Here is a 72089-nt window from a genome sequence, read left to right as displayed (position 1 = left end):
CCACCTACCATGGAAATACGCTTTCAGCTTCAGTGGTGGCTGCAAGAAGCTCATCTGGACTGGTGTGTACCCCTGTCCTCTCTGAACTGGCTGGTCTTCGCAACAGACGCGAGCCTCCGGGGCTGCGGAGCTCATTGTCGGGAACTGATGGCCCAGGGACATTGGACTGAGGAAGAGGCCCTCTAGAACATCAACCGCCTGGAAGCCCAGGCAGTCAGATTGGCATGTCTACAATTCAGCCACAGACTCCAGGGCCAAGCGGTCCATGTAATGTCAGACAACGCAACGTTGGTAGCCTACATCAACCGACAGGGTGGCACAAGAGCCAGCAAGTGTCACAGGAGATAGATCTCATTATGGAATGGACAGAAATACATCTACAGATGATCTTAGCCTCCCACATCGCAAGAAAAGACCATATCAGAGTAGGCTTTCCAAGCAGGGAGAGTCTGTATCCAGGAGAGTGGTCATTGTCGGTCAAGACCTTTCAGATAATAATAGATCACTGGGGTCTCCCGTCCATTGATCTGCTGGCCGCATCTCACAATGCGAAGGTTCCCCAATTCTTCAGTCACAGAAGAGATCAGTGGTCCCTGGGGATCGATGCTCTCGTTTAGATCTAGCCGGAAGAAGAGCTGCTATACATCTTCTTCTCTCCATGGCCCCTGCTGGGCAGAGTCATTCGCAGAATCAAGTACCATAAGTGATTATTCCTACTAATAGCTCCAGATTGGCCCAGGAGTCGGTGGTATATGAACATGCAGAGACTCCTGGTGGAGACCCACTGTTCCTCTCTTCGCACAGGCACCTGCTACAGCAGGGACTGGTCCTTCATGAGGGTCCAACTCAATTCGGTTTGGCCCTTGAAAGGGTTCGCCTGATGAAGTGAGGATATTCTGCGCCAGTAATTTCCACCTTACTCTGTGCGCAGAAGTTCTCTACGTCCCTAACATACGTGCTGGTCTGGAGAGTATTTGAGGCCTGGTGCGAGGAACGCAGTGTCTCCCCTCGGGTGGTCAGAATCCCACTAATTCTGGAATTTTTGCAGGATGGCTTGAATAAAGGTTTGTCCCTTAACTTCTTGAAGGTCTAGGTAGCGGCTCTCTCCTGCTTCAGGGGCAAGGTGAACGGAACCCGCCTTTTTGGCTCATCTGGACGTGGCCTGTTTTCTGAAAGGGGTGAAGCACCTCCGACCATCCCTACGATGGCCGGTTCCCTTGTGGAATCTTAATTTAGTATTAGAAGTTTTGGCAGGGCCCTCCTTTCAGATGCTATGCAGTCTTTCCTTGCTTTTATTAACTTTTGAAAATGGTGTTCCTGGTGACTATATGCTTGGCACGTTGCATCTCTGAACTGCTGGCATTGTCTTGCCGCGAACCGTTCCTTTGGATGACTCCAGGAGCGTTACAGCTTTGTACCAACTCCACCTTGGTCCAAGGGTTCACACCTGGTCCAGTCACTGCCAACATCTTCAGGAATCTCCAGACTATTGCCCCTTGCATCCTTTCCATTACTCTCTCATCTCTCCTCTTCTCCACTACATTGCGTAAGTCAGTTGAGGGAGCATTTTCTTCTTACAATACTACATTCTCCTTTGCTTTACCCATTCCTGTCCCTCCCCTTATCTATCCTGTAAGGTGTACCAAACCCCAGGCTTGGTTCACTGCCTGAATTTCATCTCCATCTCAGGTTTTCCCCTCTGACTGTCATCTGATAACTTTCACACTAAACCCTTCACCCCCACTGTCTTCTCCAGTCTTGGCTCACCCTTAGGATTCACTTCCTGTGTTCCTGTGCCCGCTCTGCAGAACGTCTCTGACTAAAATCCCGTGTCCGTGCAGGCTTCATACCTTTCAGATTCATGCTGCCTTCTAGTCTGCCATTGCCCTAGCCAAGCAAGACCGCTACATCCACCCGACAAACACTCTTGCATCCACCCCTGGCTGTCTTTGTCGCTCTCAATTCCCTCCTCAAACTTCCTTCGCCTCCCTCCCTCCTTCACTGTCTGCCCAGACTGGGGCTTACTACATCCATGACCAGATTCACAGAATTCGTCTGGAGTTTTCAACCGGGTCACCTCTCCCTCCCTCTCCCCCCATCCCTGGTCTCTGCCATGCTCTCCTCCTTTCCTAAAGTCACAGCAAAGGGAGCCGCTGGCCTTCTCTCCTCCTCCAAGCACTGATGCCATTCCGACTCAGTTCTGATGCCATTCCGACCCAGTTCCTCCGTTCTGTCTCCACTGCAGCCATCCCTTCCATCTGTCACATCCCCGGTCTCTCACGTTCACAATACTCCTCAAAGTACCCTCTCTGGACCCCACCTGCCCGGCCAGCTATCGGCCCATCTCCCTCCTCCCTTTTGCTTCCAAACTACTTGAAGGTGCTTTGACTTTTTTTTTTTATTCATCTCAAGTCCTTCTTGTTCCACTCCAGTCTGGTTTTCAGCCTCTTGCCAAAGACTCCAGTGACCTGTTTATGGCTAAAACCAAAAGCCTTTCCTCAGCCCTTATCTTTCTTGACCTATTTGAAGCTTTTGACGCCGTTCATCACCGTCTACTCCTTGATACTCTGCCTTCGCTTGGATTTTGGGACTCCATCAAGTCTTGGTTCTCTTCACCCATTGCACTTATAGGGTTTCTTCTGGTGGCTCCTCCTCTATCAGTTGGTGTGCCTCAGGGCTCTGTCCTGCCCTCTTCTCTTCTCTGGGTATTAATCCCTTTGCTGCTGTGATTTCCTCTCTTGGCTTTCAATTCCATCTCTATGCTGATGATTCCCAGATTTACCTCTACACCAGGAATCCAGTCCCAAATCTCAGCTTCTTGTCTGACATTGCTGCCGGGATGTCCCACCACCACCACCACCTTTAAACTCAACATGGCCCTGAAAGAGCTCCTTATCTTCCCCCCAAGGCCACTTCCCCTCTTCCTTCTTTCTGTATTCCTGTGGAGAACGCTGTGATCCTCCCAGTCCCCTCAGCCTGTAATCTTGGAGTCCTCTTTAACTCCTCTCCTTTTTTTTTTGTTTTTTCAATCAATTTTATTGTAGTATTCTGAACAGCAAAAGTAACATATAAGGCTGGAGCCTCTCTCTCCTTCTCCACCCTCTTCCAAATAGCTGCTAAAATGTGCTGTTTCTTTCTCTGTAACATCACCAACATCCATCCTTATGCACTCTCTCATCTCCTCCCGCTTACACCAATGCAGCCTGCTCCTCACAGCTCTCCCAGTGAGCCCTCTCTCTCCCCTCCAATCCATCCAAAATTCAGCTGCGTGACTTCTCGCACTACGGTCCCTACACCCAGATAACCCCTCTTCTCAAGTCACTACATTGGCTCCCTTTCCATTCCCACTTACAGTTCAAGCTCCTCTTACTCATCTACAAGATCCTTCACTCTGCAGCTCCTCACTCCCTCTCCTCTCTTATCTCTCCCTGTACCCCTCCTCGTGCACTCCCCTCATTATGCAAGTCCCTCCTGTCTGTACCCTTCTAACCTCGATTGTCCCACTTACAGCCTGAGATCGTATCTCCGAAGAGACAGGATGGAGGCGGTCCAGAGAAGAGTGACCAGAAAGGTGGAAGGTCTTCATCGAATAAGTTATGAGGAGAGATTGAAGAATCTAAATATGTACACCCTGGAAGAAAGGAGGAGCAGAGGTGATATGATACAGACTTTCAGATACTTGAAAGGTTTTAATGATCCAAAGACAACGACAAACCTTTTCCGTTGGAAAAAAAATCAACAGTACCAGGGGCCATCATATAAAACTCCAGGGAGGAAGACTCAGAACCAATGTCAGGAAGTATTTCTTCACGGAGAGGGTGGTGGATGCCTGGAACGCCCTTACGGAGGAAGTGGTGAAGACCAAAACTGTGAAGGACTTTAAAAGGGGCGTGGGATAAACTCTGTGGATCCATAAAGTCTAGAGGATGTGAATGAAGAGTGAGTGGTTCACGGGGACGACAGCTACTACCTGGAGATAATAAAAAAAAAAAAAAAAAAGAGGGGAGTAGCTTGCTTGTTATGGTGGTTACTACCCCAAACAAAATAAGCTTGATGCTTCACTTTCAATGCATATAAAGCATAGCTCTCTGCTTCATCGGCAGGGGAGAAAGTCTGACACTTCACGTATATCCAGCATAGCTCTTTGCTTCAACGGCAGGGGGAAATGTAGAAAGGTGGATCTATATACAGACAACAACCAACAAGGACTGAATTACATAGTCTGGGTAAACAGATAAGCATGGGTGTAGCTTGCTTATTGCGGCGGTTACTACCCCTAACTAATTAAGCTATTTCACTTTGATGCAGTTCCAACACTGCTCTCTACATTAATGGTGGGGGCAGAATGGAAATAGAACCAAATAGGTTACTAAGGGCCAAGAGTAACAGATAAGTATGAGAGGAAAAAAAAGTGCAAAAGCTTGCTGGGCAGACTGGATGGGCCGTTTGGTCTTCTTCTGCCGTCATTTCTATATTTCTATTCATTTTTAACCACTTTCTTCAGAAAAGAAATTCCCCAAATCTCCGCTGAAGCTCTTTAGGACTGGCCTCTCCCCGATCATTGCCGCTGGCTCTGTGCTGCCCGATAGGCTTTGCTGTTGCATATGCTCTTTTCACATCCTTTCCTCCATGCATTTTGGAATTCTCGCTGGAGAATGAGTTCGAGCGTGCTGAGGTTTGACATATTGTATTAGCTTATCGCGGGCAGTATCCTTTCTGCTTGATCTCTCTTCTACCAACAAAAAGTTGCTAGATTTTTTGCTGGCGGTGGCTATTACAGTGATTCTGTTAAACTGGTGGAATGTGGTCTGAATGTACTATAAATATGAAAAAAGCAGTAGCTATTAAATTCCACCGGCTTGCCCAATAGTCTGTAATGTGGAGGCCTTTAGATGAATACTTAGAAACCTCATCCTTCTCATGCTTTAATCTGTTTCATTTGCATTCGGTATTATGTCATTTGCTACACTGTATAATCCAATCCTCTTGAATAGTTTAATTATTGTGCTATTTTTGTTCCAGTTTTCTTTTTGTATGTTTCCTTTTACCTTTCAGGAAATCCAATAAAGATATTTTTACTTAAAAAAAGTGCCAGTCTTTTGCCCTGTATGTTTCCTTCAATTAGATTGTAAGCTCTACTGAGCAGGATTCTCTTAAATGTTTTTATTAGCGCTGTGTATTGATGAATGCAGTGCTCTTATGTATTATGTCTCGCTCCAGCCTGCGAGCCTTGCATGCGCTCCAAACTTCTGCAGCCCCATTTAGATTTAAGAGTCTTGCCCTGGGATCTGGTTGGGGATTGTGAGAGATTTTAAGTGATCTACGTTTTACATAAGAATGTGCTGCTATTGAGTGTGTGTCTGTGTGTAAAATGCTTTTTATTATTATTTTTTAATTTATTGTAATCTGCTTAGTATGGCAGGTCCACTATAAACAGATGATAAATGTATTTAAATAAATAAATAGTAGATAAGCCCAGAGGATCCAGACCTGCAGGAATCCTAAAGGAGGGACCTGTGTGATCTCCAACGTTCCTGTATTGCATCAGCTTTATTGCTGCATCCTACACAGTAGGGTAAAGAGAGCCCATTGATTTTCTTAATTTCTCTGAAGATTTCTATAAAGACATCACACAGGAGTTTTCACAGGCGTCTGGTAAAGCTTCTGTTACGTCACCGAATTCTCTAATATCAGATATCCAATGTGATCGTTGTGTGATCCTTAAAATCTGATCCCAAGTCATTGATAGCTTTCCATTCCATTGTCACTGACACGTGATTAATTCCTTCTTTTTCTATCCAGCAGATAATGAGGTTATACACGAAGACAAGAGGAAGGAGAATAGAGAACACCCTATAGTACTGACAGGTACACAAAGACATGTCTGTGAGAATCTTTCCCAGAGGACTGAGGGGGGAGACAATAGCCAAATTCAGCAGGAATCTGAGAAGCAGCCGCTAAACCCTGCAGGAGAGTCACCGGATGGAGTGACTGCATATGAGAGATGTGACAGGGAGCTCACAGATATCTCTCAGCACCAGAGACATCTGAGAGCAGAGAGACCCTTCCAGAGTAATAATAGTGATCAAATGACTTCTGACCTCCAGCAGATAGAGGAGGAAGGGAAGAAATCCTTTAAGATTGACACCTGTGCGAAAATGTTTGATAGGAAATGTCACTTTGTATTGCACCAGGATACCCGCACAGCAGAGAGACCTTTTCCATGCTTTCAGTGTGGAAAATGTTTCAAACATATGTTAACATTGAAATTACACCAGAGAATGCACACTCAAGGGAACACTTTCACTTGTACTGAATGTAGGAAAAACTTTTCTAACAGGGAATCCTTAGTACTACACCAAACAACACACACTGGGAAGAGACCTGTTCATTGCCCTCAAGATGGAGAATCTTACAGCTCTGAGTTCTCTTTATTACAACACCAGAAAATGGAGACAGATGAGGGAACATTTTTATGTTATGAAAGAGGAGCTAACAGCATTCAAAAGCAAGCCCTAATAAACCCAAAAATGCAGAAAGAAGAAAAATTATTCATGTGTACTGATGGTGACAAAAGCATCAATCAGAAAGAAAACTTCACAGGACAAGTAAAATTCCAGCCAAGAGAGAGCACAGTTTCAAGTAATGAATGCAATAAACGTTTATGTGAGGGAAAAGTCTTTTCAGGAGACAGAAAAAATCATACTAGTGAAAGAACATTGTCTTGGATTCAGTCTGAAAAATGCTTCAGTGGGAAAGCAGATGTCCCACAAGAGAAGAAAATCCCCAAAGAAGAAAATCTATGTATATGTTCAGAGTGTGGTAAAAGCTTCAGTCAGAAGCATAATCTCATAATCCACCAGAGTATTCACACAGGAGTCAAACCATTTCCATGTTCTGAGTGTGGTAAAAGCTTTAGGACAAATGGAGTACTCAAAATGCATCAGAGAAGCCACACGAAAGAGAAACCATTTACATGTAGTGAATGTGGGAGAAATTTCAGTTGGAAAGAGAGCCTCAAACGCCACCAGAGAATCCACACAGGAGTCAAACCATTTACATGCAGTGAGTGTGGTAAAAGCTTCAGTCTGAAGTCATCTCTCATATGGCATCAGAGAATCCATAGTGGAGAGGAACCAAGTCCATGTACTGTGTGTGGTAAAAGCTTTCGAACAAAGAGAGACCTTGCACGACACCAGATAACCCACACGGGAGTCAAACCATTTCTATGTAGTGAGTGCGATAAAAGCTTTAGGACAAAGGGAGAACTCAAAATCCATCAGAGAATCCACACAGGAGAGAAACCATTTACATGTAATGAATGTGGCAAGAGTTTCAGTCAGAGTGAACATCTCAAATCCCATCAGAGAATCCACACGGGAGTGAAACCATTTACTTGTAGTGAATGTGGTAAGTGTTTCAGTCATAAGGTCTCTCTCGTATGCCATCAGAAAATCCACACTGGATTGAATTTTCCATGTAGTCAATGTGGTAAAATTTTCAGTAAGAATAAAAATCTCAAATGTCACCAAAGAATCCACACTGGAGAAAAACCATTTACGTGTACTGAATGCGGTAAAAGCTTCAGTCTGACGAGGTCACTCATAAGGCATCAGAGAATCCACACTGGAGAAAAACCATTTCAGTGTATTGAATGTGGTAAAAGTTTCAGTCAGAAGATATCTCTCATATTGCATCAGAGAATCCACACTGGAGAAAAACCATTTCAATGTGTTGAATGTGGTAAAAGCTTCAGTCAGAAGACATCTCTCATATTGCATCAAAGAACCCACACTGATGAAAAACCATTTAAATGTATTGAATGTGGTAAAAACTTTAGTCAGAAGAGATATCTCATGTGGCATCAGAAAATCCACACTGGAGAAAAACCATTTAAATGTATTGAATGTGGTAAAAGTTTCAAGAGAAAGAGATCTGTCATATGGCATCAGAAAATCCACAGTGGAGTGAAACCAAGTCCATGTACCGTGTGTGGTATAAGCCTCAGAACAGAGGAAGACCTTGCAAACCACCAGCAAAGCCACACAGAAGTCAAATGCAGTTCACACATTCTCCTGTAGATGTGGCATTTTTGACTGGTCTGATAAAGATAATAAAGAGTTGAATGCAAGAAAAAGCAAGATTGCTTACTGTAAATAGTGTTTTCAGTGGATAGCAGGATGATTTAGCCATGCTTTCTGGGTGACGTCATCAGACAGCATGGGGGCAGAGCCATCTTGTCACGTTTTCAGAATTTTGCTCTGAGTATGTGCAGCCATTCCTGCATGATCCTTTGAGTCTTCTCAGTTCGTAATAAAGAGACTAGTATGCAATAGGTATAGAGGGCTGTCCAGGGAGGAGGGTGGGTTTGCATGGCTAAATTATCGTGCTATCTATGGAAAACACCATTTATGGTAAGCAAATTTGCTTTTTCCATCAATAAGCAGGCTGAATTAGCCGTGCTTTCTGGGAGTCCCAAGCTTAGGGTCGCTGTGAGGTTATGTGCTTCTTGCTTTCATTTAGTTTTTTTCTTTGTTTTTGTAACCCGGACTCCTCGTGGACTTCCGTCAACTGTCTAAGAACATAAGAAATTGCCATGCTGGGTCAGACCAAGGGTCTATCAAGCCCAGCATCCTGTTTCCAACAGAGGCCAAACCAGTCCACAAGAACTTGGCAAGTACCCAAACACTAAGAAGATCCCATGCTACTGATGCAATTAATAGCAGTGGCTATTCCCTAAGTAAACTTGATTAATAGCAGTTAATGGACTTCTCCTCCAAGAACATATCCAAACAAATGCCATATGTTTTAAAATTACTGTGCCTACTGAAATATCAGAGGCTGATAATTGTTCTAGACAATAGTGAGACATGAAGGTATGAACCGGCAACCATGCTGCTGTTTTGCAAATGCCCTAGATTGAAATTTCATGAAGATGGGCAGCTGCTTGCACTTGATGTGCTTTTACTGGTCCTCTAAGCTGTGTAGAGTTTGGTTATAGCAGAATTGAATACATTGGGTTATACAGTTAGATAAAGTTTTTATTTTTGTTACTGCTTTTCCCAAGGCATTTGGATTATAAGAGACAAGCAGTTGGAAAGTGCGCCTGTCATCCTGGGTTCGGCATTTGTAGTACACTAAAGTGGTAGGAAGTTTGGATGGGTACGAAGTACAACCTTGTCATGGTGAAAAATGGACTATTGCATGACATTCACGGACTCTTCTAGCTGAAGTGACCACTAATAGGAACAGAACCTTCCATGTGAGATACAGAATCCATGGGTTCAAAAGGGGGAGTCAGAAGTTTTTCCAAGACCACATTAATGTCTCAGGATACTGGAGGTTTATTTTCTGTAAGGCTTAACTTGTAGGAGACCCTTCATGAAATGGGATATTAGTGGGTGAGTGGAAATGGATGGTCCATCTCTTCCATTGTGATATGTTGCAATAGCACTGAGGTGTACTCTTATGGAAGAAGTGGCTAGACCTGACTCTGATAAACATATGTAGATATAATTTTTCAGGTGTACAGGAGAAAGGGTCAATGGTATTTAGCAGTACACCATGTGGAATATCTGCGCCATTTGAAGGCCTAGATTCTGCGGGTAGAAAGTTGTCTGGTGGAAACGTCTTGAATAGAATGTGGCCAGTTGAATTTCTCTAATACTTTCCATTCAGCATCCATGTTGTCAGATGGAGGGAGGAATGTAGTGGATGCAGAAGAGTTCTGCCTTCCTATGTTAGGAGATCTGTGGTTCTCTAGGGGTAGTGGGGCCTGAACTGAAAGTTGTACTGGATAGGCATACCAACGTTGTCTTGGCCATGCCGGTGCGATTAGGATCATCTTCTCTTTGTCTTGCATGTACTTTTGGATTGTTCGTGCAATTAGAGGAATTGGGGGATAAGCATAGACTAGGCCCCTGGACCAAGAGAAGAGGAATGCATCCTGGGATTCCCTGAATGGGCTTAGATGAATGGAACAAATTCTGTTCACCTTCCTGTTGTGTTCGGATGCGAATAGGTCTATCCATGATAGGCCCTATTGGTAAAATACGTTTTTTGCCACCTGTTGATTGATTGAGGGACCATTTGTGAGGTCGAAGATACTGCTGAGTCTCATGGCCTCTGTGTTCATTATCCCTGGTAGGTAGGTTGCTTGAAGGGTGATCGAGTGTATCTCTGCCCATTCTAAGATGTTTGCTTGCATAAGATCCAGGAACCGGACCCTCCTTGCTTGTTATGTAAAACATGGCTGATTGTCCATGTGAATCATTACACATTTCCTTTGCAGTATATGATGAAAAGTAAGAAAAGCATTCTTTATTACTCTTGAGTTCCAGTAGATTGATCTGGAAGGTTTTTTTTCTTTCTGAGATCTTTTGTAGTGGTGTAGATGGGGCTCCCCATCCATGAGTGGATGCGTCTGTAGTGAGGATTAGTTGTTGAGGTAGTACATGAAGGAGGGTACCCTTGGTCAAGGCTGCTGGTGTTAGCCACCATGCCATGTCTGTTTTCATGGATCATGTTGTTGTCACCGTGGCAGACATGGGCTGTTGGTACTGCGTCCATTGGTTTTTCAAGCCCTACTGATTTCAATATGTAGTCGAGTTTGTGGTACTACATGAATTGCTGCTGCCATGTGGTCTAGTAATACCAATATTTAGGATATTGTTGAGTAGGACTGTTGATGCAGCTGAAGACAGAGAGAGTATAATATTGGGCTCTGTCCCTGGGAAGGATTGCCCTCAAAAGTACCGTGTTTATCTTTGCACTGATGAATTCTAGAACTTGTTTGGACATGAGTGTTATTTCTTGTACTTCACCAGGAATCCTAGATTCTCATGGCATTGAATGGTATCTGTTAGGTGATTCTGAAGACTCTCTGAATTGGGAGAGACTATTAACCAGTTGTCCAATAGGGGAATATCCATCTTCCCATCTTTCACAGAGAGCCACAGCTACCATGAGCCAGTTGGTGAAGACTCTCTGGGCAGATGAAAGTCCAAATGGGAGTACCTTGTATTGGTAGCTCCAATAAAAATGGTGGATTGGAATGTGAGTATAAGCATCTTTGAAATCCAGTGAACACATGCAATCATTGGGGTGTATGACTGGTAGTATTGACTTCAGGGGTGTCATTTTGAATTTTTCCCTGTGTAAATGTTTGTTGAGAGACCAAAGGTCTAAGATTGGACAGAGGCCTCCCGTCTTTTCTGGATATGAGGAAGTATTGGAAGTAATAGCCTCTGTTGTATTGAGATGTTGGAATCCTATGTATTGCGTTTTGTGCAAGTAGATTTCGGGCCTCCTGGTTCAAGAGAGGTATCTGTGGTAAAGGGAAAATTGCAGGTGTGGAAGATGAGCGATAGTGATTGAGTGGGGTTGTATGAAAAGGAAGCTTCAGGGAGTTACTGAAATGTGGGGAAGTGGTATGAATGGTTTTCTGATCCTGTCTGGGAGTTGGCTATCCTTCGAAATAACTGTACTGTGGATGTGGAGGTCTCAACAAGGTATGAAGCTGGGAGACCCTTCCTGTTAGCCTGATAGTCGATCAGGAAACTAAAGGTTATTGTTGGTTATATTGCTAATGTTGTTATAAGCTCCTTTAAAGTGGCTGGGCTGCACTCCCCAATAAAAAGGAAGAAGGTGCTCAATGAGCTAAAAAAGGAAAAGCCAGCATTGCACTGTTGCAAGAAACTCATTTGGAAGATAGTGAACATATCAAGCGGAAATGGGTTGGTCAGGGCTTCCAATAGGCAGAGGGAGCAGGTTAAAGATCCTGAGGGAAGATGCATCATTACTGCTGGCTCTGCTTTGGGAGGAAAGTTCTTATTGTAAATGACCACGTCCCAAATATATGTAGTCATAAGTTCTCTGCTCTAGTGGCAGTTTTGATGTCTTTTCTGGAATATGCAATATTTTTTTTTTATATAACCATTTTTATTGACATTTTCAAGACAAACAATAAAAACACTTGAACATAAAGGGGCAGATTTTCAAAAGTCCCAGCGGCGCACATAAAGCCCCGGGATGCGTGTAAGTCCTGGGGCTTGAAAAAAGGGGCAGGGTCAGTGGCTGCTGGCACAGCAGCCATTTGCCGCTGTGTCAGAGATTGTGTGCTGGCAATCGGCCGGCAGGCGCAAAAGGTAAAGTAAAGATCAGGGGGTTGAAAGTTGGCCATTCGCTCGGATTGCTGACTTAGGGGCATGATAAAGCATTTGAATAGCTTGAACAATCTCTCCCTCAAATCCATATCGTGCCAGGACAGCCATTACTCTATATCTTGTCTATTGACCCCCTGCTACGAAAACTAGAAGCGGATCCTTTGATAACGGGCTTTACCTGGGGGACGCAGCACTTTAAAGTATCCACCTTTGCGGACAATGTCCTTGTTTTCCTGACGGAGCCACAAAGATCTCTAGAGAGGGTACTGAATCACCAGCTTCTGTTTGGGTCATTTGCTGGGTTGAAGATAAATGTGGAGAAGTTGGAGGCTATGGAGTTGGGAAGTCATATCAGAACCAATTGGGTGGGGGAATTCCGTTTGAGGTGGGCAGATAACACCATGCGATATTTGGGAATTTTACTTACAAGGGACCCTGCGCAAATTCATGAAGTGAATATTTCCCCGTTACTTCGGAACATGGGTCACAAATTAAAATTATGGGGTAAACTGCCACTCTCCCTAAAGGGGAAACTTGCATTGCTCAAGATGTTGGAATTACCGCGGTGGTTATATGTGTTACAACAACTCCCTTTGTGGTTAACAAAGAAAGAGATTGATAGAGTGAATCAAGAAATCCGGGTTTATCTATGGGGGGGTCGGAAGGCTAGGTTGGCCCTGCAGACTTTGCAGTTGACTATAGAACAGGGGGGGCTGACTTGTCCTAATTGGCGAAACTATAATCTGGCATGCATGCTACGCCATATTCAGGACTGGTTGGAGAATACCGGGAAATACACGCCTCGACAGTTTCTATTGAGCTGGTTGCACCCGTTTAATCCAGAAACATTGATCCAAATCCCAGGGTCCCAAGTGCCGGAAGCCTATAAAAACCACATGATTATAGAAGTAGGGAGGAAAGCGTGGAGATGCCTATGTCTTCAAAAGTTACACTTAGGGGACACTCTTACGCCCTTTCTCACGTTATGGGGTAATCCCATGTTTGTCAGTGGTGTGACGGGGGGGTGTTTAAGAGGTGGTGTTCTAAGGGGGTTCAGAACCTCTTTCAGCTGTTTGCCCCGGGCTCTGGGATACTGTGGTCTTTTCAGGAGATGCAGGCCGTATATGGGATTCCGACCCAAGATTTTTTTGCTTATCTGCAAGTAAGACATTATGTACATGCAGTTTTTGGAACCTATCAGCTGCCCACGAGGTGGGAACCTCTACGAGGTTTTTTTGGGCCGCAAAGGTGGAAGGGGCACTCCTGCTCTTCGTTGTCCCAAGCATTACGGGAGATTCCCGTCCTGAAGGGGAAATTGGAGATTCAAAACAAATGGGTACGTGTGGCAAACGTGTATTTGGCTCTGGAGGAGATAGGGGAAATCCTAGAGAAAAGTGTTAAAGTGTCAGAAAATGTACTTCTTCAAGAAATAGGGTTTAAAATATTGCACTGTATATATGTGTCTCAGGCCCAAAGATATGCGGCAAAATTATGTGATTCTCCTGTATGTATTAAATGTGGGGGGGCACAGGGAACGTTTGTGCATGGAATGTGGGAATGTCCTATTATTGAGTGTTTTTGGGGGGAGGTGTTGAAAAGCCTAGGAACGTTGTTGCAAGTCTTGATCCCCAGAGACATCAAGGTATGTTTATTTCGACTGCCTACTACACAGCCATTGCAGGACTTATCTGGTGCTGATTGGGCCTTCCTGGAAAAAGCCCTAATAATTGCAGCCCAGAGTATCCTTTGTCAGTGGATTTCCTCGGAGAGTCCTACATGGGGGCAATGGCACGCACGGCTACTAGCCCTACTGCAAAATGAAATGTGGACAGCACAGACGACTTCCCCAGCTAAGAAGGCGATGTGTTCGGCTGTATGGCACAGATTCTGGTGGACCTTGTCGGAAGCGAAGCGAGAGATTCTTATGACCACCATAGGATATAAATATCGCCATTCCAGGGCGGGGAGAAATACTTCAACGGACTAACCAGAGACAAGTTGGAGCCTAATTGAAGGAGGCGGCTGGCTCTAGCTTGGGTGGATATGTCGGTACTCTTTATGGGCTCGATGAAGAACGGCAATCCTGTGGTACAATCTTAGTACATGAGTACAGACTGTATCTAAGCAGATCGCTATCGACTGTGTATAGTAAAACAAACTGATGTGTTGGGTGTGGGTCTGGTATGGTGATGATATATGTGAGTTGGATGTGTATTGGTAAGGTCGAAAACTGTTAAAATTTCAATAAAGAAAGTTTACAAAAAAAAGATCAGGGGGTTTAGAGTAGGGCTCGGGGGTGGGAAGGTCAGGCTAAGGGGAAAGGAACGGGGGAAGGCAGTGCAGCTCGGCGTGCACAAGGTGCATAATTGTGCACCCCCTTGCATACGCCAACCTTGATTGTATAACTTGCACGCGCAAATTATAAAATTGGGTGCACATGTGCATGCGCCGGGTAGCACGCGCATCTTTTTAAAATCTACCCCAAAGTTTCCAGTAAAGATAACATGTTCATTCATCTGAACAATTTCCCCCACATCCCTTACCCCTTCCCCATTTCCCTCCCTTCCTGTTTTCCAAAACAAGGTTAGAGCATAGAGCAATAATATGTGAAGAATCTCGGTTCACCCTATCTGTGAGGTAGGCCATAATTTAGTAAACAGCTAAAGTTTATGCAGCATGTAAGATATAGGAAAAGGTGAGAATCACTCCTAATACCTTGGAGCATAGTGGCAGGAATCACATATTGTATATTGAATTCCTAACATCTGGAGCCAGCGTTCCCAGAAAATCCAGACAAATTTCCAACATTAAATCCAATTTTTCCTTTGACATTTTCCTTGCCGACATATATTCGAATGTTAGAAATGTAAGCATTCTAGCTTTCCACACACTCAGATGCGGCCTCTCCAGGTCTAACCACAAAGATAAAATTGTCTTTTTGGCAATTAGACAGACCTTATCAAGAAACAGGCATTGTGTCTGGTTTATAGGAACCAGATCTGTGGACATAGTAAGATTGACACTGACACATTTCTGGATTTCTATCCAAGAGTACTGGATCTTTTCACATGACCAAAACCCATGGAAATAATCCCCTTTCAACTTATTACATTTAATGCAAAGATCTGTGTCACAGATGCCAGCCTTAAAAGCCCTCATTTGGGAAAGGAACACCTGATGTAAAAAATTGAATTGCGTCTGACGCAGTGCCATGTTTTCTGTACTCATCTTAATTTTACAAAAGCACACCTTCAATTCTAACTCTGTGATATCCTCTACCTTGAAACCTGTCCCATTTATTTGCACACAACACAAATTCTTCGTCCCCTATAGTACTCTGTACTGTTTTATTAAAACTAGCACACATAGCTTTCTTTTTCCCCGCTTTAAATAAAGCACCATCTAGAAATTCAATGTCCCCAAAACTAGGAATTCAATTCATCTCTTCCAGAACATAATATCTTAACTCCACAAGAAACAGAGCCATTTCCATTGCTGGCCCAAATCTATGGAACTCCTTACCACAACACCTGAGCTCACAAGAAAACCTTAAAGCTTTTAAAAAAGAACTCAAAACATGGCTCTTCAACCAAACACTCAAGGACAACATAGGATAGCACAACAGACCACATCTACTACATCTCATCTCCAAGTTTGCAATATCATTCCATTGACTTTTCTCTCTGACTCACCGAATCCTCACCCATCACTCACCTATCATCTCCCTCTAACAATTCCCCCCATACATAATTTGAGCACTGCTATATGCCTTGTTTTATGATTTGTATCGTTTGTTTGGTTTTCTATTTATTGTACTAAGTTATTGTTCACTACCAGTTCATGTTACTGTTTAAATACGTTAGATGTAACAGGTTGTTATAAATGTAAACCAAAGTGAAGGCATTTTTTTGCTATACCTCGGTATCTAAAAAATTCCTAAATAAATAAATAACTGAAGAAAGGCATAGAAATCCCTGTAAGGAAGAAAAAATTGTCGCTGCCTCTCCTGAAAACTATGAGGTATCCTTGGATCCCCAATTACAACTTGTTGTATGCTATTAAGTCCTTTGTCCTTCCAAGCTTTAAAAACTGGGTCTTCGATTCTTGGAATAAATTGAGGGTTCCTGTGGATAGATAATAGGGACATGAGTTTGTAGAGTCTCTGAAATAATTTACAAATAAAGTTCCACACATTCCTAATTGAACTCAGCACCAAATGCCTCTTGTAAATTCCTGGAATATCTTTGTCATTGACTTGGATTAATCCATTTAAAGAAAAGGGGAGGGCCCAAGCTTCCAAAAAAAGTCAATGGGGTGTAATCAGAGATATCTAACATCATATCTTTAATATGTCTTATTAGGCAAGCCATGTTATAGTGCTGTACATTAAGGCAATTAAGAACCCCTCGTTGAGTTGGCTTTATCATAGTTGCTAAAGTCAGTCTTGCCCTCTTCCCCCCCCCCCCCCCCCCAAATGAAATCCTGCATATACCTATTAACATTTTTAATATCTTTCCTGGATAACCATATCGGGAGTATTTGCAATGGTAACAACCATTTAGGTACCTCCATCATGTTTATCAAATGAATGTGACCCGTTATTGTCAGGGTTGAGTTTTCCCAGGTTGCCAAGTTCTCTGCCATTTTGTTTTTCAAGAGAGGATTCACATTAGCTTCCTAGACTCTTCCATCTTCAAGGATTTTAATTCCCAAATGTTTCAGCTCTTTTTCAAACCATTTCAGAGGAAAAGGTTCTCCCCAGTTGTTCTTTAAGCATCCTTCCGACTTATCGTGATTGATTTTCAAACCCATAAACTTCCCAAAACATTACTGAACATACATAGACCCTTTCAGTGACTCAATGGGATTCATCAGAAAGACTAGCACATTGTCAGCAAAGGCTGCTACTTTGAAAGATTGATCCCTAAGATGTAGACCCAAAATAGTGTCATCTGCAGCTATTTTCCTTGTCAGATCGATAGACAATATATATAAAATTGGGGAAAGGGGGCATCCTTGTCTGACACCCCCCGACCCCTTTATAGGGACAGCAGTTGATATGCAGCTATTTGCTACTATATTTGACGGGGATTTATAAAGAAGTGAGACATATCTCAATATATCTTCTGTTTTGCATGCCGTCCACGGCAGACCCGCAGCACGGCCCCCTCACCTTTCTACAGTGACTCCAGCCTCTGGTTCCTCCTCGCTGGCGGTGGTGGGCCGTCAGCTTCATCCTCGGGCCTCCCCCGGTCCCTCTGGCTCCGCCGCAGTCCCCAGTCCTGCTTCCACGTCTCGTTGGGTCTCTCCGCGTGGCCCACAGAGAGACGTTGCTACTTGTGTCGCATCATTGACTCTTAAGTAGGGACCGCAGCAGGAACCTAGCAGCATCCCTGGATGATGTCAGCTTCACCATAGTATATAAGCTAAGATTCCGCTCCCTAGTGTTGCCTTTGCAACAGGTCTCCTCGCTGGTTGAGTACTCGTTGCTTCCTAGAGATTCGTCTCAACCCTGCGTTCCTGTTCCTCATTGTTCCTAGTTCCTGTCTCTTCGTTCCTACCCTGCTTATGCTTTGGAGTGACTACACGGACTTTGATTTTGCTTTGCCTGACATTGCCGGTGCCTATCTCCAGACCCTGACCTCTGCTTTGCCTGACCACGCTATTGCCTATCTCCAGACCCTGACCTCTGCTTCGTCCGACTACGCACTGCCTATCTCCAGACCCTGACCTCTGCTTCGTCCGACTACGCACTGCCTATCTCCAGACCCTGACCTCTGCTTCGTCCGACTACGCACTGCCTATCTCCAGACCCAGGCAGCATGGATTCACCAGAGGAAGATCCTGTCAGACAAATCTGATTGACTTTTTTGACTGGGTAACCAAGGAATTGGATAGAGGAAGAGCGCTCGATATCATATACTTGGATTTCAGCAAAGCTTTTGATACGGTTCCGCACAGGAGACTGGTGAATAAAACGAGAAGCTTGGGAGTGAGTGCCGAGGTGGTGACCTGGATTGCAAATTGGTTGACGGACAGAAGACAATGTGTGATGGTAAATGGAACCTTCTCTGAAGAGAGAGCGGTTTTAAGTGGTGTACCGCAAGGATCGGTGTTGGGACCGGTCCTGTTCAATATCTTTGTGAGCGACATTGCGGACGGGATAGAAGGTAAGGTTTGTCTTTTTGCGGATGACACTAAGATCTGCAACAGAGTGGACACGCCGGAAGGAGTGGAGAGAATGAGACGGGATCTAAGGAAACTGGAAGAGTGGTCGAAGATATGGCAGCTGAGATTCAATGCCAAGAAGTGCAAAGTCATGCATATGGGGAGTGGAAATCCAAATGAACTGTATTCAATGGGGGGGGAAAGGCTGATGTGCACGGAGCAGGAGAGGGACCTTGGGGTGATGGTGTCTAATGATCTGAAGTCGGCGAAACAATGTGACAAGGCGATAGCTAAAGCCAGAAGAATGCTGGGCTGCATAGAGAGAGGAATATCGAGTAAGAAAAGGGAAGTGATTATTCCCTTGTACAGGTCCTTGGTGAGGCCTCACCTGGAGTACTGTGTTCAGTTCTGGAGACCGTACCTTCAAAAAGACAAAGACAAGATGGAGGCGGTACAGAGAAGGGCGACCAGGAAGGTGGAGGATCTTCATCGGATGACGTACGAGGAGAGATTGAAGAATCTAAATATGTACACCCTGGAGGAAAGGAGGAGCAGAGGTGATATGATACAGACTTTCAGATACTTGAAAGGTGTTAATGATCAAAAGACAACGACAAACCTTTTCCTAAGGAAAAAAATCAGCAGAACCAGGGGTCACGATTTGAAGCTCCAGGGAGGAAGATTCAGAACCAATGTCAGGAAGTATTTCTTCACGGAGAGGGTGGTGGATGCCTGGAATGCCCTTCCGGAGGATGTGGTGAAGACCAGAACTGTGAAGGACTTCAAAGGGGCGTGGGATAAACACTGTGGATCCATAAAATCAAGAGGCTGCCAATGAAGAGTGGGTGACTCGCCAGAATGATGGCTACTGCCTGGAGTCAATACCCTTATTAAATAAACATACACAGGCTTGACTCCAACATCGCTCTAAGCTTCAACAGCAAGAGGAAATGTGGAAAAAAGGATTCACACTCACAAAGAGGGGAGTAGCTGGCTTGTTACGGCGGTTACTACCCCAAATCAAATAAGCCTGATACTTCACTTTCAATGCATATACAGCATAGTTCTCTGATTCAACAGCAGGGGAGAAGAAAAGAGGGTTCGCACTCACAAAGCGGGGAGTAGCTGGCTTGTTACGGCGGTTACTACCCCAAACCAAATGGGCCTGATACTTCACTTTCGATGCACATCCAGCATGGCTCTCTGCTTCAACGGCATGGGAGAAGAAAAACAACCAATAAGGGCTAATAACATAGTCTGGGTAAAATAAATAAGCATGGGTGCAGCTTGCTTATTGCAGCGGCTACTACCCCAAACTAATCAAGCTAGATATTTCACTTGGATGCAGCTCCATCACTGCTCTCTACATTAAAGGTGGGGATGGAAGGGAAATAGAACCAAGAGCTAAGAGAAACAGATAAGTATGAGAGAAAATATGTGTGAAGCTTGCTGGGCAGACTAGATGGGCCATTTGGTCTTCTTCTGCCGTCATTTCTATGTTTCTATGTTTCTGCTTCGTCCGACTACGCACTGCCTATCTCCAGACCCAGATCTTCGCCTTGCCTGACTACGCTATTGACTATCTCCTGATCAGACCTCAGTTTTGCTCAACTATGCTATTGACTATCTCCGTGATCAGACCTCAGCCTTGCTTGCCACTGCTTTTGAATTGCTGCCAGCCCTGACTCAAGCCTACCATTGGACGCCTCTTCTGCTTACTCCCTGGACGTGGTTTCTTCAGGCTTCGGCCTACTTTTGCTCGAGCACCCCCTGTCTGCCTTCATTCCATTGGCGCCCGAGTTTCCAGGACATTACCCAGTCCGGAGTAAGACTGTACCATCTCTCGCCTGCTGTCTCTGGGCTGAATCAACTCCTACTGCAACTATATACAGAGGCCCACCTAAATCCTGCCGGCCCTGGCACCCAAAGGCTCAACCCGCAGGGAATGAGGGCTGGTATAGGTGAAGCTCCAATGGCCTCTGCCTATCAGCCCACTCCACCTGCCGATGGTGCTTGTCTATCGTCCAAATGTAGTGTTTCATAAAAATCTTTAAAGACATCACATATGTCCTTACTCTTTCCAACAGTATTTCCTTAAGTAGATTCCATTTTCTCAATAAAGGTTCTCCCTTTCCAAATTTTGACAGTTTCCCAGCCTTATTACCAAAATGAAAGAAGTTATGTTCTGCATGCCTCAACATTCTCTGCGCCTTCATCTGTAAATGAGGAAAGACTAAAGAGGTTAGGACTTTCAGCTTGGAGAAGAGACGGCTGAGGGGGGGATATGATAGAGGTGTTTAAAATCATGAGAGTTGGAAACAGGATGCTGGGCTTGATGGAACCTTGGTCTGTCCCAGTATGGCATGTTCTCATGTTCAGATTTTCTAACACTACCCTATACTCCTATAAATTCTGTTTATTTGTATATCATATTAATTTCATTTTGAGAAGTTTAAGCTTTTCTTCTAACTGTAGAATAGTTTTGTTTATAGCTTTATTTTTCCATAAGACGTCCGAAATCACACCCCCCCCCCCCCCCACCTTGCAGTACTGCCTTGCCAGTTTCCCAGAATAATGTCGGTGAATCCCTGTGTTAACTATTACTAAGTCCATGCTCCTCCCATTTCTTGAGAAGATACTCTCGAAACTCCACATCATCTGCAAGATAACTAGAGAGTTTCCACATTTTCCCACATTGCCCTTCCATTGAGACAATCGGATCCATTAAGGTATGGCCAGAGATTATGCAGGGACCAAATTTTGCTGATGCCGCCTGTGGAAAAATAGGCTTGAGATACCGAGATGCAATCGGTTCTGGAGAGGGAACCGTGTGCCCGAGAGATATGGGTGAAATCCTTGGCCATAAGGTTAAGCATTTTACATAAATATTTTATGCCTTTACTTCTCCCTTTTCCTGATTTTTTTTTATTTTTTAGCTGCATTAGATCTATCAATCTCGGGATCATACACACAATTAATATCCCCCAGTATCGTGAGAAGTCCCTTTGATACACTGATTAATCTACTCACCAGCCTGGTGAAAAAAGCAAGATTGTATTCATTGGGGGCATATAAATTTTCCCAGTGAGAATCGGAAACCCATCTTCTACATTTTTTATCTCATATATATTTATTTATTATTTATTTATTTAGATTTTTTTATATACCGGCATTCGAGACAGCAGTCACATCATGCTGGTTCACATAAAACAGGGGTGCAAAGTAAACATAACAATAACAAAGTGCTGAAAAGGCAGTTACATATAACAAGGTGATAAGAACTTGGCTTAGAGGAAGAGAAAGGACAGGTTATTAATTTACACAAGTAAACGATAGGAGATAAGGTCGACCATAGTGTAGATGGAGATTAGGGGTGGCTTGTAAGTATTAGATCAATTGACGTCTGGGAAGGCTTGTATGAATATCCAGGTCTTTAGTCTTTTTTTGAAGGTTGAGATGCATGGTTCTATTCTAAGATTTGAGGGTATGGAGTTCCATAACGGTGGGATGGCTGTAGAGAAAGCTCGGTCTCTTAGTGTGCTGTGTCTGGTAGATTTGGGCGGTGGAACCTGTAGCGAACCCTTGTATGCATCTCTTGTCGGTCTTGACGAATTGTGTAGTCGGAGAGGGATCTGTAGGTCAATGGGAGCCAGTTGGTGGATGTTTTTATATGTGGTGAGAATGGCCTTGTATATTATTCTAAAGTGTATCGGTAGCCAATGGAGGTTCTTTAGAATAGGGGTTATGTGGTCCCTTCTCCTGGTATTTGTCAGAATTCGTGCAGCTGCATTTTGCACCATCTGAAGCGGTTTGGTGTATGAAGCGGGAAGGCCAAGTAGGATGGTGTTACAATAGTCTAATTTTTAAAAAATGATTGCTTGCAGAATGGTTCTGAAATCTTGGGCATAGAAAAGAGGTCTAATTCTTTTCATAACTTGTAATTGATAGAAACAGTCTTTGGTGGTTTTGTTAATAGTGGCTTTGAAATTCAGGCGATTATCAACTAGGACTCCTAGGTATATCAGCTGAACAGTCACATTTTTATTCAGCAGTATAACCACACCTCCTTTCTTCCTCTTGGCCGCTGAAAAATAGCATTCTTGTACCCATTCCTTTTTTAGTTTCTTGCTTTCATTCTCCCGCTGACTTATGCCTAAGTAAAGCTTGTAAGATCTTCTTTCTTATTTGATCACCCAGAAAGTTATATGTCACTTAATGCAAAACTGAAAATTGCTGTAGCATGGTGAGAGGCTCCCAGCTGCATCTCTCACCAACATAAAGACTCCAATCCTGGTACCCCTTACGAATCCAAGCTTTCATATCCTTTTGACTCTCATTGCAACCATTCTCCATGCGCCATAACCCCTCCCTATTTGTGTATATGACTCCTCCATCTTCCTCCCTCCCCTTCTCTGCCCCGCCTAGCTTCAGCTCTTCTAACGAGCATGAGGTCCATAAATGTGAACGGGTACCATCCCCACTCACACCACAAAGATCTCCCTTGAACAATTAACAGTTAACCCCCACCACTGAAATCTCGACAACGCTACTAAACTTTCAGGCAGTTACTTCCCCTTCTCAATCCAATATTCCTTCCCAAACCACTTAAATTACTAAATAGCTCCTAATCCATGTAGCTAACAAAAAAAAAAAAGTCTCAAACTCAGTGAGGCCTTCTCCAGTAGAGAGCTGAAGAAAAGAATCTTCTCCCTTCATGTGTTACCGATTTCCAGAAAACTCAAAACGGGCCCAAATCCTTACAGGAGCCATCTCCAGCAAGAACCTTGGTATCTGTTCCACTACTTGCCGATTAGATGGTAGACACAAAATGTTGCGATCGTGGACCCTTGGCCCGAGGTACTGTTGGCAACACCTGAGGGGGAAACCCCCACAGGTCCCCATCGTTGGGTGGCGAGGCTGAATGGGAAGCAGAGGCCACCCTGAACTTCACCTCTACCAGCCCACGTTACCCACAGGTTGAGCCCTTGGATGCCAGGGCCGGCTGGTCTTAGGTGGGCCTCTGCGTGGATGATCCCAGGAACTTGGCGAGAGGGCACGGAGGCAGCAAAGAGAGAAACCTGAGGGCAGGGCTGATGGCGAAGTCGGATCCAGTCCAGAGGTCAAAGCAAGCAGCAGAGGGCATGCTCAGGCCTGGTCCAGAGGTCAGAGGCAGGTGGCAGAGAACGTGGTCAGGAAGCAGTCTGGGTCAAGAGCCAAGGTCCGTCCGAGGGAGAAAGGAGAACAAGCGGGAACTGGAGTGAGGGAATCCGGAACAGAGGCAGGAACTGGAGGCAGGTGCAGGAACAGGAACGCAGGAACTGGAACAGCAACTCTCGAACTCAAGCAGACAAGAGCGAGGAGACCTGTTGCCAAGGCAAGCTCTGACTGTCAGAGCTTGCCTTATATACTCAAGCCTGGAGTCGTCATCACTAGGGGGCCACGGCAGCTTTTCCCGCCATGGCTGGAGGGCAGCCTGGGCAGAGGTTGGAGTGGCGGCACCTCCCTGCCATGGAGGAGAGAGAGGAGTCGACTGTGGCCAAGCTGGGCAGGCGGCAGGGCCACGGCCCAGGCCCGGTGATGGGAGGTAGGAGCAGGCATCTTGTGACCAGGAATTGTAACACAATTGAGATTACACCCAGATATACGTGCTATACCCAACGTGCTATATCCCTAGCTGGACCCTCCCTATGGAACTCCATTCCCACCCAACTACGCCTTGAGACATGCCCCAGAAAATTCAGACAAAACCTCAAGACCTGGCTCTTCACCCGTACACGTGAACATCCCAAGCATTCTCCCTCCTCCACCCACTTCCCCCCACCAACCCTCCTCTCCTCTCCCCACACCATCTCCCCGCCCCCTAAGCACACCCCTCCTCCCCCCTCATAACGCCCCCCCCAGATGCTTTCTGTAAATAATTCACCTGTATATAATGTCCTCATTGTATATATCTATCCATATCATATCGCTTGTTAATTTGTATAGTTTACCTTTGTTTTCTTCCCCCCACCTTCCCTGATACCCAGTTCGCCTATCAGTTCATTGTAAAGCCCAGTTGGCTACCTTATGTTACATGGAAACCGATGTGATGTTTCCCGAACGAATGTCGGTATACAAAAATTGCAAATAAATAAATAAATAGATACAGCGGCTTCCATACTGGGCTTCCTCAATTTTTATAACAAACAAATCATGGGTCCAAGAGTTTCCAACTGCCTGATTGCAGCCTTCACCAGAAACCAGAGAACTTCTGGGTTGGTGTAAAATCCTTAAAGGCCATCCAGAAACTGCTTAGCTTTCTCAACTTGATCAAAAACTTGCACTGCACCTTCATCCCATATCTGAAGATGTGCCAGTTATTGCAACGCAAATCTGATTTGCTTTTGTGCAAGTGACTAGTATAATGGGTTAAACTTTCTTCATGTTGCTGCCACCTGAAGGGAGTATTCTTGGAATAGCTGGACGGAAAACTCTTAATACTTTAATTCTCTCAACTTTCGGAAACTTTGCATTATCAATTGTTTATGCACAAAGTTTAGGACTCTGGCTGTCATTATTCGTGACTGAAATTCTCCTGCCCGCCTGCTGCCCAACTGATTCCAGGATATTTAAGCACTCTAGTAGCCAATTTTCTAAAAAATCTGGTAGGTTTTGATCAGCAATACTCTCCGGCAGACCTATAATTCTGATATTATTTCAGCAGGAGCGATTCTCTAAATCCTCAAGCTTTTCCTTCTGCCCCATTTTATATTCTTTTCCAGTTCAACAATCCTCCCCTTGTATGCCACTACCTCATCTTCGATAACAGAGACCCGTCCCTCCACATTTTCAATTCACGGGCTGATTTTGGAAAGGGCCGCTTTAAGGTTACCACTGCTGTTCTCAACTCTGCAATCATTTCATTAGCAAGGGAAGGCCCCACCGTGCTCGCACTGATAGTGGCCATTTTCCCCTCTCTTATGCTCACATTTTCTTTGTCCTTTTTTGCCCCTTTAATGGGCATATTTTCCTGAGATCTTTGCATAAAATGGTCAAGTGACATAAAGGGTCTTACCAGATGAAGATTAGTTCTGTACAGCAAGCTATAATGGTGGATGAACCGTGAAGGGGGGGGGGGGTGGCACCCAGAACACTGAGGAAAGACGTCTTCCCAGGCTCACCACATCACGTGACCTCCAGGCCAGGAATTTTTAAAGACATAAGGGACTGGTTTTCCTTATTCCTACAGAACCAACTGGGATATCAGGACTTCTCCCTTTAATAGGAAATTCTCAGTTTTCTCCTGGTGTTTCTGGAGGAGTATTTGAAGAATGGCACACAGAAGGAATAATAAATGTTTCCTCTCTTTATTGGGTTTTTTTTATGTGCAATATTTTTTTTATTAACAAGATAGAAAAATTATATCCAAGGGGATGCAGAAAAACAAATACATTATATCATGTAATACAGTAATCAATATGATGACTTTAAATCCCCCCTCTCTCTCCAAATTCCAAACAGCCTCTACCAAAAATTGCTAAAAATGAAAAGTTGTAGATTAGGGAACACTGCCCATATCACAAAGGCTTGGTACGGCCACACCTCAGCAACACACCTACTCAAGTTTGTGGGGAAAGCCAGTATTCAAATGTGGTTTGGCTTTGTTGATAGGAGACAGTCACCAGAATTACTCAATTAGCGGTTGATGGGTATTCCAGTCAAAACTTGGGTGAGCAATTTTTGACAAATTAAGATCCAAACAACAAAAAATAACCTCCCAACCTAACTGCAGCTGCTGGAGGACCTGGCAATTTTAAACATCTCCAACGAGCAATTGTTAGTTTCTATTTCACGTGTTCTAGTTACTAATAGTTATTCTACTAAAAAAATGCAACACTTCATCTTTCATTGTCTTTAGAGATAAAATTCTACGTGGCTATGGCACAGTTGCTCTATTCATCCGATCTGAACCCCTTAAGCCCCCAGGGCTCCTCTCTAATATTTTTCATTAACAGGTCATGTAACCAATCAGTGCTTCATTCCCTGATGACAAGCATTCTTACATCACATTATTAGTCTTAGTGTCACATAATTGGTCCAATCACAGAACTTATTTAGGGTCTGTCCCATTGTAACCAAGTCCATATACTGATACCATACCCATTTTTTCTTACATACCAGGTATCATCAATTATCTCATGCTAGGTGTCAACAATTGCGAAGTCTGATGCAATAGTGCACAACTCATCTCTGAAGTCAGCATGTAGCCCACTCCATATTTTGACAACAATGTGCCCAAACAAAATCTGACAATACAGTCACTTCTTGAGATAACAGCAACTTGGAACACAACATGCTTGCTAAGCTCTGCAAGATCTAAAATGTTTCCCCTGTGCTTTTCCATATAGCCAATCCATCAAATATAGAGACCTTTAAGAACCCAAAGAAAGCTTTTTCTTACTCTAAATTCCACACTTTATTGTGCAGCTCTATTAGCGATAAGGACAAGATTTTGACCATGTTTGTGGGTGAAAAAGCTGCCTGCTAGTCGAACTGTCTCCCAACAAATTTCTGTTCCAGTAAATACAACTCCAGCATTGATCCAGAGGGCCATTGCTGCAGAGATCTGTGGAGCCACTGGGAACTGAGGGCTGTGCTGTACCCCGCCTCCTCTCTCCATGCCATCTAATCACAACACAGGAAAGGAGGCATGTGAGTGGGAACAGAGCTCTTTCTCCTTGATCAGGAAGCTGTGGGAAAGAGAAGGAGCCTCTTGCAAAAACCGGATTTTCTGTGTCCGGACAGTACTTCTGAAAACCTGACTGTCCTGTCGAAAAATGGGCAGTTGGCATCCCTACGCCTAAGGGACAACCAAATGCATTGGGCACCAGAGACCCTCGCTATGTCTCTGGCTTTCCCCCACAAAAAGATCCCACCCCTTGGAACAAGGAGTGATGATATTTATTTATTTATTTATTTATTTATTTATTTATAACTGTTTTTTTATACCGAAGTTCAGGTAACAGAATTACTTATCACTCCGGTTTACATTAAAACAAGTAGAAAACAATGATGATAGAAGTTGCTAGCAGGAGTGACCCCAAAAATAGAAAACTTAGTTTGTGTGCCCTCGGGGAAACTGAATTCCCCCAGGAAAGGGTTACACTGGGCAAGGATTTTTTGAGAAAACGTTTTTCAAATGTTTTCACATATAAAGCTCTTTTGAAAGGTGTTTTCCAGTGATGGCAGTTCGCTTGCAAGTATAACGCTAAAATGCTGTGGAAATTTTAAGTTTTCTAGGTTTTTCCTTTATATATATATATATTTTTTTTTTTTTTTTTTGTCAGAATAATGTTGGGGCTTTATAATTATTTACATTTTTTAATGTTCAAATATATTTTTTTAAAAACCCAACAAAACTTTTTGATATTTGAAATGTTTAATTATGCCAGCGTGTTGTGTGTATTTCTTTGATGTTCATTCATTCACAGGGGAGCATTCTGAATTGCGATTTAAAGTAAATCTATTACAGACTAAGAAGAGGATTGAGGCTGAGTGCTGCCAACCCTCTTAGTATCAGGAAGCCCAGCCAGCGGTCGCAGAGTGATGACGCAACGGCGGCCGCAGCCAATCAGATGCGGCAGGGCATGCAGAAGGCGGAAGAGGAAGTCGCAGAGGGAGAGTTCGCCGACCTCTAGTGTTCAAAGCCAACCGATTTACTTTTCTTAACGAGAAATATTCGATTGCAATAAAATTCAGCCCCGCAGGGTAAGCGGTGCCTTTCCAGCCGGTTCTTTTCCCGGTGTCCCTGTGACACTTTCTAGCGAGCAGAGCAGCAGTGAGTGTAGGGAGGAAGGGGGCTCTGCACGGGGAGTAGAGGATAAGAAATCAAGGTGCGGATCAGGTCTTTAAATCTGAGTCCCTGAATGCAGCCGTCAGTATGAGCTGTTCTGATTCCTGCCTTTGATTTTCCCCCACACAGTTGGCTTTTTAAATCTTGGGCATTAAAATGTTAGGATTTAGAGGTCAAGGTTTTATTTAGAAAAATCCCCACAAGCTCAGGTGACTTAAATAGGAGCTGTGTGAGGAAGCAAAACCCCTCCCCTGTAAGGAGACTACGAAGGATGTTAGGCCATAAAAGACTTGTCTCACAGCTCACATTTTTATTGAATACAAAAACCTAATTTATCCCCAGCCTACAGAATCCATCTCTAGACATTAGGAGAGAAGCTGGAGGAGGAATCTATGATAGTGATGTTGTAAGAGGAGTGAGCTTACTAGATTCTTTGTATTTTGCACAGCACAGAAGAAATGTATTTCTGTTCTGTTTCTCCTGTATTGCATTGTATACAGAGTCTAGCTTCTTGGGGTTTCCAGTTTAGTTTGTGTCTGTTTCTAGTGTGTGGTCACTTACCCTGTATTTGGTGAGGGATAATACTAACGTGTAGTTTTTGTGTAAAGATCTGTAGCAGTCCAGCTTCTTTTGTTTTACAGTAGTAAATAGATTTTTGTTATTTATTTAAAAACATTTCATATTCACATATAAGAAAAGCTTATTATATAGGAAACTCTAGGGCATGTTGCTGTATATCTAGTGATGCTGTTGCATAAAGAGGATCGTTGCAATATGAGTTTTGGGAGTTAGTGTTGTTTAGAAGTGATGGGTTTGATACAATGGTGCTGAATATGTTTTCTGCAAGGTTTTGTGTTATTTTACAAAGTATCTGGTACAGAAGGGAATTAACTCTCCAGATTCTCTTTTTCTCTTATCAGCCCAACCGGCCTCTGATGCTGACTACATTGAATATAAAAGGAAAGTCTAAATCTCACCCGTCTCTTACGGATATTCCTTTCGGACCAATGGATGGTTTTGTTGGTTCTGTGAATTCAGTGCTGGGATCCAGACCTGCCGTGGTGGAGCGGTCACAGTCTGTAGTGCAGATGCCTCGTCTGGAGCAGCCCAGGAAGGTTATGAAGACAGCTGTGGGGGTTCTGCCTTCTCCAGAGCCAGATCCCTCCTCAGTGCAGCCTCTGGCAGAGCCCCCGGGATCAGAGGAGGGGGCAGCTCTGGATCCACTGCAGCCCAAAACTCTGGGCTCTTTGTGCATGGTTCTGGTGCGGCCAGAAGTGACAATTAGCAGTAAGTTGGAAAGGATTCAAGGGGAAATCTCCTCACTGGAGCTGCGCTCAGTGACCCAGGAGAAGAAAATCTCTGCCCATGCTAAACAGCTGCAGGCGCTGGAGAGCAAGGTAGGTCATTTCCTCACACATTCTCTTGCGTCCGTTCAAGATAAGCTTTCACTTACAAGGAAAATTAAGAAATTAGAAAATGTTGAAAAAAAGAAAAATATTTTAGAATTTTCAACTTCCCCAAGATTGATATATTTCTCCAGGGGAGATGATTAAAAATTATTTAGGGGAGGCTTTGCAAATATCTAAGGAATATCTTCCTCCAATTAACTAAATTTCTTTTCTAATAAGACATTTAAAAAGATTTTCTGGCTCTTGTTGCTGAGCCACAAATTTCAAGAAACAAGAAGTCGAACCCAAAAAACGTGGTGTCCTAATCGACCCCCTCCTGAACCTAAAAACTCACATCAGCTCCGTCCTGAAAGGAGGTTTTTTTTACAAACTTAACATCATCAAAAAGCTCAAGCCACTACTTCACACTCATGATCTTAAAACAGTTTTCCAAGCCACCGTCTCATCCAAGCTGGACTACTGCAACGCCCTATACCTTGGACTCCCTCACTCTACCATCAAACCCCTCCAAATACTTAAAAATGCCACAGCGAGACTCCTCAGCAACACATGCAGAACAGACCACATCTCCCCGGTCCTTAAGGACCTGCACTGGCTCCCCATCTCTTTCCGTATCCTGTTCAAAACCCTCACCATCGTTCACAAATCTATTTACAAGAGTGACTCCTCATGGCTCACCGAACCTCTCCGACTCTCCCAATCGACACGCCCTACTAGAGCAAACCTCGCCTGCACCTTGCAAGTCCCACCCCTCAAGAAGGCCCGCCTCTCCGCAACCAGGGACCGGGCCCTATCTATCGCCGGTCCAACCCAATGGAACGCCCTGCCCTCCCACCTCCGCCTTGAGCCATGCCCCATGAAGTTCAGAAAAATGCTCAAAACATGGCTTTTCCACCAGGCCTTTCCGGACTAGCCCCCCCCCCATCTCCCACTATTCACCCCGACCCCTCCCCCTTCTTCGATGTAAATACGTTTATCCTCATACCCACCCCGAATCTTTATAAACATGTTATGTTCTATATATCATCTTTTGCAATTTTGTAGATATGTTCATATCCCTCCACTCCCCCCCCCCCCCCCTTTCTCTCCTAGCTTGATATCTGGCTCCTCCTCATAGCCTCTTCTCTGTCCCGTGTTTCGCACTTGCTGCATCGGGAGGGACCAATGTACAGTGTCAATCTACAATATAACAGTGTAACAAGGTAGGTAAGTGGTGGAAACAAAAAGGCTACGGTGAAACAGAACGGTCACATACCTTTAAAGTTAATCTCCAGAAATCATAAAAGTTCCTCAAAACTTCACAAACATCCACACTCTTGATTATTTTTAAGCTTTTCGATGAATGAGTTTCCTTTCCAGACTCTCACTGCATTGGCGAAGAGTTTTCCTGCCTTGTTTCCAAAGTAGAAGAAATTATGTTCAGGACCTTTGGCGCATTCTCTGTGATCTTTGATGAAGGATCGTGTTTAAGCTCTTTAGGATACTTTCATACTCTTCCTTGTGTTTTTTTTTTTGTTTGTTTTGTTTTTAAATCCATGACTCACTAACTTCCCTTTTACTATTTTCAGTTTCTCCTCCAGCTGTAATATAGACTTATTTAACTGTTTGTCTCTACCAATCAAATACAACATTATTTCCCCTCTCATGACCACCTTGCTGGTTTCCCAGAAAAGCCTCAGAGAGTCCTTATGAAGACTATTGTTACTTTCAAACTCCTTCCATCATTTAAAACCAGAAAGGATTGAAAATCAATGTCGCCTCGTAGAAACACAGGAAATCTCTAAATTCTTTCCCTCTTCTCATCCTCCGTCCTCTTAAAATCCATCCCTATTATAGAGCGATCAGAGATAACCGGTGACCCAATTTTGGCTTTGGTGATTCGTGGGAAAAAGGATTGAGAGATTAAAATGTACTCCGTTCTGGATAGAGAATTGTGTGCTCTGGAAATGTTGGTGCAATCCTTAACCTCGGCGTTTCATGTCCTCCAGACATCCAGGAACTGTAGTTCTTTACATACATAAGAAATCCCCTTTCCTTACAAATTCCTTATCCCACTAGCTCCCGCTGACTTATCTAACATGGGATCCTGCCATCAATAGAGTGCCCTTCATGTTGATTAATAGTACATTTACTGAGGGTGTGGAAAAAGTAGGATTGTACTCATTTGGAGCTTAAAGATTGCAAATAGTAACATATTTCCTAGTAAAAATGATAAATCTTCCCTCTGGGGCCTGAGTCACTTTTCTCTTCTTGAAGGTGGGTGTTCTGATTAACTAGGATAGCCACTCCAGCCTTGTTACCTTTTGCTGCAGAGAAAAAACCCCCCAAACATTCACCCAATCCCTTTTCAGTTTTTTTTACTTTCTCCTTCTGAAAATTGTGTTTCTTGTAAACGGGCTGCCAAGGCTTCAGCAAGCCCTTGTTTCTCGTTGATAGGTGTGCCAAGCCCGTTACTATTCCATGAAATAACTCTTAGCCTACCACCTCTCCATAGGTATACCCCGAAGTAATAACTGTGAAGCTCTCATGAATGGGGACCAAGCCCCCAGCCTGGCTGCCTCCCTCTGCCTAAATTCTGATGAGCATAGTACCCCTTTGTTTAAAGATTCGGGCCCCTCTAACGACATTCTTGCTTTATCTGGTTTATAAGATTCTCCCTTGTCTCTACTTTCCTTCTTGATTTGCCCTCCTCTCCACCCGCTCCCTTCCCCCACCCTTCTTCCTAGCCAGCTACTTCTTCCTATTAACCATGAGGTACGCTAAACAATGTGTACGGGGTGCCATCCCCCTTGAAACGGGAACAGACCTAATGCTTGGATCCCCAAGAATCCCCTCCCTCCAAGGTTATCTTTATCCTATATCTTAGGGTTAACATCCTAACTTCATACAATTAAATCAAGTATCATAGAGTCCGTAAACAGATGATCGCTCCGGGTATTTATCATTTCAGCCCTCTAGAGCTCTCTGGGAGCAAAGTCCATCCTCTTTGACCTCCGGGCCATCTCCAGTACGACCCCATCCCATAGGCAGCTGGAGCTCGATGAGAGATGACTTTTAAACCCAATTCTACTTACTGGCAGAGTGACAGGTGAAACAGGCCACGTCCGGTGTGACCCTGTTGGGTGTCTCTTCCATTAATGCACTCTGTATATTAATTACTGAGTTCTCTCACTTCTCACATGAAGAAGAGAAAAAGGCTCCAGGGGCGATGTGGGATACTATAGACCAGTGAGCCTGACTTCAGTGCCCGGAAAAATTGTGGAAACTATTCTCAAGATCAAAATCGTAGCGCATATAGAAAGACATGGTTTAATGGAACAAAGTCAACATGGATTTACCCAAGGGAAGTCTTGCCTCACAAATCTGCTTCATCTTTTGAAGGCATTAATAAACGTGGATAAAGGTGAACCGGTAGATGTAGTGTATTTGGATTTTCAGAAGGCATTTGACACAAAGTCCCTCATGAGAGGCTTCCAAGAAAACTAAAAAGTCATGGGATAGGAGGCGATGTCCTTTCATGGATTACAACCTGGTTAAAAGACAGGAAACAGAGAGTAGGATTAAATTGTCAATTTTCTCAGTGGAAAAGGGTAAACAGTGGAGTGCCTCAGTGATCTGTACTTGGACCAGTGCTTTTCAATATATATATAAATCATCTGGAAAGGAATACGAGTGAGGTTATCAAATTTACGGATGATACAAAACTATTCAGAATAGTTAAATCACAAGTGGATTGATACATTACAGGAGGACCTTGCAAGACTGGAAGATTGGGCATCCAAATGGCAGATGAAATTTAATGTGGACAAGTGCAAGGTGTTGCATATAGGGACAAATAACCCTTGCTGTAGTTACACGATGTTAGGTTCCATATTAGGAGCTCAGTATGCTGCAGCAGTCAAAAAAGCAAACAGGATGTAAGGAATTATTAGGAAGGGAATGGTTAATAAAACGGAAAATGTTATAATGCCTCTATATCGCTCCATGGTGAGACCGCTCCTTGAATACTGTGTACAATTCTGGTTGCCGCATCTCAAAAAAGATATAGTTGCGATGGAGAAGGTACAGAGAAGGGTAACCAAAATGATAAAGGGGATGGAACAGCTCCCCTATGAGGAAAGGCTGAAGAGGTTAGGGCTGTTCAGCTTGGAGAAGAGACGTCTGAGGGAGTATATGATAGAGGTCTTTAAGATCATGAGAGGTCATGAAAGAGTAGATGTGAATTGGTTATTTATACTTTCGAATAATAGAAGAACTAGGGGGCATTCCATGAAGTTAGCAAGAGCACATTTAAGACTAATTGGAGAAAATTCTTTTTCACTCAACGCACAATAAAGCTCTGGAATTTGTTGCCAGAGGATGTGGTTAGTGCAGTTAGTGTAGCTGGGTTCAAAAAAGGTTTGGATAAGTTCTTGGAGAAGTCCATTAACGGCTATTAATCAAGATTACTTAGGGAATAGCCACTGCTATTAATTGCATCAGTAGCATGGGATCTTCTTAGTGTTTGGGTAATTGCCAGGTTCTTGTGGCCTGGTTTGGCCTCTGTTGGAAACAGGATGCTGGGCATGATGGACCCTTGGTCTGACCCAGCATGGCAATTTCTTATGTTTTTATGTTCTGATTTCCGGCATCGGACAAAATAATCGGCCCAGATTGGCTAGCAAAGGTATCATTCCCTCACATCCTCCATCTTTCAATGACATCACCCCATCTCAGGAACAGCTTAAACTTTATTCTCCCCTCGTTTAGGACAAAAACCATCTTTGGAAGTTAAACGATTCTTTTATACATGAAAAACCGTAACACCAACTTGGGGAAAGCATCTCAAGGCAGTTGGTCACTAAATTCTTCAGCTTCCAGGAGTTTATCAGACATACGTGCCCTACTCATGCGCCATGTGTGCAGGCGTGCTGGAAAAGGCAGCGCAGATTTCACTAAGGTGGCACATGTGGTTGAACTCCTTATGCTGGAGAGGGAGACCTTCGAGGTGTAGTCCTGAAAGATACGGACTGGTTTATCCTGATAAAGCCCCTTTTGATGTTTGTTGTAAGTTTGCATAACTTGTTGCTTATGCATCAGGTTCAAGACCTTAGCAGTTATAATCTGCGGTCTCACATCCCCGTCTCACTTGGGGCCAGGCCTGTGAGCCTTTTTGATCTTCAGGGCCCCCATTAATTCGAACAGCTGTATGGCTGCCAGTATCCAGGATTCAAGAGAAGCCGCTAAATTTTTATCCTCGGCGCTCTCCAGTAACCCACCAGCCTGATATCTCTCCTTTGGGACTTACTCTCAAGATCTTCTATTTTGTCCTCTCATTGTCCCACTCTTTTCTCCAGGGCTGCAATTTTACCAGAAGATGCTGTCGAGACATCTTCTAGCAGTGAAACTCTCCCCTCGACCGAATCAATCCACAGGCTAAATTGAGCAATTACAGTTTTAAGTTCATTAATTTGCTCCAATATGGCATTGAGTCTACCGTCCAAAGCAGCTACTACTGCCGCCAAAACCGTTCCTGTTATATCTGCAATTGTTTCCTGGTTTACAGAGGAACTGCTCTGTTTTGTTGAATCGCTGGCCATCTTTTCCGATGTCATTCATGACTTGTCTTTTTTTTCTTTTTTGTCCTCCTTTCAAGGGCATCCCCAATGGCGATTTTTGCATATGCTTATCAATAGACATAAGGCTCTCTCACCAGTTTAGAAGATAAGACATTTTAGTCTCCGTATGCGCTGGATGAGGGATGGTGCCTAGAGCCTGAACAAACATGTCTGCCCAAGCTCACTACATCAAGTGACCTCTTATTTCACTTTTAATGTGTCTTCTGCTGGATCCTCCTTGGCTGCCATCCCACTATCACTTGGTTACCTCGGGGCTCTGTCCTAGGCCCGCTTCTCTTCTCTCTCTATACTAATTCCCTTGGTGCTCTGATTTCATAGAAATGTGATAGGCCATGCAGTCCTTTTCTATCTAGTCTGCCCATCTACCCGAATAAGTTATGGATCCCATGCTTAGAACAATTTTATTCCTAATACTGTATCTCTCCCTTGGGCTTTTGCAAACTAAACACATAACTCTCTCCACTTTTTTAGCATTAAATCTTAGCTGCCAGACCCTCGTTCATTCCTCGAGTTTCACTAGATTCCTTCCTGGCTGACTTTATATTGTAGACTTTTCTATCATTGGCAAAAAGAGAAACCTTTCCTAACAGTCCTTCCATAATTTTGAACACAAAATTATTGAAATAAACCGGTGAGAGGACGGATCCATGCGACCCACCAATAGCGACACCAACTCCTCGGGGTGAACTCCATTTAACATTGCCCTTTGTTTGCCCACCCAGTCAGTCAGCTTAGGGCCCATACTAAGGACGCTCAAAGTATTTGTAAGTCAAGAAGGTCTTATTGAAATCCAAGTACCACTACACCAGGCACTCTCCCTTAATCCAGCTCTCTGCTAAACCAATCACAGAAATTGATCGGATTTGTCTGACAAGATTTACATCTGAGAAAACTGTGCTGCCTCAGATCTTGCAACCATCTCTAGGTCTAACTGTGTGTTAGGATTTAGCACTACTGCTGCTATTTATCAGCACTTACAGACACATACAGGAGCTCTCCTGATGAGACAGAATCAGATGTTCCTGATGGTCTGGATAATGCTCTGTTAGATCTGGGGTTTTATTATTCTGAGCCCTCTCCACGTGTCCCTGAGTGTTTCCGGTTTGTGTTTCAGGTGCCGGTGACGTTTGAGGACATCGCTGTCTCTTTCTCCCAGGAGGAGTGGGGGTATTTAGATGAAGAGCAGAAGGAGCTTTACAGGGAGGTGATGAAGGAGAATTATGAGACCCTGAGCTCTCTAGGTCTAGGTAAGGATTGCATTATCTGCATTTCTAGTATACACGGAGGATGTTTTACTAAACGTCATTGGGTCAATGCCACACAGTAAATGTGCACACAGCCCTGGATTTCCCCTCTCTCTTATGTAGGGAACAGGAAGGGCGGGATTGAGGCAGACAGAGCTGGGGTGAACCCCTGATAAGAAATTGGCAGCTTATCACTGATGCTGTAAGAATGAAGCAGCCCGGTGTATCCCCAGAGCCCTCCGTCTCCTGCGGCATGGAGTATCTCCTTCTCTTTTCTGGGCCACTCTCCCACTCCCCTCTACAGCAATAGCAATTTGGATCTCCCTCCCTTGATCTCAGATTCTGTCTGCAGGTAATGGAACCTCCTCTTCTCTCCTTCCTACCTCTCCCCTCCTCCCAATCCCAGATCCTCGTCTCTGAAATCCCTCTTACTCCATCCTCTCCTCTTCTCCTTCCTCCTCTACCCCCATCCTAGATTTCCAAACCTCCCCCTCTTTTTCAAACTTTCTAATCTCCTGTCCTTAATCCTCTCTCCTTATTCTCACCCCATCCCTGGTCTTCTCATACTCGTTCCCTCTCCCTCCCATCCCTGAAATCTCCTCCCTGTGCTGATACCTGAGGTCCCTTTTCCTCAACCAGTAAAAAGGAAAATTAATTTCTACAGACACCAGCAAGGTTGGAAAATGTTTTTATTTTTATAATGTAATAGAAAGGTTGGACATGTTTGCCAGTGAGTATCAAATTTTCTAATTTTTGCTGTAGAATTTACCCCTCATCTGTTGCAGGAAACCCTAGGGCTGTCCCTTAGACCTTCTGTGCTCTGTTGTCTGACCTCATGGGGGTGAGGGAATGACCGCACCAAGAGTGGTAAGGGGTAGGAAAAAAAACTAAACCCATCCCTGCTTTCCAGCATAATCCAGGCCTGTCCCAGCCCCGAGCACCTTCTTAAGATGGGAGCAGGGTTATCAGGACCATTGGGCCATCGTTCACGTCTTCCTGGTTTCCTCCCCTATAAATCAGTCACTGACCCTTCCAAAACCCATCTTTCTCTGATCTGGAGAGAGACTTGGTTTTCTGTTTTTATTTTATTTTCCCTGGGAATTTATCAGTGTTAAAAACAATAAAAACAGGAGAAAGTCAGTGATTTTCTGCCAGAATTTGCTTTCCTTCTCAGTTCTTCCTCTCTGACCCTCAGCTTATAAGTTTCACATTAAACCACCCACCCCTTCGTCCTAGAGATCATGAAAGTCGGTCGGGGTTCCAGTCTTACTTAAGTGAGATGCAACAACAAGTATGGATGAATGAGAAAAGTCTGATTTCCTAGCGTGTAGATAGATGGACTCAGGACCAGTGGCTTTATGTTCCCTGCCAGCAGATGGAGATGGAGGAAGCCGACGTCACAGTATATATACTCCTGCAGTGACCCCAGCATGCCAGTATTCTCCGTCTCCAGCAGATGGTGGACGTGCATCTCCCTATGGGGATTGCTTCAGATTTGGAAGGAACATCAATCGCCTGGAAGCACAGGCTGTCCAGTTGGCTTGCAGTTCAGCCACAGGTTGCAGGTTCAAGTGGTCCATGTGATGTCGGGCAACGTGATGACGTCAGCTACATCAGTCGCCAGGGAGGAACCAAGAGCCAGCAAGTGTCACAGGAAATAGACCAACTTATGAAATGGGTGGAAGGACATCTACAGATGATCTCGGCCTCTCATATTGCATGAAAAGATAACATAAGAGCAGACTTTCTCAGCAGGGAGAGTCTGGACCCAGGAGAGTGAGTGTTGTCAGCAGAGGTGTTTCAGCTGATTGTGGATTGCTGGGGCCTTCCATTCCTAGACCTGCTGGTGACTTCTTGCAATGCCAAAGTTCTTCAATTTTTCAGTCGCATGAGAGATTCATGGTCCCTGGGACTAGACGCTCTCGTTCAGGTCCAGCCAGAAGGCAGATTGCTTTATGCTTTCCTTCTGTGGCCCTTGCTGGGCAAGATAATTCGCAAAATCGAAGGTCACAGAGGGCTGGTTTTCCTGGTGGTGCCGGACTGGCCCAGGTGACAGTGGTATGCAGGTTTGCGACGTCTCCTGGTGGAGGCCCCCCTTCGTCTTCCGCCGCATGTGGATCTGTTTCAGCAGGGACCAATTCTACCTAAGGATCCCACTCTGTTCTGTCTTACGGTTTGGCCCTTGAGAGGGTTTGCGTGTTGAAGTGTGGATATTCCTCTGCGGTGATTGCCACCTTACTCCGTGCTCAAACATTCTCCACTTCCTTAGCCTATGTGCGGCTTTGGAGAGTATTTGAGGCCTGGGGTGAGGAGCGGGGTGTTCTTCCTCATTAACTTAAGATCCCTCTCATTCTGGACTTTTTGCAAGATGGGTTGAATAAAGGATTGGCCATTAATTCCTGGAAAGTGCAGGTTGTGGCTCAGGCCTGTGTCAGAGGCCCGGTGAATGGTGTTTCCTTGTTGTCTCATCCTGATGTGGTCCATTTTTTGAAGGGAGTGAAGCATCTTAGGCCTCCTTTGAGGATATTGGTTCCCATGTGGAGTCTTAATTTGGTGCTGGATTTTTTTGGTGGGCCTTAAATTCTGACTTCTTTGTAACCTTTCCTTCCAGTTATTGACCTTGAAGACAGCGTTTCTGGTGGCTATATGTTCTGCACATTTGAATCTCTGAGCTGCAGGCCTTGTCTTGCTAGGAGCCGTTCCTTCGGGGGACTCCGGGGGCATTAAAGCTGCGTACTGTTCCATCCTTCTTGCCCAAAGTGGTTTTGGACTTTCCTTTGAATCAGTCCATCTCCTTGCCGTCCCTGGATAAGGTCAGAGATGCGGAGAAGTATCGCCTCCTGAGCCCATTGGATGTCAAGAGACCTTTCTGGAAGACAGATTGCTTGTGTGTCCTCCATGGTGGAAGTAAGCAGGGCGCTCCAGCTTCACAGGCTTTCCTAGCTCGCTGGATTAAGGAGATGGTCTCGGCCGTGTATGTAGATGCTGAAAAGCCGTTGCCTACTCGGTTTAGGGATCATTCCACTAGGGCTCAGGCAGTGTCATGGGCGGAGGTTAGATTGTCTTCTCCCGTAGACATCTGCTGAGCTGCGATATGGTCCTCCTTACACACCTTTTCCAGGTATTATCGTCTGGATGTTCAGGCCCGGGAGGACGCAGCCTTTGCGAGGGCAGTGCTAACTGGACTATGGGCAGCCTCCCACCCTGTAGGGGAGTAGTTTTGGTACATCCCACTGGTCTTGAGTCCATCTGGCTACACGCTAGGAAATGGAGAAATTACTTTCCAGATAATTTTGTTTTCCTTAGTGTAGACAGATGGACTCAGCTTCCCGCCCTCGGCTGCTGAATGATTGTGTTAATGGTCTTCCTGTGGGGCTCTGGGTCTCAAGGGATTACTGGTAAGTGTTCATCCAGTTCCTAGTTTGGGGTACCTAGAATCTTACATGAGTTCAGTGTTTATGGTTGGTTGAGTATAGTAATGGTTATCTGTTTTTAATCAAGTTTTTTGCTGCTCTGTCCCACAGTTGCTTTTGCAGAGAATACTGGCAGGCTGGGGTCACTGCAGGGTTAGATATACTGTGACGTCGGCTTCCTCCATCTGCTGGCAGGGGAGCCTAAACCTACTGGTCCTGAGTCCAGCTGTCTACACTAAGGAAAATGAAATTATCAGGTAAGTAATTTATCCAGTATTATGGCTCACAATACAGGGTCCTGCAGGGCTCCCTCTTGTCTGCCGCTCTCTTTAATCTCTCTCTCCAGCCACTTTGGTTATTAATTGACCAGCATGGGATAGAATTCAGGAGACACGCAGATGATATGAAGTTGAATTCCCCTGTTATCAGTGGCGCATTGTCATACTGTTATTTCAGCATGGAGGTTTGACAATAATTTAATGCTTAATTTCTTAAAAACCAAAGCAGTGTACTTTGGACATCATCATAGTCCTAATTTTGATTTAAACTCTTGTCCTTTGACAATAAATGGGAACCCGATTCAATTTAAAATTGTTGCAAACAATTTGAGTTCCCTTTTGATTCTTGTTTGAAGTTTAGATTTCAGATTCAATTAGTATTAAAGTCAGTATAATAAATGTTATTAAACGACTAAATAGTAGATAAGCCAGAGGATACCTAAAGCAGTGGTTCTTAAATCTGTCCTGGAGGACTCTCAGCCAGTCAGGTTTTCAGGATATCCACAGTGAATATGCATGAGGTAAATTTGCATGCATTGCCTCCATAGCCTGCAATTTTAGGTCAGAGGTTTGGGAACCTCTGTCTTACATAATCCTAAAGGAGGGACCTGTGTGATTTCTAAAGTTCCTGCATTACAACAGCTTTAGTGCTGCATCCTACACCATATGGTGAAGAGAACCAATTGACTTTCTTAACATTTCTAAACATTTCTGTAAAGGCATCACACAGGAGCTTTCACAGGCATCTCCTAAAGCTTCTGCTATGCCACAGAATTCTCTAATATCAGAAATCCCATGTGGTCATTGTGTGATCCTTCAAAAAGTCTAATTCCAGGTCATAAGAACATAAGAAATTGCCATGCTGGGTCAGACCAAGGATCCATCAAGCCCAGCATCCTATTTCCAACAGAGGGCAAACCAGGCCACAAGAACCTGGCAATTACCCAAAAACTAAGTCTATTCCATGCTACTATTGCTAGTAATAGCTGTGGCTATTTTCTAAGTCAACTTAATTAATAGCAGGTAATGGACTTCTCCTCCAAGAACGTATCCAAACCTTTTTTGAACCCAGCTACACTAACTGGCAACAAATTCCAGAGCTTAATTGTGCATTGAGTGAAAAAGAATTTTCTCCGATTAGTCTTAAATGTGGTACTTGCTAACTTCATGGAGTGCCCGCCCTCTAGTCCTTATTCAAAAGTGTAAATAACCGATTCACATCTACTCGTTCAAGACCTCTCATGATCTTAAAGACCTCTATCATATCCCCCCTCAGCCGTCCCTTCTCCAAGCTGAACAGCCCTAACCTCTTCAGTCTTTCTTCATAGGGGAGCTGTTCCATCCCCTTTATCATTTTGGTCCCCCTTCTCTGTACCTTCCCCTTTATCATTTTGGTAGCCCTTCTCTGTACCTTCACCAGTACAACTATATCTTTTTTGAGATGCGGCGACCAGAATTGTACACAGTGTTCAAGGTGCGGTCTCACCATTGATATATGGGCAGCCTAACATGAAGACTTTGGCTCAGGCCTTTGGTTCACTTACCCAGAATCTTTTGCTGCCTTAGCCTAACTCAAACAGACTCTGGTTATGAAGGAACTCAGACTTACCTGAGCTTGAATGGCTTCTGGGAGACATCTGGAATGAATTCAGACGTAGCCAGATATGATGAAGGGTCATGAGGTCACAACGAACATATGGATCAAGCTATGTTCTCACAGAATCCTGTCTCTCAACTGAAGAGGCCCAGTGTAACTGGATATTCCCATAAGATTAGGAGTCTGATCAAACGACTGGCATAGTAGTGCACAGAAGTGACAGAACAAAGAACTACTAAGAACTATTAGACTGATTGATAGCCATCAGCAGACACACGTGGGTCTATGCCTAATTGGATCTTAAGGTGGGAGGTGGGACCAGGGAAGCTTAGACATAGGTTGTCTGATGTAGACACACGTGGTACCTGATACTCTATGCCAGGGGTCAGGAACCTTTTTGGCTGAGAGCCATAAACGCCACATATTTTAAAATGTAATTCCATGAGAGCCATACAATATGTTTAAAACTAAATACAAGTAAATGTGTGCATTTTATGTAAGATCACACTTCTTTTAACATACAATAAATCTCTGAAAATATTACACCAGGCCTTAAGACACCAATACATCTCCTATTAGGAAAACAGACCAAGTCAGGCTGCTATAGAGTCCTACACAGAAACTACACGCCAGCAGAAAACCTCACCTGAATCACGTGCTGACCCTCACCTAACATAGAAATGACGGCAGAAGAAGACCAAACGGCCCATCCAGTCTGCCCAGCAAGCTACGCACTTTATCCATTTTTTTCCCCTTTTTTTTTTCTCTCCCACCTGTTACTATTGGCTTCCAGTACCCTCCAGCCCTAATTCCCCTCCACCCCACCACCAATTTAGAGAGCAGCGCCGTATCTGCATCCAAGTGAACGTCCAGCTCAATTAGGGGTAGCAACCGCTGTAACAAGCAGGCCACACCCTTACCCCATACTCTTACCCACCCCTGTTTTTATTTATTTATTTATTTATTTATTTTTTAGATAGCAGCCCTCCATCCTTCCGCTCCGTGAAGGTGGAACACCAACTACTGGCCACTGGCATCCCGCTCCGTGAATGCCTCTGTGGCTACTGCCGCTCCGTGCAGTGTTTGAATGCCTCCTCCTTATTCACGCCCTCTAGACTTGATGGATCCACAGTGTTTATCCCATGCCCTTTTGAAGTCGTTCACAGTTTTAGACTTCACCACTTTCTCCGGAAGGGCATTCCAGGCCCATCTAGTCTGCCCAGCAAGCTACGCACTTTATCCATTTTTTTTCCCCTTTTTTTCTCTCCCACCTGTTACTATTGGCTTCCAGTACCCTCCAGCCCTAATTCCCCTCCACCCCACCACCAATTTAGAGAGCAGCGCCGTAACTGCATCCAAGTGAACGTCCAGCTCAATTAGGGGTAGCAACCGCTGTAACAAGCAGGCCACACCCTTACCCCATACTCTTACCCACCCCTGTTTTTATTTTTTTATGTTTTGAGATAGCAACCCTCCATCCTTCCGCTCTGTGAAGGTGGAACACCAACTACTGGCCACTGGCATCCCGCTCCGTGAATGCCTCTGTGGCTACTGCCGCTCCATGCAGTGTTTGAATGCCTCTGTGGCTACTGCCGCTCCGTGCAGTGTTTGAATGCCTCCTCTTTATTCACGCCCTCTAGACTTGATGGATCCACAGTTTTTATCCCACGCCCCTTTGAAGTCGTTCACAGTTTTAGACTTCACCACTTCCTCCGGAAGGGTATTCCAGGCATCCACCACCCTTTCCTAACGTAGAATAAAGAGACCAAAACGCATAACTAGAAGCATGCAGAAAAAACTGAATTCAGAAGCATGCAGAAAAAACTGAATTCTATTTCTATTTCCCTTCTCTCCATGAGTTTATTGTGAACCGGTATGATGTGACTCACGAATATCGGTATATTAAAAGTTCATAAATAAATAAATAAATAAAATAAAAAATTGGAAACTGCAACAAGCCAGAGTCTCTGTATGCAGTGTAACAAAGGAAAAAAGAAACATCACCCATCCTTATAAAACAAATCTAGAAATATAAAATCATCAGCAGTAAAACTGTACTAACAAAAAGAACATATTTCCTCTCCCTTTCTTCTCTTTTCCCAGTTCTAGTACCTTGTTATTTGTAACTGCTTCCCCCTCACTAATAGATTACTCAATTTGTTATTTGTACACCCCTGTTTTATGTAAACCGGCATGATGTGATTGTATCATGAATGCCGGTATATAAAAATTTTAAATAAATAAATAAAATAAATATTTCGAAACAGCTGATGAGTGGAATATCCAATAATTAAAAACTCATATAAAAAATGTCCATATACCAACAAAATATTTCAAAATAGCAGACACAAAGACCCAGTAATGAAAAATAATAAGGATACAAAAAATTTTTTGCTCTGCATACCTAGGAACGTTTGATATCCAGGTGTCCTGAGATTGTTCTGAATTAGCAGGAGGAGGGGTGGTTTGCTTGGAACTTTCTCCTCTCTCAGTCACATACCAGCGCTCTCTCTCACACTGGCTCTCAATTACACACCTATACACACATGCTCTCAGTCACTCACATATACACATGCTTTTTCTCTTTCACTTATATAGGCTCTTAATTACACATTTACACACATGCTGTCTGTCTTTTCACGCTTACACACACACACAGGCTTTCAATCACATAAATACATGCTGTCTTTTTCTCTCACACACAGACTCTCATTCACATGCTTATAAACATGTCCTCTTTCTCTCATTTACACACAGGCTCTCAATCACATACTCACATGCTCCCTCACCTAAATCAGCTCTCAATCACACACAGACACACATGGTCTCTGTCTCTCATTTAAACACAGGCTCTCAATCACATACTCACATGCTCCATCACCTAAACCAGCTCTCAATCACACACAGACACACATGATCTCTCCCTTACTTATACACACAGGCTCTTAATCATACATACACATGATTTCTCTCACACACAAAGGATCTCAATCATACACACATACTCTTTCACACAAACAAGTTTTCAGTCACAAACTTACACATACAGGTTCCCAATGGTAAACTTACATTCATGCTCTCTCTCTCTCACAGGCAGGCTCTCAATCACAGACATACTCTCTTTCACATATACAGGCTCTCAATCATTCACATACATGCAATCTCTCACTCACACACACAGGATCTCAAACACACATGCTTGCTCGCTCATTCACTCTCTCTCTCCCCCACCCCCACCCCGGGAACTCGCGGCAGCAGCAGCCTCCTCCCAACGCTAACCTCCTTCATTTTCAGCCCTCGCGGAGGAGGAGTCCCATCGGCCGCGGTTGAAGCTCTTCTTTATTTTCCTCCGAGCCGCGCTGCAGTCTTCTTTTCATCGGACCGACGCTGACCACACTAGCGTGGTCTCTTCTTCCCGCGCATGCACCCGATGCTCACCACTTCCTCTTCCGGGCCGCGGGGGGGGGGGCGGGAAGAAGAGAGCACGCCGGTGCCGCCGACTCCAGCTATTCTGCCGCGTTCCGCCCGGGCTGACAGCATTTTAAGCCCGGGCGGAGGAGGACCGGGGAGCAGCTGGGTCAGCGGGGGACTGGAAAGTGTGGCGACACTTGTCTGCGAGCCAGATGCAGCCCTCAAAAGAGCCATATCTGGCTCGCGAGCCATGGGTTCCCGACCCCTGCTCTATGCAGTCCTATTAGGGATCATTGTATGTTTTATCTATAAAAGTCAGTACTTATTTACAAACACAGAGACAGGCAGGCAGAGCTTGAAAAATAAAAAAAGCTCCCTTCTGTCTCCCAGAGGTCTCATATGATTGGCTTTTAATATTAAATAAACTTAAATTGGTTTGTATTAAAGTTGGACAGCTGTGTATTATTGAAGCAGCACAGTTAAGCTACAATTAATGGCATTACCATTAAACACCATGGAGCGATACAGAGGCATTATGACATTTTCCGTTTTATTAACCATTCCTTTCCTAATAATTCCTAACATTCTGTTTGCTTTTTTGACTGCTGCAGCACACTGAGCCGACTATTTTAAAGTATTATCCACTATGATGCCTCGATCTTTTTCCTGGGTGGTAGCTCCTAACTACAGTAAGGGTGTCTTCTCTCCTATATTCTAATTTCTTCCTTTATCTTAAACAACAAAGAACTAAAGTTAAATAACACCAAACTTTTAGCAGAGTTAGAAAAACTAGACATGACTTATAACACTCACCAAATAGTATTTATTATGATATAATGTTACAGTATTTTTTATGGCACCTGTTTAAGAGTTAGAATTCTAGACACTTTATTCAACATAGTTTTTGTGCCTTATTGTGAACCATTGTAATGGCACCCGCTTAACGATGGTATAGAAAAGATTTTAAATAAATAAATAAATTTTTCCCTATATGCAACACCTTGCACTTGTCCACATTAAATTTCATCTACCATTTGCATGCCCAATCTTCCAGTCTTGCAAAGTCCTCCTGTAATGTATCACAATTCGCTTTTGATTTAACTACTCTGAATAATTTTGTATAATCCGAAAATTTGATAACCTCACTCGTCGTATTCTTTTCCAGATCATTTATATATATATATATATATATATATATATATATATATATATATTGAAAAGCACCGGTCCAAGTACAGATCGCTGAGGCACTCCACTGTTTTATCTTTTTCCACTGAGAAAATTGACCATTTAATTCTACTCTCTGTTTCCTGTCTTTTAACCAGTTTGTAATCCACGAAAGAACATTGCCTCCTATCCCATGACTTTTTAGTTTTCTTAGAAGCCTCTCATGAGGGACTTTGTCAAACGCCTTCTGAAAATCCAAATACATTACATCTACCGGTTCAATTTTATCCACATGTTTATTAACCCCTTCAAAAAAATGAAGCATATTTGTTAGGCAAGACTTCCCTTGGGTAAATCCATGTTGACTATGTTCCATTAAACCATGTCTTTCTATATGCTGTACGATTTTGATCTTGAGAATAGTTTCCACAATTTTTCCCGGCACTGAAGTCAGGCTCACTGGTCTATAGTTACCCGGATCGCCCCTGGAGCCCTTTTTAAATATTGGAGTTATAGTCTTCAGGTACAATGGATGATTTTAATGATAGCTTACAAATTTTAACTAATAGATCAGAAATTTCATTTTTTAGTTCCTTCAGTACTCTAGGATGTATACCATCTGGTCCAGGTGATTTGCTACTCTTTAGTTTGTCAATTTGGCCTACTACATCTTTCAGGTTCAAAGTGATTTCATTCAGTTCGTCTGACTCATCACCCCTGAAAACCATCTCTGGAACTGGTATCTCCCCAACATCCTCATTAGTAAACACAGAGGCAAAGAATTCATTTAGTCTTTCTGCAATGGCCTTATCTTCCCTAAGAGCCCCTTTAACCCCTCGGTCATCTAATGGTCCAACCGACTCCCTCACAGGTTTCTTGCTTTGGATATATTTAAAAAAGTTTTTATTATGAGATTTTGCCTCTATGGCCAATTTCATTTCAAATTCTCTCTTCGCCTGTCTTATCAATGTTTTACACTTACCTTGACAATTCTTATGTTTTATCCTATTTTCTTCAGATGGATCCTTTTTTTTTTGAAGGATTTTTTTTGGCTAAAATAGCCTATTTCATCTCACCTTTTAACCATGACGATAATCATTTTGCCTTCCTTCTTTCTTAATGCATGGAATACATATGGACTGCGCCTCTAGGATTGTATTTTTTATGCCTCTAGCATGTCCTGATGTTAAGTTTACCCAAACGTTTCCCCAGTTCCTTACAAAACTGAATCCCTCTTCCCTACATGATTGTCTCATCCACACATTGAAACTCTGGAGCTCTGCCTGCCTCTGGGGACTTGCACGTGGAACAGGAAGCATTTCAGAGAATGCCACCTTGGAGGTTCTGGATTTCAGCTTTCTACCTAAAATCCTAAATTTGGCTTCCAGAACCTCTCTCCCACATTTTCATATGTCTTTGGTGCCCACATGTACTACGACAGCTGGCTCCTGCCCAGCACTGTCTATAATCCTATCTAGGTGATGCGGAAAGTCTGCCACCTTCGCACCAGGCAGGCACGTTACCAGGCAGTCCTCATGTCCACCAGCCACCCTGCTATCTCCATTTCTAATAATTGAATCACCAACTCTGATGGCCAGCCTAACCCTTCCCTCCTGGGCAGTAGCCCTAGGAGACTTGTCCTCAGTATGAGAGGACAATACATCACCTGGAGAGCAGGTCCTTGCTACAGGATCATTTCCTGCTATACCAGGATGGTGATCTCCTACTGGGAGACCTTTCTGATCCAAGGCAGCACTGGGGCTACCAGACTGGATTTGGGACTCGGCTACTATGTCCCTGAAGGTCTCATTGATGTACCTCTCTGTCTGCCTCAGCTCCTCCAAGTCTGCTACTCTAGCCTCCAGAGATTGGACTCGTTCCCTGAGAGCTAGGAACTCTTTGCACCGAGTGCACACATACAATCTCTCACAGGCAGGTAAAAAATCATACATGTGACACTCAATGCAAAAGACTGGAAAGCCCCCCTCTAGCTGCTGGACTGCTGCCTTCATCTTAGTTTTATTGAGTTCCTAGTTAAGTTTAGGATACTAAGGTAGTTAGAATTAGAGTACTTTAAATTTACAGGTGAATTTAGTAATTAATCAGCTAGTGTCCTACAAGGGGATGATTAAACTTTCAATAAGGGCAGGGTAGATAACACTGATTTCTAATGAGAAAGTGTCTCATACCTAAAAATCAAGGGTTGAGTGGGGTGGGAAAGACAAACACTAGAATTAACTATCTCTGGCTTGCTTATTACCTTAGACACACACATTGTCATTGATAGCTTTCCATTCCATTGTCACAGTCACATGATTAATTCCTTCTTTTTATATCCAGCAGGCAATGAGGTCATACAAGAAGAGAAGACTCGAGAAGAACACCCTATAGTACTGGCCCTTACACAAAGACAATCAGGAAATTTCTGTGAGAATCTTTCCCAGAAGACTGAGGCGGGAGGCACTAGCCAAAATCAGCAGGAATCTGAGAAGAAGCAGCGAGACCCTGCAGGAGACTCAGTGGATGGAGTCACTGCATGTGAGAGAAGTGACAGGGAGCTGATAGACATCCCTGAGCACCAGAGACACCCGAAAGCAGAGAGACCCTTCCAGAGTAATAACACTGATCAAATAACTTCTGACCTCCAACAGAGAGAGGAGGAAGAGAAGAAACACTTTTACTGTGAGACTTGTGGGAAAATCTTTGATAGCAAATGTCATTTTGTATTACACCAGACATCCCACATAGGAAAGAGTCCTTTTCCATGCTCTCAGTGTGGGAAATGTTTCAAACAGAAGTTAACCCTGAAATTACACCAGAGAATCCACGTTCAAGGGAATACTTTCACTTGTATTGAATGCAAGAAAACCTTTTCTAGCAGGGAATCATTAGTAATACACCAAAGCAAACACACAGGTAAGAGATCCTCTCATTGGCCTCAAGTCGGGGCATCTTGCAGCTCAGCAATCTCTTTAATAAATCACCAGAAAATGGAGACAGAAGAGAGAACATTTTCATGTTCTGAAAGTCAAAAGCAAGATCTATTAATAAATCAAAAAGCACAGAGAGAAGACAAATTATTCACGAGTATTGATAACAGAAACCACAACCAGAAAGAAAACATCCGAGGACAAATAAAATTCGAACAAGGAGAGAGACCAATTTCAAGTAACGAATGCAATAAAAACTTATGTGAGGGGAAAATATTTTCAAGAGACAGAAAAAAACATATTGGTGAGAGACCATTGTCTTGTATTCAGACGGAAAAATGTTTCAGTAGGAAGGCAAATGTCTCAAATCAGAAGAAAATTCCCAAAGAAGAAGGTCAATTTATATGTACTGAGTGTGGCAAGATCTTCAATCAGAAGCGCAAGCTCATAGTCCACCAAAGAATCCACATTGGAGTGCAACAATTTACATGCAATGAATGTGGTAAAGATTTTTCTCAGAAGCCATCACTCATTTTGCATCAAAGAATTCATCTTGGAGGAATTCACCTTGGAGGAAAGTCTTGTCTATGTATTGAGTGTGGTAAAAGTTTCAGAACAAAGAAAGGCCTTGCAAGCCACCAGAAAAGCCACACCGGAGAGAAACCATTTACATGTAGTGATTGTGGTAAACGTTTCAGTCGGAAGGAACACCTCAGACGCCACCTGAGAATCCACACAGGAGTGAAATCATTTCCATGCTCTGAATGTGATAAAAGATTTAGGACAAACAGAGAACTCAAAATGCACCAGAGAATCCACACAGGAGAAAAATCATTTACATGTAGTGAGTGTGGTAAATGCTTCAGTAGGAAGGAAAACCTGAAATGCCACATGAGAATCCACACAGGAGTCAAATCATTTACATGTAATGAGTGTGGTAAGTGTTTTAGTCGGAAGGAAAACCTCAAATGCCACCTGAGAATCCACACTGGAGTCAAGCCATTTCTGTGTTCTGAGTGCGATAAAAGCTTTAAGACAAAGGGAGAACTCAAAATGCACCAGACAATACACACAGGAGAGAAATCATTTGCATGTAGTGAGTGTGGTAAAAACTTCAGTCAGAAGGGAAATGTTAAATACCACCAGAGAATCCACACGGGAGAAAAACCATTTACATGTAGTGAATGTGGAAAAAGCTTCAGTCTGAAGTTATCACTAATAACGCATCAGAGAATCCACACTGGAGAAAAACCATTTAAATGCATTGAATGTGGTGAAAGCTTCAGTCAGACGTCATCACTCATATGGCATCAGAGAATCCACAGTGGCGAAGAACCAAGTTCATGTAATGAATGTGGTAAAAGCTTCAGAACAAAAAGAGACCTCGTAAGCCACCAGAGAAGCCACACAGGAAGCAAACCATTTCTATGTAGTGAGTGTGATAAAAGCTTTAGGACTAAGGGAGAACTCGAAACCCACCACAGAATCCACACAGGAGTGAAACCATTTACATGTAGTGACTGTGGCAGAAGTTTCAGTCGGAAGGAGAATCTTAAATGTCACCAGAGAATCCACACCGGAGTGAAACCATTTGCATGTATTGAATGTGGTAAAACTTTCAGTCATAAGCTGTCTCTCGTATGCCACCAGAGAATCCATTCTAGAGTGAACTTTCAGTGTAGTGAATTTGGTAAAAGTTTCAGTAAGAGCAAAAATCTCAAATGTCACCAAAGAAATCCATACAGGAGAAAAACCATTTAAATTTATTGAATGTGGTAAAAGCTTCAGTCAGAAGACATCTCTTGTAAGGCATCAAAGAATCCACTCTGGAGCGAAACCAAGCCAATGTACTAGGTGTGGTAAAAGCTTCAGAACAAAGGAAGACCTTGCAGGCCACCAGAGAATCCACAACAGAATCAAATGCGGTTCATTCATACTCATATAATTTTGGAATGGTAGACAGGTTTGATGATAAAATATATATGAAATTTGGATGGAAGAAACATAAAACTTCTCCATATTCTTCAAGTAACCTATAATAATCAGTATATGCTGAGATTGTACATTCCAACAGCTGAAGGTGGTATGGATTTAACAGATGCAAATACTCAAAATGTGAATGTCCAAAATTGGTCTCTATCCTTAAGCTTGGACAATTGTGAAAATGAGTTGAAGAAATAAATGAGAATCTACCAATACATGAGGGGAAAAGAGCAATGGAATTTGCATAACAATAGAAAAATCTTTATATAGATGTGGACCTGCAAACAACAAAAATCAATTTACAAAAGCACAAATAGAGTAGGAATAAAGTTATTTATTTAACAAATGTATAGCCTGCTCAGCCACTAAGCTTAGCGGGTGATAAGATAATATACATAATAAAAACAGTGCATACAATACAGTATATTAGAATGCAAGTACTTCCTGCCAGACACAGACAGGTATACCAATAACATATAAACAAAAAGTAAAACTGTTGTAATCAAACTTGCACATATGCTGCTCCCCATAACATTGGAACAGCACTTTGTCTCTTTCACAAACCTCAAGACAGCAATGAGTGGAATTACTGAGGAAGAGATTAATAGAGTTTATTTATTTATTTATTGGTTTTTATATACCGCCATTTATCAAGATATCACGTCGGTGTACAGAGAACATATTAACATACGCCTTGGCGTTATAAAACGAACGCCGTAGCTTTATACATAAAACGCATTAACTTTCTACATAGAACAAGATAGTAGAAGAGTTACTTCAGAAACCCCACATGGATCAAAACCTGACAGAGGAATGACCCAGGAATGGTGAGTTTAAACCTAGAGATGAGAGATTGATAATTGCAAAACAGAGTAGTGGATGGTTCACAGTAAAACAGACAAATGCAGGTTATGAAACACAGAGCTAGAAATGGTTTCATACCTCATCACTGGGTGTGATGTTCTTAAGCCTGAATACAGAAAGGCATAATCAGGTGGCCCGTTCATCCTGTAGAAATTGCATAAACATAACATCGCTGTACCAAGAAAGCATTGGGATCATGAACCTGAGTGAACTGTAGAGAATGAAGAATTTGTGGACACTTGGGACATTCCTATCCCAACCGATAAGCCAGATATTGTGGTAAAGGAGAAAAACACAAGAATAGCCTTGCTGATAGAGATGTCCGCATCAAGTGACTATTTTGTGGATCATATGGAGAAATGAAAGATCCTTTAGGACCAAAATGTCGAATCGGAGACCAAGAAAATGTCACAGAAAGAAACAGAAATAGTCCCTGATTAAGAAGAATTTTCAGGAGCACCTTGATATGCTACCTGTGTATATATTACAGCCTGTGAATGCCAGAGAGAAGCTCGCTTTGGTGCATTGTAAGTATTAAAAGTATTTATTAAGCAGTAAATTTGTGAGAATTAGCTCATGTGCAACTTATTCTGTTTTATGAATGAGGTTCATTCCTGCCCAGTATGGACAAAACCCATATAGAAACATTACCCACTAAAAGAAACCATTTACATGTCCTGATTATGATAACACTTTCAGAAATCACAGATAAGTCCTTGAATAGATTAATATAGGGGATAAAACAGACTATTCAAGCATACCTGACAGCATCAACCTGTCAAATTTCATTTCTCTCAGGATCCACTCACAATCTCTTCTAGCTTCTCTCTACCAAACGCTAATAACATGTTCTCACCGGACGTCAGAGACCTTGGAGCATGGCTTGACAATCATCTTAACCTAAAAAAGTTCGTAAACAATACCACGAAGGACTGCTTTTACAAACTGCAAGTCCTCAAAAAACTTAAACCCCTCCTTTATTTCTCCGACTTCAGGCTAGTACTTCAATCCATAATATTATCAAAGCTCGACTATTGCAACTCCCTGCTACTAGGTCTACCCAACAACACGATCAAACCATTACAGATGGTACAGAATTCTGCTGCCAGAATTCTAACAAGCACTAACAAAAAAGATCACATCACCCCAATCCTTAGTAATCTACATTGGCTTCCCATTAAACAAAGGATACTCTATAAGGTACTCACAATCATCCACAAAGCGACAAACAAAATAGCTCCCATCACGTTAAGCTTTCAACTCCAACCGCACACATCTTCCAGACCTATCAGAAGCGCTTACAAAGGATCACTGCATGCCCAACAAGTAAAATCATCTCTGAGCAAAAGAGCGCTATCCTTAGCAGGCCCCCACCAGTGGAACATGCTCCCCCCAAATCTAAGACTTGAACCCAATCATCAAGAGTTCAAAAAAAGGCTAAAGACTCTTCTTTTCCAACAAGCCTTCCCAGACTCACAATCCTACCAAGACGGAAAGTCTTCCAAATAAGAAGTATCCCCTAATTATGGTCACCATACCAAGTCCTACCTTCAGGTCTCTGCAACTGGACAACAATCTTTGAGTTCTAAAAATTAATCTTATTTATATTTTCCTCTGCAACTGGACTACAATTTCTAAGTTCAAAATTCATTTTATCTTATTATTTATATTTGGCATGGTTAATATGTCACTATATCCAAGTTAAATATTTAAATTATACAGTTTATATTACATAATTTTATTAATTACAAGTAAAACTATTCTATATTATTTATTATCATTATGTTAAATTGTCATCCAGTTATAATGTTCCATATGTACCACTGTTCTATGTAAAGCCCCCTTATCTCTGTTGGGCAGTTTATCGTTATATGTAAACCGGAGTGATTTATAGTCTCTATAAGAACCTCGGTATATAAAAATTAAAAATAAATAAATAAAATAAATCCTAGTTTCTATAAAGCATACCAGAACAGATTGGTCACCCAACCAGCAAAATCCTCCCTGAGGAAACGAGCACTATCCACTGCCGGCCCGTCTCTCTGGAACTCTCTACCACCAGACCTCCGACTTGAGCCGTGCCATACTACTTTCAAAGTGAAACTCAAAACCTGGCTCTTCCTTCAAGCTTTCCCTGAGAGCTAAGAGCAAGAAGAGCAACAACCTTCCTGTTATTACAACAATAATGTAAAGTTCATTTGCTTTATTTATATGTTCTAAGTTGATCTTAGTTTGTATTGTTACTCTATAATAGATTAATCGTTTGATATGTTCCATGTAAACCGCCATCCCGGCGATAGTTATCTCGGTTACCTGTGAACCGGAGTGATATGTATTGTATACAGGAACTTCCGGTATATAAAAAAAATAAATAAATAAAAGTGCTGCAGTGTTGAAGTAAATGGCAAAAATTGGACTACATCCTTAAGGTCAGATAATCGTATCGGGGAGTGGAAGGAATAGGTGAGAATTTACCAGCACATGATTGAAAAGTTATGGAATTTACAAACCAAGGGAAGCAACCTTTTAAAGAATTTGACCAGGATACATTTAAAACTTATCGGAGAAAGTTCTTTTTTACTCAACACACAATTAAACTCTGGAATTTGTTGCCAGAGGATATGGTTAGTGCAGTTAGTATAGCTGTGTTTAAAAAAGGAATGGATAAGTTATTTGAGGAAAAGTCCATTACCTGCTATTAATTAAGTTGACTTAGAAAATAGCTTCTGCTATTACTAGCATCAGTAGCATGGGATAGACGTAGTTTTTGGGTACTTGCCAGGTTCTTATGGCCTGGATTGGCCACTGTTGGAGACAGGATGCTGGGCTTGATGGACACTTGGTCTGACCCAGTATGGCATGTTCTTATAAGGAAAATTGATTGACACAAGCATAAATATAGTGGGAAATTACATCTGAAGAAAAGCACTGGGATCATGACCTTGAGAGAATTGTAGAGAATGAAGAATTTGTGGTGATCTGGGACATTCCTATTTTAATGGATAAAAAGCTCAATTCAAGAAAACTGGCGCTCGTGGTAAAGGAGAAAAGCACAAGAACAACATTGCTGATTGAAGTATCAGTACCAAGTAATTATTCTGTAGATCGGATGGAGCGAGAGAAGATCCTCAAGTATCAAATGATGCACAAAGAGACCAAGAACATATGGCAGAGAGATCCAGAATTAGTCCCTAATTTATTTGGGTGCTAGTGGCCTGATTAAAGAGAAACTTCTGGCCCACCTAGAGATGTTGCCTGTGCATATAACATCTTATAAACTCCAGAAGGAGGCTCTGTTTGGCATAGTGCAAGCTGTTCTTTGATTGACACAATTAGTTTGGAAATATTAACTATTACAGAGAGTACAAATCCCTGGACACCCACACACCCAAATACTTAAAGCTACCTGAAGACCATGCCAATGGCTGAGCACTGAAAATCTCCTGTGTAAAATTGCTCCGCCCTTGGAAAATCTCACCTGGGGAAGTGGAAGAATGAATGGCTGTCAGGGGGGCTGGGTTTTTGGCAGGAATAAAGAGTAAATAGTCATTGCAGGGGAAGGAGCAAATACTGTCATTCTGCTATTTTGTTTATTTAAACTTGTATTTATCAATTTTTCAAATAAAACAAATGAACAACAAAGCCATTTACAAGGCCATAAAGTAGGAATCAATAAAACATCACCCCCCTTCCCCCCCCCCCAGCGCTGTCCAATATAATCTGAGATCTGAGTACGCTCTGCAATAGTACAGTAATATATAAAAAAATCAATGACAGTAATGTATAAAAATATTGACAGTAATATAAGACACCCAGGTAAGTCCACAGATCAGATAAATAAGTGAACAGACTAGATAGATAACGAGTCTTGTTTGCCGTTAGTATTGAGAGTCACCAAACTCAGCCTGCTACTGGAAGTCCTTCCTTGAGTTTGGGGATATGGATGGTATGAAATCATGTAGATGGATCCAGAATTTTGCTGCGGGCTCGAGGATTAAGAGAGAGCAAGTACAGGTTCCACACATCCATATACAGATCGTATCGTTTGTGAGATGGTGAAGATTTCGCAGACAAGTGTTCATAAACGGCTAATTGGTGTAACTTCAGCCGCCAATGCGTTAATGATGGTGGTTCTTTATTTAACCACTGTGTCAGTATTGTCTGTTTCGCCAATAGCAGGACTTTATTGAGAAAAAGACATTTGACTTGCTGACATAGTCCAGGAACGTTGTCCTTCATAATGTGTAGTAAGCATACTTTTGGGACTACAGGCAGATCCATGTTGAGAAGGCCACAGAGGTAGTGCAGGACTTTAATCCAAAATTGTTGGATGGGATTGCAGACCCAGAAATTATGTAGAAACGTTGCACAAGTCAAGGGGCATTTGAAGCAGTTTGGTGAGGCCATCAACTTCCATTTGGACGCCTGTAGAGGGGAAATATAAACTTCTCCAAATTCATTAAGTAACCTATAAGAGTCTGTGTATGCTGAGATTATACATTCCAGCAGCTGAAGGTGGTGCGGGTCTTACAGATGTAAAAACTCAAACAGTGCTGAAGTACGAAAGTAAATGGACAAAACTGGTCTTCATCCTTAAGCCTGGATAATTGTTAACAATGAGTGAAAGCAATAATTGTGACTCCACCAGTCTGAGGGGAAAGAATCAATGGAATCTGCAAAATAATAAAAGAAGGTGGATATTCACTTCTGGGAAAGAGCCCAAGAGCTTGACACTCAGTGACAGAATGTACGCCTGGCACCCAAGCTCCTGAAGCTCATGCTGGGCCCGACCTCTCCTCCCCCCTCTACTGGGAAAGAATCTGTGCAACTGGGCCGGTCTAAACTACCAGAGGAGGAGAAGTGCTGATGGAGGTCACTGAATCTCTTTCTCTACTGTGCAGAGCCAGGACATTATGTCTCATCTTGCCCAGGGGTAGTCAGGAAATTTGAGAGCTTAGGATTGACATACACAGGCTCTCTTCCACTCGCACGTTTACACGTACACACACAGGCTCTCATGCATACCCCCCGCACCCACACATGCATACAAGCTCTTTCACACACCCACACATGCATAAGGCTCTCTTTCTCTGACTCACACACATACTTGTACATGCATGCAGCCTCTCTCTCTCACACATGCACATAGGCTCGCTCACACACCCCCATACACGCATACATACACACTCATGCATACAGACTCGCACACACATAATCTCAGGGCCACCCCCTCCTCTTTTTTTTGAACCATGTGGGATGGGCTCTGTTATGTCCCCCCCCCCCCCTCCTCCTTAGCCCGCTCTCCCCTGTTGCTTTTAACATCTCAGACATGCATATGTAAACAACTAATGCACAGTCAAGCAGTGGGACCGAGGGGGTCGTTTCTTCATTTCAGAGAGCTGGTCCCCCTCCTTCTCCATTTGAGGGTGGGGGGGAGTCACAGCTCCTGCCTGGTGGCGATCAGATCTGGGTCCCATCACCTCTTGACCAACACTGTTTTATCATGTCAGTGATTTTCTCCATTTCACTTTGCTGACCCCTCTCTCCCATGGTGGGGGGGCACTGCTCCTGTCTGATGAACAGTACTTGGAGCGGCTGTTTTTCTGCTCTGCGTGAATTAGTTGTTTTCAGAGTTTATCTGTGAGCCCCCTTTTTGGATTGGTTGTTTCTTGTTCCCAGTTAGACTTGAGTTGTGTATACATCACTGTCCTAGGACCGCTTACAACAGAGCTTCCCAAACTATGGGTCGGGACCCCAAAAGGGGTCACAAAACCTCCAGCCAGGGTCACGTGCCTCAAAGGGCAGTCTTCTCCAGAAATCACCAGCTGCAGAAGTAGTGGAAATCTGCATGGGATCTTGGAGATAGCATGCCCTCTCGGGTCCTGCAATGGTCCCACCCTCGCTTGAGTTTCCACGTTACCAGGAATCCATGTGCGAGGAGGGACTGGGGCCACTGCAGGGCCTGTGAGCTTTTTCTGGCTCTCAGATTCTGTGCTGACTTTCATTATTATTGCTGCTGCCAGTTGCAGATCAACATCAGGCATTGGACCAGCCATTGGGGAAGAGTGGGCAGAGTGTGTATAGGTCTATGCAGGTTGTAACTTCTCTATCCTCTCCTATCACTGAACTTACGTAAGAGAAAAATTTTGCCCCTGTCATCAGCCTGCCATCTCTTCCCATTAGCTGTCATCCACTTATCACCTGAGGCCCAAAGGAAAATGTTGCTGCTGATCCTAGTCAAGGGGATGTGTGGATGGGAGCTGTTTTGAAAGGAGGGATCAGATACAGGAAAGGTTTGAAGATTGGATCAGTGGGAGAGGGATGCAAGAGAGGAGCTAAGGGTGAGAGTATCAACTGGGGCGTATGTGAGAAAAGAGAAAGGAAGGGGATGACAGATGATCAACTGGGGTTACAAAAATGGCGTGGAGGTGAGAGAAGTTCAGTGGGGAGGATGTAGAAAGCTGGAGTGGGTGAGCGAGGGGCCAGGCTGGGAAGGGGTGAGGAACTGGGGGATGTAAGAGGGGATCAGTCATTGAGAGGCTCTCCGGAGGGGGATGGAGGTTGATAAGAGGGAATCCACTGGAGTGCAGGAATGGTGAGTGGAGGGATTGATGGAGGCGAACTACACTCCCGCTAATTAGGTTTGGTTGTCCTCTGGGGTCGTGTGAATTTTCAAGTGCCAAAATGGGGTCACATTGGCTAAAAGTTTGGGAAGCCCTGGCTTACAAGTTTATAGCCCTTAAATCAAACAAGCAGATCAGATAACCTGGTAGTATTGTTGCTCTGGTCAAAAGTTCCTCACCAAATTAAACCTAAAGCATTACTTATACGCAGACGATGTGCAAATTCTTATACCGATCACCGAGTCATTATACAAAACATTGGAATTCTGGAACACCTGCCTTCTTTCCATAAACAACCTTCTAACAAGCCTCAACTTGATCTTAAATACCAATAAGACAGAGCTACTTCACCCAAGACGGTAATTACGCATTGCCCAACACATACCCCTCCACGCAACCAGTTTTCTCCCCCCAAGTCAGAAACCTAGGAGTCATCATGGACAATCAACTGAACTGCAGAAGTTTCATCAATAACACGACAAAGGATTGTTTCTTTAAACTTCAAGTCTTAAAACGGCTGAGACCTCTTCTCCACTTCCAAGATTTTCGGACAGTCCTCCAAGCAATCATCTTTTCAAAAATTGATTATTGCAACTCACTTCTACTTGGCCTCCCGGCTAATACCATCAAACCATTACAGATGTTACAAAATACCTCAGCAAGAATTCTGACCAACACCAATAAAAGAGACCATATCACACCCATACCTCGGATCCTTCCCTGGCTCCCAATTAAATTCAGAATCGCCTTCAAAGTAATCATTCACAAAGCCATTCATGACATCACCCCACTGGAGCTTAAAATCCCACTTCAACCTCGCACACACTCCAGACCTGTGAGATCAGCGTACAGAGACACTCTCCAGACCACTCCTATTAAAACTTCGTTAATGAAGAGAGCTCTCTCCACGGCCGGCCCAACTCAATGGAACTCGCTCCCCCCGGATCTCCGTCTCGAACGTTGCCCGATCACCTTTAAAAAGAGACTCAAGACCTGGTTTTTCAACCAAGTCTTCCCTTAACTCAAATATTCAGATGAATCTATCTTGCTAATCGTAAGCAGTCTCTCATCTCTAATTAGCCTTACACTGTACATACGTTCTATGAATGCTCCTCCTTAGTACCGTGCGCCACTGTCTTCCTTAGGCGCTTTTATTTTCTCTGTTTAAACCCAGTTCTATGGATCCAAGTTAGTTTTGCCTTGTTTAATGTACTGCATTCTCATGCAATGGTCATCGTTAAATGTAAACCGATTTGATTTGCAACTTGTTATAAGAATTTCGGTATATAAAAGTGCTAAATAAATAAAATAAATAAATCTTGTTTTTCTGTTGAAACAGACAGGTCAGCATCCATCCTTTCAAGTCTGTGGCCCTCTGAGGTTAGTATTCATAGATGTTAGAATTCACATTTTTACAGTGTAACCTCTGGTATCTCCCTACAGGCTCCTCTGTATCCCCGTAGGCACTATAATAACCATATTTTTGCAGGAAGGTGAGGCAGCGACTGCAGGAGTGTTTTGGAGGGGAGCACGTTCTGACACTTCCAAAATCTTGCCTCCTGTGGCAGCTGCTTCACCCTGCCTCATGACAGAACCATCCTTGCAAACAATGATCAACAACCATATAAAGAACACCTTGTCAAGGAGAATATTTGCATGTTTAATTGACATTATAAAAGCCTTTGACTCTATCTAGCATTCTGGTATCAAATTTAAACTAATACAAACTGGAATTGTGGGGAAAACTTTTGATAGAATTAAATGCATGTATTCAACCATCAGCTGTAAGGTAAAAATAAACAACATGCAGACAGCTTCAAACAGAAGCAAGGAGGGAGACAGGGATGTAACCTAGGTCCCACCCTCTTCACATCTACATCAGTGACCTCCCTATAGTACTAGAGAGCTCCCCCGCCTCATGGATAAAATTAAATGACTCAGAAGTCAAATGCTTGCCTTATTCAGATGATTTGGTCATTCTCTCCCCCACCACAGACGGTTTACAAGAGAATCTAAAGCTGCTAAAGATCTGCTGCACATCCTGGGCCCTGCAAGCTGGCACGTTTGACCGACCCTGGGGCTATCCCATGTCACTCTCTTACTCACCCTGGGGGGAGGTTGGCTATGCTTCCTCCTCCTCCTGGGTGCTCCAGAGACGCACGCTGAATCTTAAAGGTTCCCTCTGCTGCTGTCACACGCTGACTCCCCTTAACCTCAGCAACAGGTCCTCCTGCCCTGCTGCAGTGTGTGTTGCTACTCCCTACTTTCATTCCAGCCTGCCTTGTCCAGCCCTGCCTCGTGTCTGCCTCACCTTTCTCCTGCCTTCTGACTCCTTGGACTGGCTTCTTGTGTTCTGACCACTGCCTGGACCAGACGCTGCTTGCCCTGACCAGAGCCTGTTTTATGACCTTGTCTGCTCGCCCTCCTCAGGACCCTCACCTAAGTCCTGCTGGCCTCAGCACCCCAAGGGCCCCACCTGCAGGGGAAAGAGGCTGGTTCAGATGAAGTCCAGATCTGATCCCATCTGTGTAACTCTGCCTCCCGTCGGTGAAAGGCCAGCTGGATCAGTTGGGCAGTGCCAATCTCACTGCAGTACAAGGGGGGGGGGGGGTGTCATACATTGCAACAGTAGCGACCCTGGAAAAAAAAATTATGGTTTTCCAGAAAAGGTAAACAATTCTCCAACACAAATTAAAATTCTTCCTAAATAAACAGGAAGTTAAGCTTACCCTAGACTATATATACCTTAGTTTGGGCCTAAGTGCCTCTGGGAGCTTTAAATTAGCTATAAAGGCACTGCATAAAAAAGCTTTGAGTCCTATATGCAGAAGCAGGGCAGCCAGAGGCAGCATGCTGGGGGTTTGTGTGCTCTTTCAGTGCAGCCAGCTGTGTTGAATGTAACTGTTGTGAGACAGGAGAGGAAGCTCTTGCTGCATCTGCAGTCGCCTGGAAGGAAGCCTGCTGGGTATAATCAGCTGAGAGGAGGCCAGAGGACTGGGGGAGAATTGCGTTTATTTTCACTTTAGCAGTGATAGCCCTGGGAACCTGTTGCTGTTTAGAGGAGAGAAAGACCATATTCTTGGGGGTCCCCTACATTTAATTCAGATTTTCTGTTTTTATGGTAATATCTCACACATGGTAGCTGTAAACTTCATTAGATCAGTGATTACAGCTCTGATAGCCGTTATCACTCCTGGAGAACATTGGAGCCTGTAGGATGTAATACATCAGTTGTCTGGGTCCTTTAAAAGGTATCTCAACAATAAGGGCATTTATGGTATCTTATGTGGGCTTGTCTCCACTATGACCAATACTCAAAATCAAAAATAGATCAATATATTGAAACTTTATTGAACATGTACGGGGAAATGGGAGCTTGCCTTTGAGAGCTCCTTCCCTAAATGCTTTCCAAGCCTTTTCTGGCCAATTTTGGCCCTTCAGTCAAGAGTCATCTTGTAATTTTCAGTCAAGAGTCATCATGTAATTTTCCAAAAAAACAGCCTATAAATAAAATGGCCTTTAAAAATACTTCCTCCTTTACCAGCAACTGTTTTCTTTCTCACGGCCACAAACTTGCCAGCTCTGAGAAACTTCTGCTTTTACCCTGGCGCCAGGGAAATTGCTTCATGTTATCTGCTATTTGCAGAGCTTCCTCTTTCTCATGCTCAGCTGCAGCTCTCCCTCACCCACACAGATTTCCAGTTACTGGGTTCCTGGACACTGGCTCATTCTGTCTGACCTTAGGGCTTGGTCACTAGTCACTACCTTACACTAACATCTTATAAACAAAGAGATTCTGGGATTAAATAAACAGCAAAATGGTTTGAGCAGTGGGCTATAAACCAGGAGACCAGAGTTCAAATCCCATTCTTGCTCCTTGTGACCTTGGGCAAGTCACTTTACCCTCCATTGTCCTAGGTACAAACTTAGATTGTAAGCCCTCTGGGGATAGGGAAATACCTACAGTACCTGAATGTGATCTGCTTTGAAGTTCTGAAAAAAGTGCAAAAAGCAGAATATAAATCTAAATAAAATAAGCTTTCTTTGTTTGTGAGATGAGCACCCCCACATCTCTTTTAATGCACACTCAGCAGTCCCATGTTCAGACAGTTACAAGGGTAACCGGACACTGTAAAACCCGGTCAGGTAAGGCCAAGGGCCAGTCAGTGGTGGCAGTGCTCCAATCACCTGCCTTGATTTCAGGGCTCAGTTTGACTCTCTGCTTCTCCCATAGCTGTGCCGCACTTGCTACTTCGCGTTGTCCTCTGGGAGTTGCAGAGGAAGGGGAGAGTCCAACCGAGCCCCAAAACCAGGCAGGCAGAATCTGCCTAGTTAAAAAAAACAACTCTAGATATGAAAGGGAAAAAAAGGGGGGTGGCAATGGCTGGCAGCCAGCTGGAACCACCCACCCCCAGAGATTGTCCGGTCCTGCTCCAAGGAAAAGTTGGCAACCCTAGTCCTAGTGGATCCTTCCCTGTCTGGTAGAGGTGGGCGAGCTGGGGGTTGGTGACCCCTATGAACGCTCGCTCCGGTGCATCGATGGGGAGTTAAAGCTGGTGGTCCAGATCCCTCCCCTTCACGAGGCGGCTGCAGGCTCAGGGAAGTCTGTTTTTAGGCAGTGCGCTGGAAATCCGAGCGCAGTTTTTTTAACGCTCAGATTATTGCATCAGCTCCTTTCTTCTTTGCTGCAGACAGCCCCGCCAGCAGTCGCCGAGTGATGACGCAATTGAAGCAGCAGTACAGCCAGCGGTTGCAGAATGATGACTCATCGGCAGCAGCAGCCAATCAGAGGTGGCAAGAGGAGGAGGTCAATGGAAGGGGACGGTGGCTGCAGCTCACAGGCAGAAGAGGGAGAGCTCTTCCACCCTCCCTGCTCATAACAAAGCAATTTACTTTTCTTAACCAGGAATAAGCGATTGCAGTGAAGCTCAGCCCCGGAGGGTAAGCGGTGCCTTTCCAGCCTGTTCTCTTCCCGGTGTCCCTGTGACATTTTCTAGCAGAAGCAGCAGCGCTGAGTGTGAGGAGCTCCAGGCAGGGGGCTCTGCACAGGGAGCAGGGGAGGGAAAGCAAAGCGGGCTCAGGTCTCTGATTCGGAATCTCAGCAGCCTCCCCGCCCTGCATTTAGCCCCCCTTATGAGCTGCTCTGATTGCTGCCCAGAGGTTTCCCCATAAATTTGGATTTTAAAAAATTGAACATTAGAATGTTAGGATTTAGGGGTCAAAGCTTTGCCAAGAAAAATCCCCTCAAGACCAGGTGGCTTGAATAGGAGCTGAGTGAGGGGCTAAGCACCACCCCGGGAAAGAGAGAAGAGGGGAGTTAGCCCACGAGTGGCTCCTCTCAAAGCTCACAATTTTACTTGCCTACAAAAACCTGAGATTTGTCCTTTATGCAACCTTCTATGTCTATAACTTCTAACTCTGCTACAACTCTTAACTCTATGTAGTTTATTTATTTTTATTTATATTCTGCTTCTTGGCACTTCAAAGTGGATTACATTCAGTTACTGGGGGTATTTCCCAATCCCCAGAGGATTTACAATTTATGTTTGTACCTGAGACAAAGGAAGGTAAAGTAAATTGCCCAGGGTCACAAGGAGCGGCAGTGGGATTTTATCCCTGGTTTTCCTATTTCTCAACTTGCTGCTCTAACCACTAAACTATTCCTACTACAGTGAGTGGGAATTAGAAAAAGCACAATCAGGCTGACAGTCAGCACTGCCAAACCCCCACACTGGTTATGGACTTTTCCTTCAGGAGCTTGTTCAATCCTTTTTTTGAACCCCGCTATGTAAGTTCCCTTAACCACGTTCTCTGGCAACAGATTCCATGGGTTGTGCTTTGAATGAAAATATACATTCGAGGTAAAAGCCCTGTGAGGGAATCAGTTGGATCTTTAGTTGATCAAGGCATAAAAGGGAGCACTTAGGGATGACAAAGCCATAGCAGAGAGACTAAATTAATTCTTTGCTTCAGTGTTCACTGAGGAAGATGTAAGAGATATACCCATTATGAACTCACAAATACTAATACTCTTTAGGCTTATGGATCCTCTCAATGTAAATCTACAATTAACCAACCCCAATAATAGAGGAACCTATCATTTATTCCAAAATTAAATATTTTTACAACTACTTTGGGAAATTGTATCAGAAAAATAGTGTGCTCTTACAGTCGTCTGGCTCGTGCCCGCAAAGGGTTGCAACCAGTTTTGTGTATGTGGCCCACGCAATTACCTCATTTACTCTTTCCCATCAATTTCATTTATTTGAAACAATTTTTTTTTTAATTTTTAACCCCCCATTTGTGCCACATACATGAAACTGGTTGCAGCCCTTTGCGGGCAAGAGCCAGACGACTGTAAGAGCACAATATTTTTCTGATACAATTTCCCAAAGTAGTTGTAAAAATATTTAATTTTGGAATAAATGATAGGTTCCCCTATTGTTGGGGTTGGTTAATTGTAGAGATATACCCATGCCAGAAATGCTATTCAGAAGAGCTGAAACAAATCTCAGTGAACCTGGAAGATGAACTAGAGCTAATTGACAAACTGAAGAGTAGCAAATCACCTGGACCAGATGATATACATCCCAGAGTGCTGAAAGAACTAAGAAATGAAATTGCAGACCTGCTATTGAAGATTTGTAAACTATCAGTAACATCATTTATGGTACCTGAAGACTGAAGGGTTGCCAATGTAAAGCGAATTTTTAAACAGGGACAAAAGGAGTGATCCAGGAAACTACAGACCAGTGAGTCTGATGTCTGTGCCAGCAAAATGGTAGAAACTATCATAAAGAATAGGATAGCTGAACATATAAATAAGCATAGTTTATTGGGACAAAGCCAACATGAATTTAGCCAAGGGAAGTCTTGCCTCAGAAATTTGCTACATTTGTTTGAGGCTGCAAATAAACATGTGGTACCTACCAGCCAAAATGATTTATTAAGGCTTTTATATACCGACTTTCTTGATACAAATCAAATCAATTCGGTTTACAATGAACTAAGCAGAATATACAATTAACCAATCAACAAGAGATACGGAGCATACAGTTACATTATAACAAGGAAGCCTTAACTTGGAGTAGGAAAATAAAGAGGGGGTGAACGGAGCAATAAATATATAAAGTGAAATAAAATAGAATAAATACTATATACAGAAGAGAGGGCAAGGGGCCAACCTCTCTTTAATGAATATTATGCATGAAAATTCACCCAAAAGTACGTTGCTGCCGCTCCAGCTTCTACAAAACGCTGCTGCACGTATTCTCACTAACACACATAAAAGCGACCACATCACCCCTGTTCTTAAAAACTTACATTGGTTACCAGTTGCCGAAAGAATATCTTACAAAACCCTCACACTGATCCATAAGGCTCTACACAACCAAGACATGCACTGGGTCTCAGATCACCTCATTTTTCACAAATCAAACAGACCGATAAGGCAACAGCACAGGGCTACTCTGGTCATTCCCTCACCTAAGCTATCCAAACTTGCTGCCACCAAAGCTCGGGCATTTTCTTTAGCTGGGCCCGTCCTTTGGAACAAACTCCTTTCTTTCCTGCGACAGGAAACCTGCCCAAAGAAATTTAAACACAACCTAAAAACTTGCCTCTTTAAGCAAGCATTCGCATAACATCCTTATCTGGCACTTTACAGTATAGCGTTGCAATAATCTATTTTGGAAAGAATGAATGCTTGCAGTATGGTGTGAAAATCATTGAGGTGTAGAAGGGGTTTGATTTTTTTGAGGGAGTGTAGTTTGAAGTAACCGGATTTGTACTCAATGCATAATTAAGCTCTGGAATTCATTGCCAGAGGTTGTGGTGAAAGCTATTAGTGTAGCTGCGTTTAAAAAAGGTTTTGGCCAATATCCTGGAGGAAAGGTCCATTAAACTTTACTCAGGTAGAGTTGCACTAATCCCCTGCTTATTCTTGGGATAAGAACATAAGAAAATGCCATACTGGGTCAGACCAAGGGTCCATCAAGCCCAGCATCCTGTTTCCAACAGTGGCCAATCCAGGCCATAAGAACCTGGCAAGTACCCAAAAACTAAGTCTATTCCATGTTACCATAAGCTAGTAAGCAGCATGGACTCTATCTACCCCTTGGGTCCCTGCCAGGTACTTGTGACCTGGCTTGGCCACTGTTGGGAACAGGATACTGGGCTTGATGGATCTTTGCTCTGACCCAGTATGGTAAGTCTTCTGTTCCGGTGTAACCGTTTCATAGATTAGATTGTTGCTGTGTGAGTTTTGGGTGTTAGTGCTGTTTAGGTGTGATGGGTTTGATACAAAGGTGCTGAGTGTTTTCTGCAGGGTTTTGTGTTACTTCCCAGAGTGCCCGGTACAGGAGGGAATTAACTCTCCAGATTCTCTTTTTCTCTTGTCCTCAGCCTGACCTGTCTCTGCTGACTACATCGAATAGAAAGGGGAAATCTCACCTGACTCTTATGGATGTTCCTGTTGGACCGATGGATGATTTTGCTGGTTCTGGGACTTCAGGGATGGGATCCAGACCTGCGAGGGTACAGCGGTCCCAGTCTGTAGTTCAGACACCTCGTCTGAGGCAGCCCAGGAAGGCTATGAAGATGGCATTGGGAGTTCTGCCTTCTCCAGAGCCAGATCCCTCCTCGGTGCAGCCTCTGGCAGAGCCCCCGGAATCAGAGGAGGGGGCAGGGCGGGCTCTGGATCCCCTGCAGCCCAGGACCTTGGGCTCTCTGTGGATGGTTCTGGTGCGGCTGGAAGCGACAATGAGCAGCAAGTTGGAAAGGATTCAAGGGGAAATCTCCTCGCTGGAGCTGCGCTCAGGGACCCAGGAGAAGAAAATCTCTGCTCATGCTAGACGGCTGCAAGCGCTGGAGAACAAGGTGGGACATTTATTCACAAACTCTTCTGAGTAAGTTCTGGATACGATTTCACTCAGAAGGAAAATTAAGAAGTTAGAAAATGTTTCCAAAGGAAAAATATTTTAAAATTATCAACTTTCCCACGAGATAATATTTCACCAGGGGAGATGATTAATAATTATTTCCTAGCGTGTAGCAGATGGACTCAGGACCAATGGGTATAGTTTACTCCTCATAGCAGTTGGAGACGGATCAGATTTCAATCTGACGTCAGTCCCTAGTACATATACCCCTGCAGGAAGTGCAGCTCTTCAGTATTTTCTGTCTCCATAGCAGTTAGGGACTATCTGCACGCTCTCACAGCGTTAGAACAAATTCAACAGAGAAAACCCAAATTCGTAAGAAAACTTACCTCTGAAGACAAGCCCCGCTCTCCTGCGGTGATACCCTCGGGTCCCTCCCCCAGTTGAGTTTTCCCGAGGTGATTTCCGTGGTCCCTCGGAGGTGAGCCTCAGTCCGGTGGCCGAATCGCGGCGAGGACCTAGCCCCCAATCTCGGGCGCGGCTGAGAGGCAGCGGGGGCACCCTCGAGCGCGGCAGTGAAGGTATTTGCCCTCTCCCCCCGCAGCCGGAGACCGCCCAGAACGAAACCGGGAAGCACTGAAGACAAGGTAAGGTAGAAATCTTCAGCATAGACTCCGGTCTCCGAGGTTCGAGGAGTCGCACAGGTCGCCGGCCGGGACCCGTGCCACCGGGTTGATCCGCCCTAGTAGGGCCAGGCCCCAGTTAGTTTCAAGGGTTCTCCCATATGGAGACCCTCCGAGGTGGTCGCCGTCGCCATATTGGCCCTATTCCCCGCTCTGTCCACCGGCTCGATCCGGGCGCACAAGACCGACTAGGCACACAAAAGACATGTGTGCATAAAGTACACGCACAAGGGCCACGCACATAAGTTATACGTGCCTTGCGCGCTTATCGGCCTGGGCGTATATCTGCAACTTAGACGTACATCTACACGCACAACCCGCACGCACATCTTAGACGCGCCGGAGCGCATAAAAAGAAGGGTTTATGCGCCTACAGCCATGGCACCACCGGGAACGGAGCTCAAGGCCCAAGGCCTCTGCCCAGCATGCCATATCAGAGCCGCACAAAGCGAAGAGGCCAACACCCTGTGCGCCCAGTGCGAGGAGGTCCTGGGAGACCCAGGCCAGGGCCAGTCCCACCCAGGACCGAGACTAGCTCCTCAGTGAGTACCCTGGACCTAGCAAATTCCAGCGGGACAGCCCCTCAGACAGGAACCCCCAGGTACTCAACGCCCCTTAGCTTTGACCCAGAGTCTATCTCATGGGTGGAATTCTTCAAAGGACTACACACCTTCGTCCACATGCAGACGGAGCCTCTGGCTAGACAGCCACAGTCTCCACCAGAAGACCCTTATGCCACAGGGCTCTCTAGGCCTAGAAATATGTTTCCACTGCCCAGAAGCCCCATCTATGGGGAAATGGACAATTCTGAAGAACAAACAGAGCCCCTAGAGGAAGGGGAACTCCCCCTGGGGACAGAACCTCACCGAACCATGAGAAGCTTCTTCACTAAGGACGAGCTCCCAGACCTGGTCACCCACAGTCTAAAGGAGCTCGCTATCCCGGACACAGGTGCTTCGGGGGAGCCTAAGGCGAACCCCCTGCTAGAGGGATTCCGCCAAGTTTCTCGCCATTTCCCTCTCTTACAAGCCGCCCAGCAGCTAATAGATCTGGAATGGAGTGCTCCAGAGTCCACATTCAAAGGGGGACGAGCTATGACAGCCATGTACCCCCTGGACCCGGCGGCCAAGGACCTTTTGACATGCCCAAAAGTGGATGCCATGGTCTGCGCGATCTCGAAGCGCACTACTATCCCAGTGGAGGGAGGAGCAGCACTCAAAGACGCTCAGGACCGGCGTCTGGAATCCATCTTTAAGCAGTCCTTTGACGTCGTCGCTAGGTCCCTACAAATAGTGACCTGCTGCACCGTAGTGACGTGCCTGCCTATCCCAGACCAGGACCAACACCTCTGGGGAGGCCATGGAACCAGCAGTATCATTCCTTGCGGACGCTGCTTCCGATCTGGTGCGCACAGCGGCCAGAGGAGTGTCATCAGCTGTGGCTGCCAGGAGACAACTATAGCTCCGAAACTGGTCTGCCGACACATTTTTATTTATTTATTTAACATCTCTTTTATACCGATATCCGTTCGCACATTGCATCGGTTCACAATAAACAAAAACTTTTGGGCGGGGCCCTTACATGTAACAGATAACTTAGTGAACTAGGAAAAATACAATTATTATTTATTTTATTTATTTAAGGTTTTTTATATACCAACATTCAGGACAGAAGTCCCATCATGCTGGTTCACAAAGAACAGGGGTGTAAATATAATAAACATTACAATTTGAACTGTAGTGCAGAGAAGCAGTTACATATAACAGGGAAACAATAACTTGGATTAAGAAGGAAAAAGAAGATCAGATAATTATATATGTAAATAATAACATTGTACGAGGTGGCTGTTAATGCTATAGCTAGAGAAGCGTGGTAGTTGAAGGGAGTTAAGTGATATTGGAGTTAGGAAAGGCCTGTGTGAACAGCCACGTCTTGAGTCTTTTCTTGAAGGTTGAGATGCTGGGTTCCATTCTAAGATCCGGGGGAATGGAATTCCATAAAGTTGGACCGGCTGTGGAGAAAGCCCGATCTCTTAGCGTGATGTGTCTGGTGGTTTTGGCTGGAGGTACTTGTAGTGATCCTTTGTAAGCGTCTCTTGTCGGTCTTGTAGAATGGTGTAATCGAAGGGGGAAATGGAGATCGATTGGGGCTAGTTGGTGGATACTTTTGAATATGGTGAGAGTGGCCTTGTAGATTATTCTGAAGTAGATGGGCAACCAGTGGAGGCCCATCAGGATAGGGGTTATGTGTTCTCTTCTACTGGTGTTCGTGAGTATGCGGGCAGCGGCATTTTGGACCATTTGCAGTGGTTTGGTGTGTGATGAGGGGAGACCAAGCAAGATGGTGTTACAATAGTCCAGCTTTGCGAAAATGATTGATTGTAGAATTGTTCTAAAGTCATGTGTGTGGAACAGAGGTCTTATTCTTTTCAGCACTTGGAGCTTATAAAAGCAGTCTCTGGTGGTTTTGTTGATGCTAGCTTTCAGGTTTAGGTGATTGTCAATTAGGACTCCTAGGTCTCTCACTTGTGTAGCGTTTGGTACGGAAGGATGAGTGTGTGTGAGGGAGCTGTTTTCTGGTGTGATGAGTAGAAGTTCTGTTTTTGAAGAATTTAGTATCAGGTTGAGACTTGTGAGAAGCTGTTTGATCTTTTGGAGACAGGTTTCCCAGTGAGACAGTGTTTTTGCGAGCGACTCCTTGATGGGGATCAGGACCTGAATATCGTCAGCGTAGAGGAAGTGTTTGAGATTGAGGTCGGTGAGAAGTTTACATAAGGGTAATAGATAAATGTTAAACAAAGTAGGAGACAGGGAAGAGCCCTGAGGGACTCCTACTGACATGGGGTGAAGAGAGGATTCTTTATTGTGAATCTTAACCTTATATCCTCTGTTGCTGAGGAAGGTTCTGAACCATGACAGGGCAGTACCTGAGATGCCTATGGCTGTTAGTTGGTTGATGAGGAGGGAGTGATTGACCGTGTCAAATGCAGATGACAGGTCGAGTAGGATCAGGAGGAAGGATTGTCCAATTAACCAATTAATTGTCCAATTAACTTTTGGGAGGAGTCCTTACATATAAAAAAAACATCAATGGGTAAAGCACATCTTCCAAAACGCGTCTCACAAGGATGCCCTTCAAAGGATCTCTTCTGTTCGGCAGCAAACTAGAGAAACTGGTTAACAAGTGGGGCAAGTCCCCGTTACCGTGACTACCGGAGGACTGGAATAAGAAAAGCCAGCGACCCTTCCCCCGATCTTCCAGGGGCAGATGTTCACAGCGCTTCAATCCATACAGTAGCAACTACCAAGCGCCCCGCCCTACGGGCAGGAACAAGCACAACAAGAGGGGAACCAGCTCGGGTCCAGGCCCCAGCCATACCCCACAATGAGATTCAGCCGACCCGTCGAGGAAAGAAGCCATAGGGGGCAGACTAGCCCTATTCTACCACAGATGGGTCAAGATAACTTCAGACAAGTGGGTCCTAACCATCATTCGAGAGGGATACTACGTGGATTTCCTACGAAACACCCCCCCCCCGCCGGAGAAGTTTGTGGAATCCCCCTGCCACGACCCCTCCAAGAAGGTGGCAGTGGAAACTACACTGACCAGACTACTGGCCCTCGAGGCCATAACCCCAGTGCCCCCACAAGAAATAAATACTGGGCATTATTCTATTTATTTTATCGTCCCCAAGAAAGAGGGAACGTTCAGGCCCATCCTGGACCTCAAGTCGGTCAACCACCACCTGAGGATCCCCCGCTTTTGCATGGAAACCCTACGCTCCATAATAAGGGTTATACAACCGGGAGAGTTCCTCACATCCCTG

General features: G+C 44.0%; 3 protein-coding genes across 5 annotated transcripts in view; all 3 read left to right on the top strand.

Annotated features, from left to right (window-relative positions):
* Nucleotides 1–8699, top strand: part of LOC115083707 (zinc finger protein 585A-like) — a 23129-nt gene extending 14430 nt beyond the window's left edge. Inside the window, exon 4 of one of the 2 annotated variants that reach the window (XM_029587684.1) lies at nucleotides 5806–8699. In XM_029587684.1, the coding sequence (XP_029443544.1) occupies nucleotides 5806–8081 (2276 nt within the window). In that variant the 3' untranslated portion in view covers nucleotides 8082–8699. Of the gene's footprint in view, nucleotides 1–5802 lie in introns of both variants that reach the window. The other variant, XM_029587683.1, reaches the window with a different exon arrangement.
* A 13556-nt stretch (nucleotides 8700–22255) lies between these two features.
* On the top strand, nucleotides 22256–52993 carry LOC115083705 (zinc finger protein 585A-like). Of its 2 annotated transcripts, none has more exons than XM_029587678.1 (4): nucleotides 22256–28079; nucleotides 29085–29561; nucleotides 36306–36438; nucleotides 48645–52993. In XM_029587678.1, exons 2-4 carry the CDS (start codon nucleotides 29100–29102, stop codon nucleotides 50990–50992), a joined length of 2943 nt encoding a protein of 980 aa, XP_029443538.1. In that variant the 5' UTR covers nucleotides 22256–28079; nucleotides 29085–29099; the 3' UTR covers nucleotides 50993–52993. The 2 variants fall into 2 exon arrangements, with proteins under 2 accessions (XP_029443538.1, XP_029443537.1); XM_029587677.1 differs by having other exon boundaries at nucleotides 48642–52993.
* A 10352-nt stretch (nucleotides 52994–63345) lies between these two features.
* LOC115083154 (zinc finger protein 182-like) overlaps nucleotides 63346–72089 on the top strand; it is a 25192-nt gene continuing 16448 nt past the window's right edge. Inside the window, exons 1-2 of the mRNA XM_029586962.1 lie at nucleotides 63346–63642; nucleotides 67105–67578. Coding sequence (XP_029442822.1) covers nucleotides 67162–67578 — 417 coding nt within the window. The 5' untranslated portion in view covers nucleotides 63346–63642; nucleotides 67105–67161. The remainder of the gene's footprint in view (nucleotides 63643–67104; nucleotides 67579–72089) is intronic.

The sequence above is a fragment of the Rhinatrema bivittatum genome, chromosome 2 (assembly GCF_901001135.1).
Source record: "Rhinatrema bivittatum chromosome 2, aRhiBiv1.1, whole genome shotgun sequence".
In the NCBI taxonomy this organism is placed as follows: domain Eukaryota; kingdom Metazoa; phylum Chordata; class Amphibia; order Gymnophiona; family Rhinatrematidae; genus Rhinatrema; species Rhinatrema bivittatum.
This window is presented reverse-complemented; position numbering and strand designations above follow the sequence as displayed.

Coding starts and splice junctions, on each gene's coding strand:
- LOC115083705 (XM_029587677.1), top strand. CDS start 29,100: ATGCTGACTACATTGAATATAAAAGGAAAGTCTAAATCTCACCCGTCT. Junction 29,562..36,305: donor TGCAGGCGCTGGAGAGCAAG/GTAGGTCATTTC, acceptor TTTGTGTTTCAG/GTGCCGGTGACGTTTGAGGA. Junction 36,439..48,641: donor CCTGAGCTCTCTAGGTCTAG/GTAAGGATTGCA, acceptor TTTTATATCCAG/CAGGCAATGAGGTCATACAA.